This window comes from Leopardus geoffroyi, chromosome D2, assembly GCF_018350155.1.
Source record: "Leopardus geoffroyi isolate Oge1 chromosome D2, O.geoffroyi_Oge1_pat1.0, whole genome shotgun sequence".
In the NCBI taxonomy this organism is placed as follows: Eukaryota; Metazoa; Chordata; class Mammalia; order Carnivora; family Felidae; genus Leopardus; species Leopardus geoffroyi.
Window position 1 is genome coordinate 46,158,758 of NC_059334.1, and position 70,242 is coordinate 46,228,999.

Genomic DNA, 70,242 nt, shown 5'->3' on the forward strand with positions numbered 1-70,242 from the left:
GAGTGACCGAGGTCAGAGGCTCTCAGGCCTTGCCTCCTGAAGACTTGGTGGCACATGCGGTGACAAGACACCTCAGACAAGAGGTGAGCAGGTCCCCACGCTGAGCCCATAAGACCCACGAGACAGAAGCACTGTAGTGCTCTTCAGAGCAGGAAGATCAGAGCCGGAGCATCAAGAGAGGGGACAAAAGGGGTGCCACTAGAGTCAAGCCTTCACGGATGGTGACTTGGGCTCTGCAGCTGGAAGTGAGGTGGCCAGGCAGCTGGCTGAGGGCATCGCCAGGGAGTGGCCCTGGGAGTGGGCTGGAGCTTGGCATCTGAGCGGGCACATACTGGGAGCCAATGCTGGAATAGTGGAGCAGGGCCCAGGCCGCTGGGCAGGGGTGACTCATGGCCCAGACCTCCCTCCCCTGACATGGGGGAAGTGAGGGACGGCATGGGGCTAACTGCTGCCCGCTTGCAAACATCTGCCTTCTCACATACCCACACACATGCCCTTATATGGACACGTCCACTCTCCCTACAGACAGAGACGCTGCCCACACCTGTCCACTCGCCACCGTGGCAACTCTGTCTCCATGCCCTTCTCCTCTGTCCCCCACCCAGGGAAAGAAGGGCCTGTGGGGAGGGGTGGTGAGGGTATGGCATCGAGGAGTCGTCAAACCCAGGTCTCAGATTCAGGAAAAGTCCACAGTTTAGACATTTGACTTTATTTCCAAGTGAAACTTTGATGCAGGCACAGAATACACCGCCAGGACTAAAAGATGTTCCTCATCCATCTTTATGATTGAGCAACGTTGTCGTACCAGGAATTAGTACTTTCTGTAACTCCAGTAATTAATTGTATTTAAATTAATTAATTTGCATTCATTATGTTAAAGCTCTTCATTAGTTCCTTGTAAACATCTGGCACAAATCACTTTTTAAAAAAATATACTGAGAGCTTCAACCAGTGGGAATGGCCTGGGCCTCTCTAGGCCTCTTATAGGCTCTGCTCTGGCCAGCGGTCAGAAGGGCCATGGAGTGGAATCTTCACCACCTCTAGACTCTTCCTCACTCCACCCCATTCCATGTGTGGCCTCTAGAGTCAGAGAAGAGAATGAAATTCAGAAGAAATGGAAACTCTGTCCCGTCTTGGGGTCAATGGGGGCTGAGTCCAGTCCTGAGGCCCAAGCCCAGGACAGAGCTGAACACACACTGCTCGAGGAAGTCGGCAGGTGCAGGCAGAGCTGGTTGTGGCCACTAAGGACCTGAGTTCTTCAGTGGCTGGGAACCCTCCCCCAGGAAGGCTGGACATCATCACTTGAACACATGTCACCGAGGAGTAAAAATAGGGACATTGCAAATACCAAAGCAAGAGCGCATTTATTCCAACCAATGCAAATCCAGGTCCTGTCTCCCACGGAGTCCTTGTGGGAGGGCAGCCCACAGATGTGTTCTGCTGGTGAGCTGGTTATGCTGAGTAAATTAACTGCAGAGATGCGGGCCGTAGGCTGCCCCACCCCTGGGGGTAAATTGTGCCTGCTCCTCCCAAACCATCTCAGAGTCTGAGTTTACGGGCAGCCGGTGGCCCCGTGTGAACCGCTGGCTGTGCAAGCATCATGCCACTGGGTCCAAGCACCTGCAGCCGTGGTACAAGCTACTACCTGAGGGCTTCTGTCATGCCCTCTTTCCATCCTGCAGATGGTTTTGGGGGTAGTGTTTAGTGGCTCAAGGGTCATCTTAAAAAGCACTGGGCCACTGATGCAACACAGGCACCAGCAGTCAGAATGTGCTCCGGATGCTCCAAACAACCCAGTCATCCGGGTGGGTACTGGCCAGGGCTGAGCCCAGCTTGCCCCTCAATGCCTGCCTCCCGGCATCTAATTGTTCTTCAGCTGAAAGGTGACCTGACAAACTTTGATGGGATATTTGAGAAGCTCCTGGGCTTTGGTGGCCGACAGACCGATGGAGACCAATGGGTTGGAATCATTCATGCCTTTGACCGGTGTTACTTGAACTGCATTTTGGTTTCTGCGTGTGTAAGCTGGGACTCGTCACACCCATCTCACTGGGTTGTGGGAATCTGTGAAGTGATGGGTGTAGAGCACATAGCTGTCCCTGTCCCCTTCACTCCCTGAAGTTACTGGAATGCACCCCGTCCTGCTTGTCTCCATAAATCTCTGCCCCATCTGTCTGTACTCCTCTGCCTCCCTTTTGTTCTTTTCTACTGGCTCTGGATTATTTTTCTACTGGCCCCTTTTGGTTGTCTCCCCTAGCACCCCAACAATCCTTCTAGGCTTTCCTCTTCTCCTAAGCTCTCACCCCCAGCCCCTTGCTATTGTCTTCCCCTGAAGCTGGACCCAGTGGTGTATGCATGGGCAGGCTTTTACCTCTAGGATGTGGCAGCTTCCTTTCCTTCTTCAGGCTGGCATGCAGACAGACTTAGTCCCTGTCATGCCCAGAGGGACACAGGACCTCTCAGCAGGACCCCTCCACCCTGTCTCCCCCTGCCCGCAGGCCGGCACTACCTGCACCCACACTCTGCCACGCTCATCCCTTCGTAGTGGTACTTGAGGGTGGGGACCCCCATGTCATCCTTGTAGAGGATGGAGATGGGGCTCAGTTTGGTGGGCACGCAGCAGGCCTTGCCCACTTTCATGGGGAACTTGAGATGCACCAGGGTCTGCACAATGGCGTGCTTCGTGGGGGTCACGTCATCAGCCAGGGGGAAGAAGCAGCCCCCTTTACATTCGTACGCATCATACTCCTTGGGTGCAATGATCCAGCTGTCCCAGCCGATGTCCTCGAAGTTCACCCTCAGGGAGGTCTTCTGACAGTGGTTGTTGGCCCCGGCACTTCTCTTCCGTCTGGCTAAAGATGACCCTGTGGCCTTGTGACCTTCCCCATCCTCATCCTTGGTGTCCCCTGCTTCTGCCGGACCATTCTTGGACAACTTCTTGAGCACACTCTCCTGTTCATGGCCAATCATCTCCCTGAGCTCCAGCCTGGTCTCTTTGGTCCCATTGCTGCGGTCATTGGAGAAGACGACGAAGAAGGGCAGGTTTTTGGGGCCTGGGGGGACACTGATATCCAGCTTGTCACAGCCCTTCCTGTGACTCTCCACAGTCACTTCCAGTTTATTTTTGCTCTTGGTGGAGTCTGCTCTGACCCACCGCTTCACAGCACTGGAGACCTCAAAGGTCTCCCAGCCCTCATCCCGAATGTCCTGGGACACCAGGAATGTCTTGGTTCCTGTAGAAGCATCCCAGGCATCTGCTCCATCCAGAACATCATAAATGGCCATGTTGCCTTTCAACTCACGTGAAGAATCTCCGTGGTTTTGACAGGAGGCATAGAGTCGGAGCTCGGCCCTGGTGATCTGCTCATGCCTGGGAATGGAGATGTTGAAGAGCAAGATGTGCTTCTGGAAGGGAAAGTCTTCCGTGGCCGCAAGAGAGACAGCATCTGAAATGCAGGCACACAGTCAGCGATGGGCATCTTTCATTACACCAAAACAGACTCATGGCTCGTGTCAAAGGGCACCCAAGATGACATTGACCGATTCGACCAAACCTTTATTGGGTTTCACCTAAGCCCTTAATGTAGAAGAGAATTTTCAAAGTTACATTTAGGATCTTCCAAAGAAAACCTGAGGCAGGAGAGGCCTTGCATTGGAGTTCACAGGTCCAACTCTTTAGTAAGCATCTAGTCAGTGCCCAGCCTTGCACTACAAGCTTTGCCTTCTATATTTCACTTTGCTTTTCTCACTAACCCTGCAAGGGTCTAATTATTATTCCACTTTTACAGATGTGGAGACTGGTATTTAGAATGTTTAACTGCCAAGCGAACACATCCTGTAAAGCTCTTCACTTTAAAAAAAAAGAAAGAACCAAATAACATAGCAAAGCACATTGTCAGCCTCAGAGTGCAGATCCTGAGTGTATGATGTTAAAGGAGACACCCTGGGAGGGGGCGGTGAATTTCCAACATCAAGACAATGTTAAAAATCTCAGCGTTTAAATAGTATAGAAATCATTCAGAATTGTAATTTCTGAGCAAAGTTAAAGTGGATTTTTTTATGTTTGAGGAAAAAAGGAAACATATTAGCCTCCACTGCTGTGTCATGGTAGGCAAAAACAGGGCTTGCCTTTTAGCTACACAATGATGTCCATGTCCAACCTCTCCTGGCTGATGCACGGCCATCAGGACATCTCTATTATGCCGTGGCTCAGTCACAAACATGAGACCACAGCATGCTGCGGTGATATCCAGCGGCGTCTGACAGGCCAAAGTGCTAATCCAGACCTTGCCCTTTCCTAGGCTTGTGACCTTGGAGGAGTCCCGCGTCTCTCAGGGCCTCCGTTTCTTCATCTGTAGAATGGGACTCATCCTACCTGCCTTCCAAGGTTGGTGTGAGGCTTCCACAAGAGGTCACATGGAACTTACGGACACAGTCCCTGCCTCACAGCTGATGCTCAATCAATCTTTCGCCGCCTTCCCAGACCCTCCTCCCCAACACGCGTTCCCCCCTCAAAGCATGTGGCCCCTCACCCAATGTGGATGTGCCATTCTAGCTCCCGCAGAATGAATGTGAGGAGCGAATGGGCTCTATGAGCATCCATGCCCTACCGTGCTCTTATTGTGGCATGCTTTGCAGATGGCTGTGGGACCACATCACACATCTAGAAAACAAACACCCTCCCTACCTGAGCTGCATGTGGACCATCTGTAAACAGAAGCATACCTGCCCCCTCCACAGGAGTGCTGGCCACAGGCAGGGCTGGGATCGAGTCAGAACACTCGTTTTGGGGGCATGGACAATGCTGGGGGGGCGGGAGGGGATGGTAACGGAGATGGCTCCAAATGCTGGACTCCCAGATTCTGGGATTTGGTGATGAGATCCAGCCGAAGAAACTCAGCCTTCTCCTAAAGCGCAGGTTACAGGCACGCCCCATGGGGACGGTGAGGTGCTGGCAGCATCTGGGTGACCCGCACATTGTGGTTTTTAAAATGAAGCCAATATTTTAAAAATCAGGCAAGTTCACATGAAATCTAGATTATTCTTCTTCTTTGGGGCAATCAGAAAACGCAGCACTGCTGGGCATGTATCATGACTCTCGCGTCTTTTAGACGGGGCATGAGCTCTGCAGGCGGGCAGGTCTGGCCTACCACGGTCCTGGGCAAGGCCTGTTAGGGGTCGGCAGGGGTCAAGTCCTGGAGGAGAGAGGCCGCGTGTGCCTGGCTGTTTGGAGAAACAGCAGAGGCAGGAAAAGCCTGAGCTTTGTAGGCAGGTGGGGCCTGGGTCAGAATGCAGCTGCCGAACCACTGTGTGACCCAGGTTAAGTTCCCTCAGCATCTGCAAGCCTTGGCTTCCTTCCCTGCTCACAAGATCATCTCACCTATGTCACGGCCATTAGTGGACACAAGCCCTAAGTGGATGTTTGCTATCTTCCAGTCCTATTAAAGCAGGCAAATCATTTTGTATTTAGAAAATAAGAAAGCTGTCCTCTGATGTTTCTCTCACAAAAATTGATCAGACTTGTAGATACTTTTTGGTGGGAGAGAAATAGCCATTCTTTCAGAGTTAAAAAAGACACCACTTGGGTGAGGCTAAATAAATTGTCTGTTTCAAAGTAGGAAGGGGGCCATTAAGAAAGGGGAAGAGGAGAAGGGATGGAAGAAAGGGAGCTGGCATTCGGGGCACCTAATGTGTTAAACGTGGCACCGGGCCCAGGGAGGGAGAACCTTCCACAGCAGAGCCCTCCAGTAGGACTTTCTGCAGCGATGGACGGGACCCGTTTCACACTCGGCACTGTCCTATAAGGTAGCCATTAGCCACACATGACCATTGAGCTCTTGCATTGAAGACAGTGAACTAAGTTATTAATTTTATTTCATTTTAATCTATTTAAATAGAAACGCAAAGAGCCTCGTGGGTCCAGTGGCCACCGTACTGGGCAGTGCAGCCGTGACCCCTGAGTCCCCCCGGGGTGCCCCGGCGGAGCCGACTCTACCTTCCACGCTGAAGCTGCGCACGATGTTGGATGCGGGGGTGGTCGACTTGTCGGTGGTGTATCTGTTGTACAGGTCGATCATGTACTGCGGTGGCTCCGCTCGGGTTTTGTCCTGGGAAGGGACCCCGCTCAGGTTGAGGCTGCGCAGGAAATCCACCTTCATGTTCTCCAGAAACATCCTCAGGTCGAAGGTGCCTCCCTCCCGCTCGCCTCCGGGCCCCCCTAGCAAGCGGTGGGCGTCTCCCCCCGCGGGCGCGCGCCCGCGGCTCTCCAGCGGCTTCCCCTGCACGGAGCAGGCCAGCAGGGAGAGCACGGGCAGGGCCACCCATAGCGCCCCGCAGCACATCTTGGGACGGCGCTGTCGCCCTGGACAGGAGACTGCGGGCGGCCGCCGGGGGTGTTAGCGGGCGCGGGGAGGAGCCCAAAAGGAGCGCGCCCGCATTTTCTTGCCTCTGCACGGAACCCCGGGGCCGGCTCACAGGCTCTCAGCCGCAGTCCCCGGAGTGGCCTCCGCGCGCTCTTATCTGGCCCTCGATGCTGCGCTCCCACCTCTTATCTAAGCGAGCTCTCCGTTAATGAAGGCTCTATAAACATCTGACAAACACGCAGGGCTTGTGGGAAGCCCACGGCCTGCTGCAGAGAATCTGAACTTCTCCGTGGGGTTATCGCCCCCCTAATTAGGATCCTCTCTCATTTCCTTGCCAGCTCCGTTCAGAAGAATCTAGAGACAGGGTGACCCAGGCTCCATCTCCGGGGCCACAGAAACAATTCGGGAAACAGAGAAGACCAAAAAGTCCTCCAAATATAGAAACAACACAAAACTCCCAGAAGACTTCCACAAGAGAAGTGGTGGGTGGGGTGGGTGGCCGAGCAGGGTGGCCCAGGGTCAGTGGGAGGCGGGCTCCCTACGGAGCACATGTGTGCCTGTGTGTGTGTCTGGAGAGCCCGGTGTCTGCGTTGTCGTCTGTCAAGTGAGATCCCTGAACATTAGGGATCAGGGAGGATGGAGGCTTTGGACCTCTGAGAGGAGGGTTCAAACCCTGGCTCCCTCATATACCACCCACTAGTGTCACATCACCTCTATGACCCTGGGGTCCAGAAAAGAATTGTGAGGAATCTAAGATGATTCTATGCTAAACGTCATGGCACCATCTGTTGAGTGGCCACATTCTGGCTGCTACTTCCCTGTGCTTCCCCGGCCTGCCCTCCGGGGACACCACACCCACCATGAGACCTGTTGCCCAAGCCCCAGAAGCGCTCTGTGCCTGGGCTTGGGGGGCTCCTTGCTCATGTCAATTGGGCCACACTCATCAGCCAGGAGAGGTGTGCAGTCTGGGGAGAGGCAGGGAGGCAGGGAAGCCCTGAGACCAGCATATGCCCAGGAGACATCCCCCTGGCCCTAGGAGGCCAAGGTCCCAGGGTCTGTGAAATTGTAAGAGCATCGTGCCCACACATAGGCTCTGTTCATTTCCATTATGTGTGGCGTGGACCAAGGTAAGGAATGGGGATAGTTAACAATCTTGGGGGCCTATTCTGAGGGGTATTTGAACACGAAGTTTTTCCATGCTGGCAGGACTCCTGGGGAGAGGTAGCACTGAGCTGAGTAGCTTCAGGAAGACGTAGGAGGGGCCTCGGCAGGCCAGCTGGCGGAGGTCAGAGATCCCAATGTGCGCCCAGTGTTCTTCCCACCCCTAATGGGGGCAGGGTGAAACCAAGAGCCTCAGAGTTGCCGGGCCTGAACAGAACTTGCTGTCCCCATCCTCTGGGGACACTGTCAAAGGAGGGTGGACGGGAAGGGGTGCAGCTTCAGAAGTGCTGCTTGGAGAGGGGGCAGGAAGCACGCTGGGCGTTGAGCCAGCTCAGTGCAAGAACTCCCTGGGGCGGGGAAAGGATGACGGGGTGTGGAGCCTGAAAATGGAGCTGCAGCAAAGAAAGCCTGGGAGGAGCTGGGAAGTGAGCCAGGCGTCCCCCATGGTGCTCCAGTTCCTGGAGGTAGCCCAGAATCAGGTCCCATTCAAGAGGTGGAGCCAAAGGACACACAGGTGTAGCCTGAATGTGGGTCAGGGGAGCGTAAGGGGCTGCTACCTGATGTTTTCTTAAAAGCATGGTAGGTTTTATTTTCTGATTATCCCAGTAGTACATAGTGCAGATAATTGGGGGAATGTAAAACATGAAGAAGGAAATAAAAATAACCAAACGTCTCCCCGACCAGTGATGCCCACAGTTAATATTTTGAAATAGAGGATATGCAGCTCCACAATCCTCTATCTACAACCCTTTCGGCGAGGAGTGTTTTGAGATTCTGATATTTTCAGATTTTGGAAATTCGGTATGGCACATATACCGTACTATCCCAATGGGGTTGGAGATAATACCTTATCACCAAATACATTAACATTTCTGCAGTGACACAAATAGAAACACACATATCCATTCAGATCAAGTTTTTCCAGGAAAAGAGTTAAAAGGAGCTTCAGGTTTTCTGATAGTTTTGGATTTGGGATCTCAAATAAAGGACTGTGGACCTGTTTACATATGGGGTCACCACATGTGCCCATGGAGGCTGCACATGAGCCCTGCCCGGAGGCACTGGTCACATAGACCGTAATGTGGATGATGCCCCCGGAGCGGTGCAAAGCAACATGGCTATGTATTTCTGGAATGCTCTGCCCAACAGACTCAGGGTATCAATATATCCATATGTCATTTGTTGTTTTTAACTAATTGTATCAGGCCTCCCGATCCATGTTATCAGGAAGTCTGATCCATTGCCTACATTGTCCAAGTGTGCTATAGGTTTATTTAGTTCAAATGAGGTGGTGGTAGATGGTATCAGTCCAGCCTCTTAATGCCAGAAGTGGTTGGGGAGAAAGGGCCCCTAGCAGGTCCCAGCTGCTGTGGCTTCTCAATGACACCTGGTTTTGTTGTTGGGGGGTGGGTCCCACACATCTAAGAGCTGCTTGAGCACAGCTGCTGGGATGCCCTGGCTGGTTCAAGTTTCTGCCCAGATCTCTGTGATGTCCTCTTTCGGGCACCAAGATAACAGACTTCTCAAGCACGCTCCCCGGCTTACCATTTTTCAGAAGGCAGGTGGCTGGGGTGAGAGAAGAAGCTGTCCATGGCCACATTCTGATCCCATTCTGCTCTCACACAGATCTCTAGGTTCTTGGAGGGAGCCTGGGTCACCAGCTCCGACTCCCACTTTCCTCGGTGGTGTGAATTCAGAGACCTTGTTACCTTTTTGTACAAATGAGCCTTGGTCCAGCTGGACAGACCCCCCTAACTCTGTGCCTTAGGGAACAAGGTTTGGGTCTCATTCTGTCTTTCCCAACAGATGCAGGGATCCTCATGCAAAAGGACCCCCTCCCTCTCCTGCCACCAGTCAGGCCTCAGGCTGCCTTAATTGAACCACAAAAGATAATATTTACCCTTCTTCTCCCAGTTTTCTCCTCCCCCAAATAGGGTACCATATGGCCGAGCAATTCCACTTTTGTGTATATACCCAAAAGAATGGAAAGCAAGGTCTCGAGAGATATTTGTACGCCTATGTTCATTCATAGCAGCATTATTCACAATAGCCAAAAGGGTTGAAGCAATCCTAGTGTCCCCTGGTGGAGGAATGGATAAAGAAAATGTGGTACACACATATGATGGAATATTATTCAGCCTTAAAAAGGAAGGGAATTCTGGCACATGCCACAACGTGGATGAAACTTTAAGACATGCCGAATGAAGCAAGCCAGTCACAAAAGGACAAATGTTGCGTGACTGCACTCACAGCCAAATGCGTAGAGACAGAAAGTAGCATGGTGGTTGCCAGGGGCTGGGTGGAGGGGCACTGGGACGTTATTGACTATTGGGTACGGAGTTCTAGTTTTGCAAAATGAAAAGGGTTCTGAGGAGGGATGGTGCTGTTGGTTACATAATAATGTGAATGTACCAAATACCACGGAGCTGCCAATGGTAAATTTTAGGATATGTATCTTTTACCACAATTTGAAAAAGGAATTTAAAAAAGTATATCATTTAGAGTTCCTTTTCTCATAGACTACAGACTGTTAAACAACACAGGTTTAAACAACGTGGATTACGGCTAACGAAAGCTGCAAAGTCCAGGGAAGCTTTGACTTAGCACAGTCTGGTCTAGAGTCTAGGCAAAGTTGTAATAATGTTAGAGCTGCCTTCCACTGTGTGGTCTTCACCCTCTGCCTCTCTGTTTTGGCAAGTTGACAGCAACAGGTCTGCATCCTGGGGAGGAGGGAAAAAGGAGAGGAAGGGAGAAAAAGCCCAACTGGAAGTCCCAGTTAGTCTCTTGGTGGCTTCTTGGTCCTGATTGGGTCATCTGCCCATGACTTAGCCAATCATTGCGAACGAGGGGAATCTAATGCCCTGATTGGCTTAGGTGGGGGTGATGCCGCTGGCGGCAAGGAATGAAAGATTGAAATAATTCCCCCAGAGGGGTTTAGATCTGATCACCAGAAGCCGCTACTAAAGGATGGTACAAGTATCTTCACATGCCATGAAAATTTTTCAAAAATTCATTAAAAAAAAATTTTTTTTTCAACGTTTATTTATTTTTGGGACAGAGAGAGACAGAGCATGAACGGGGGAGGGGCAGAGAGAGAGGGAGACACAGAATCGGAAACAGGCTCCAGGCTCTGAGCCATCAGCCCAGAGCTGGACGCGGGGCTCGAACTCACGGACCGCGAGATCATGACCTGGCTGAAGTCGGACGCTTAACCGACTGCGCCACCCAGGCGCCCCCAAAAATTCATTTTTAAAAAAAGGTTTGTTTATTTTGAGAGGTGGGGGAGGGGCAGAGAGAGAATCCCAAGTAAGCTCCATGCCGTCAGTCCCACCAACTGTGAAATCATGACCTGAGCTGAAATCAAGAGTCAGACCCTTACCTAGCTGAGCCACCACATACTTCATTTTTAATGACTGAAGACTATTCAATGGTATGGACATATCCTAATGTATCCAATAGTCTCCAACTGTAGGACAATTGGGCTATTTATTATGATAATGTTGCAAGGCACACTGCTGTAGTCTACATTTTATCTTCAGGCGGTTCATCAGAAGAGGGATGTCCAAATCAAAGTGTAGGCAAACGTCTTCAAAGCTCTGGGTAAACATCGCAAGTTGCTTTCCTGAAATGCTCTTTCAATATTCACTTACATTAGCAGAGCCTAGGAGTACCTGTCTTACCACCCCTCAGCGGTAGTTTTTCCTAGTCTTTAGTAATTTGATGAACAAAAAAAAAAAAATGTGAATTTGCTTTGCTAGCTGTGCCGGACTATATTTTCTCCATGTTTTGATGAGCCACCCCACAGGGTCTGGACTTTAGTCTTCTGGAAGGTACAGGGGTAGCCGCCTCTTACCCACACATGGTCCAGGTCCCATGCTTGGGAATCCTACTTGGTACCACGCTGTGTGTCCAGGGAGAGGGCCGGAGGGATCCACAGATGCTGGGTGCTCCTCAGGAACACTGCGTACCTTTAGCACAGAGCCTGGCACATGGTAAGTGCTCAAGAAATACTCATTATTGCTCTTGTCTGTACAAGGTCTGATCTTTCTATCACTGTGTCTATTTCCCCTGCCTTCTGTTCCTCTGCCCCTGCCTTCTGCAGAGCCCCTGCTTTAGATGTGCTTTCAGTTTGGAATGGCTCATACTCACTCCCCCGCTGCCCTCCACCTGGGCCCAGTCGCTCCTGCCTTTCAGTGCTTGCCCAGGACCCCTCCACCACACAGCCTCTGTGTTCTGAGTGACACCATTCAGACATCTGGAACCGCCCGACAACCACTATGAAGGGCCCTAGGACCACTGTCTGCTGTTGGCTTGAGCTGGCACATCCTTCCTGCAATCTGACATGCCCAGAGAGCTGGCCCTGTGTTCATGGTGGATCTGAGGCCTTCCCTGGGCAGGCCTCTACGCTCATGCTGCACTTGTCATGAACACCTCGGGGTACTCCGGGCAGTGTGTTGGTCAGGCTGGCTCTGCCCTGGTGGCTGCTGACCCAGCCTTGTCCCCCTGTCTGGACTTGATGGCCAGATAGTTTGGCATTACTATGATATGGTGATTTTTTTAATTTTTAATTTTTTAATGTTTTTATTTTATTTTTGAAAGAGAGAGACACAGAGTATGAGTGGGGAAGGGCAGAGAGAGAGGGAGACATAGAATCTGAAGCAGGTTTCAGGCTCTGAGCTGTCAGCACAGAGCCTGACCTTGGGCTCGATCTCACTGACCTTGAGATCATGATCTAAACTGAAGTCGGATGCTTAACCGACTGAGCCACCCAGGGCCCCCTGTGCTATGGTGATTTGTAACTAAAGCCTCTGTAGTACCATTTCTCCTGAAACTTATGAATTACAGAAATTGAGTCATCCCATGCAGTTGCTACGGGAGAAGCACAATTTAATTAACAAGAGAAGCACATCTGACTCATCCATTTATTCCAAGGATCGCTGAAGCTCATCCTTCCAGCAGACAGACTTCAGCCTTCATTTATGGAGGTAGGAGAGGATCTGCCTAAATTTTTATGATAACAGCTGCCTCCTGGGGGTCAGGAACCCCTTTGTCCCAGGAGGCATGGCAGGAGGACACCTATCGCTCTGTGAGCTTCTTCGACTCCAACGTTTACCCACACGTGGCTCAGAAGAATGAAAACTGGACCCACCTTAAGGCTGTAAGGAGAGAGAATGAGCCATGCAGAGCAAGGCCTAGGTCCCTTCCCAGCTCTGCGCCCAGCCTCTGTGACGCCCTACTCCCATTTGGCACACGGTGAGTACTTCCAATGCGAGCAACCTGTCTCAGGACTGCATCCAGCTGGGCAGCACATTTAGTAGAACAGTGGTTCCTAAGGTGTGGTTCCTGGCCCTGCAGCAGCAGCACCTGAAAACTGGTTAGAAATGCAAAATTTTGGGGGCGCCTGGGTGGCTCAGTTGGTTAAGCGTCCGACTTTGGCTCGGGTCATGATCTCACGGTCTGTGAATTCGAGCCCCATGACGGGCTCTGTGCTGACAGCTCAGGGCCTGGAGCCTGCTTCGGATTCTGTGTCTCCCTCTCTCTCTGCCCTTCCCCTACTCATGCTCTCTCTCTCTCTCTGTCTCAAAAATAAATAAAAACATTAAAAAAAAAAAAAAAGAAAGAAATGCAAAATTTTGGCCTGAGTCAGTAGCTCTAGAGGCAAGGCCCAGCAACCTGGTCAAGTCCTCTGTGTGATTCTAATGCACATTCAGGTCTGCACATTGGTTTTGATAGGAGAATTCATACAAGCCTTCCAAGAGATAAAGTATGTGTATACTTTATACATACTTGTACGGTATTTGGCACACAGTAGGTGCCAAATAATTGAATAAACAGGTGCATTCCTCTGCTCACCCCTTACTCATACAGACAAGACTGCTGGGGGAGACAGAGGAATTTAGAATGGGATTAGAAATAAAAGAGGTAGGAAAAGTACTGCAAAGCTTGAATGAGCATCATTTTCTCTGAGAGTAGAAAAGAGAAAGGGAATAAAAAATCTCAGGGGCACCAGTTTATCAGTGAAGGATTTTATGTTTGCAGCTTCTGGGAGCAGGAAAGAGCCTTGAACGGCCAGGGCTGGCAAGCTGGGCCTGCCCTCCTGGTCTTCCCACCAGAATCTGGTCCAGGCCCTGAATGCATTTTGCACCATATGGTACCTGTGATGTCTTTATGCGACCAGCCAATCTAGCTCTTCCATCCCGGCAGAGCCAACTGTATTCCTTTCCCCCTGGAGCCCCCTCCTCACCCCTCCCACCCTCACCCCCAGACCTCTGCAGGCTCCTCCAGCATGGCCCTACATCCATCCTGGCTCCAGAAGGAGCATCAGTTGTAGGTTACAGCTTGCGTGGCATTTTATGAGTGACTCAGACCTACAGAGGCACCTATCAGAAGGCCTCGGGCAAGACACTTGGTAGCACCTGGACTCAGTTTCCCCACGTGTCAGCGAAAAGAAAAAAGATAACATCAAAAGTTTTCCAAAGTTTCCCCTCCACCTTAAAGTCTCTAGCTCTCCGTTTTACTGTCTATATTTGTCACACGAATTAATATACGAGGCCCTACCCTTCCAGAGGATATAAACATTCAGGAATAGGGCTCTGCAGGCCACCACACTGCCGCCTCCAAGCTGATACAGAGGCGGCTGGGTGACCTCAGGGACCCATGCACATCTTGGCTGTGTCCTGGAGCCTTTTGCCTTTGTGACAATGTGATGTTGATATTTGGCTTTTGAGAGGGACAAAAAAAGTTGTTTCATCCGTACATTTCTTTCTATACCTTGCTCTCCTACAAGGTCACTCAGTGCCATTGGGAAAACCCTAATAGGCTTGCAGTGGGGGCCACTGTCCCAGAAGCTGGGGATCAGCACCAGCCACAGAGGCCTTGAATCAGGCATCCTTGAGCATCAAAGCTGACATGGCCTGTGGTCTTGGTAAGACACGGGGGCGGGGCATATTATTACCCCATCCTGAGCCTGAGTTTTTGTGGCAACAATTGGGTAATCCACTTGCAAGTTTGCTAGGAGGCTAAACAAGATGCCGTGTCGAAACCTCATGGTGCTTTACAAATGTGAGCAGTCACTGATGACACCAGTTCCTTCCAGCGCACTCTGCAGTCACCACCGCCGGGTGACAGCCATCCTGGCACAAGCACAGAGGTCTGCACGACTGGACCCGGGGGTCATCTTCCCAGCCTGCTCCCCGTCCTTGGAAACCAGAAATGAAGGCCCCGAGACTCAGGTCCCCCAGACACTGCAAGTGCCAGAAAGACTAAGACAGAACTCTTGTAAGACACCCCAGCTTTATCAAGAAATGGAAAGAGAGCAGTGTATGAGAAAATAATTGAGGAGGAGGAGGCGGAAAAATGAGGAATCTAATATTGAGAAGAAAGGCATTTGGAGCCTTATCAAGCCCCAATAGTTTTACTCGTTTTGTTATTAATTTATATCCCGTAATGTTCCAAAAAGGATTAGATGTGGCCAGCCAGGCGCTAAGTTTGCAGATCAGTTTGAGACGCCCCAGCATCCAGTGAACGGACCATTTGGGTGCAGCACAGTCCCTGTAGGAATAGGCAGTGTGCGTGCTAGGCACCACCCTCACCCCACTTGATCTCTGCCGAGGCAGGGCCACAGGCCCAGGGCTGCTGTTCCCACACATGTCCCAAGACCCTTGGAGGAGAGGTTGGGCAGACTGTGCTGGGTCCCCTGGCTGCCCTGAGACACCGCCTCACCTACCTGTTCTGGGCCCTCCCTCCAGGGTATTTTGCTTTGCCTCTAGCTGCAGCCACTGTGGCCTTCTGCAGAGACCACGTGGGCTTCCAGAGCTACTGTGACCGCCTATGCAGGGGGCCAGAGACCTGGGAGTAGCCTGGAGAGGAGGTCTGAATGTCCAGCTCCTTTGCCTCAAGGCCGGGCTAACCCTGAGGTGTAATTAAGCTCCAGAGCTCCCCACAAGATCCAAGATCTGGGATGCTTGGCTTCTCGGCCTCCTGACCAGCTTTACCCCTTCCTTACCTATTTCTCCTGGGAGCACTTCCTCAGCCATCACTTGCCCAGGAACACTGGGCTCAGCGGCCAGACTTAAGACAGATGCCTTGGGTTTCTTTTCTCCTCCTAAGTCCCCTCTCAGAGGTTTAGCTCATGGCCTCTCGGTCTCCTCCAAACAAGACTCAGGGCCATGGCACCCTCTCAGGTCCCAGCCGAAGGACTGTTTACACACCTGCCCCAGTCACTATAGTTGTAAGGTGGTGTCAGCTCAGAGATAAGGGAACCATTTAGAGGAAGCTATTTTGGGATGGAGCTGCTGACGAGGAAGCAGGGCGGCTGTTCTACAAACATGCACAGGGAGAAGCAGACATTCTAGTTCCCCAGGAGCCCCTGGACCTCAGGAGACACCCCTGACTGCTTCCCATTGGATCTCTTGCTTGAACTACCCCAGGTAAGAGGTCTCTACCCAGGCAACCACAGACGTTCCTTTGAATGTCTCAGACACCTTTCAGTCACTCAATGTCCCTTCTGATGCTAAGGATTGAGAAAGCTCTGTGAGACCACTGTGCCTGCCTGGGGCCCTGTCCCGCCTGGATGAGCCCAGGGTGGTACCTGTGGGGCAAAGTGGGTGGGCAGCATACTGGAAGGCATAGGAGTAGCTGTTTTCTGGAGTTCAGGATAGAGACAAGAAGGTGTGAAGAGGCCTGGGGTGGGGGGGGTGCGGCTCTGCTCCTAAAGGAGGCTGTGTCCCCAGCAGCCCCCAAGATGTCATATTTATAGATAGGGATCCTTCCATATTTTGGAATGGGTGACATTCAGTTTTTCAAGATACCACTGTACCTTTAATTTATTAGCATCCCATAAAAACACATAACATACACAATCTACAGTATAGAAAGTATAATTTACAAAAATATAAAAATCTTGGTTATTTTTTAGTATTCCAACATATTATTGTAGGTGTTATTTCAATAAACATGTTTAAACAATGCACACTTAACCGGCACGATTACCTCTGCGGGGAATGGCGTCCACCCCCTCCTCTTTGTTTTAAAATAAAATATATATTAAGAAAAAGAAACCAAAATTGGTTATAGGTGCATACGGCTTCTGTGAAAGCTTTTGCAGCAGAGTTTGGAAGTTTATACCGTTATTTAGGCCCTGTTTTCCAGAATCAGTATGTGGCCCAGAGTGTTTTAAACGGATTCTTTAAACAGAGGTTCTTTCTTGTGAAGACAGCAGGTGCCCTCAAGTTTGCAGTCTTCTCCCAAGGTTTTGAGATGATGGTCACAAAAGCCAACACTACAGACACATCCGGCTTTCAGGTCTTCAGAGCAGAGGGGATGGGCAATGGGCAGCCTTCAGGGGAGCCCTAATTCCCAGATTCCTTCAGGGGATTCAGACTGGCATTGTAGGGGGGCTAAGTCATTGGCAATGAGAGACCCCAGAATGTGTCCCAGGGGACAGATCTTTCTGGGACCCAGCCAGGGTGCCTCTGAGCTCTGCCCCACATATACAGCTGCATCCCTCATCAAGGCCTCACCCCAGAAGGCCCTGAGGATGCTACCCTGCTGGATGTGGGGTGGGGCGGAGATTTCCTTCCACCCGGAGTGGCTGGTCTTACCGGCAGGCACAGGTCTCCACAGACATGTTGGGGTACACCTTCAGAACCACGTTCCGGTTCTCATCCAGGAAGAGGACCCCAAGAGAGTTCATCTTGTCGGGAACGCAGCAAGGCTCTGGGATGCCTGGGACGATGCCCACAGCCCTGACGATGCTCTGGATGGTGGCGTGGTTGGACGGGCGGACCATCTGCAAGGCAGGAAAGGGCATGGTTACCTAGGCGCTCTGCCCTCACCCACCCACTGCGCCACCAGAGCGTCCTTGACTGAGGCCACAGAAAAGGTGTCGATCTAGGAGAAAAGGTGACTTTCCGGGGCTGGGCACACATTTCCTCTGAAGTCAGCCACAGACTGCATCCCAAGGAGATGTGCAAGGGCCTCGGGCCTTCCTGCCCCTCACGTCTCCCGGAGGGAAGACACATCCCTTCATGGCACTGGCCACTTGGGGGCACCTGTGCGTCGCTCATCCCCAAGGAGCTCCTGGAACTGGGCAGGAGTTATCCAGAGGGCGATGCCTAGCTGTTCTGCCTGGGCCACAGCTGCCCAGATTTCACAGCCCGAGGAGTTCAGACATGCTTCCAGTGGGAGGGTGTTCTCAGCACTGGAAGGGAAGGCCCGCAGGCGTGGGCGCGCCAGCATGATGGGGCTGGAAATGGACATTTCCCAGAAAGGTGTGACTGCAGGGGGGCCGGGGGGAGTGATGTCAGGGGCTGCTTCATCTCGTCATAGTATCCGTGGTATGGGGTGGGACTACCTTAATTCTAATAGGAAATGGAAGCTTCAAATGTCAAAGTAACCTGATCAAGACCGCTCAGTTAGGAAGCAGCCAAAAGTCAAGGAAAGTTGGAGGAGCCACGCGGGTTTTCTTTCCCTCCCCAGGCGGAGTCGCATACCCAGAAGAGCCTGGGCCATAGCCACAAACACAGGGAATGCTGTCTCACACACCTCCAACAAGAGAAACAAGACCAAGCCACGGGAGTTTCAGCTCATTTCGGGCCAAAGGAAGTTTTATATACAGTGCGTTCATGAGGAAGCCCCCTTGCGTGGGGAGGTGAAAGGAGGGACATCTGATTTGTGGGTTCAGGCTGCTGTCAGGGAAGGCGGCAGGCAGCCAGCTAGACTGATAAGGTAAGTGCTGGGTCAGCCAGCTGGAGCCTGCCGACTGCTCATCCTGTATCTGTCCAGGCCTGTACTAGGCTCTTCCGGCCAATACCTGTCTCCCTGTTGGGCACCTCCCTTCCTCTCTCTTGCACATGCATGGCTTTAAGGAAAAAAGCCCCTTAATTTCCCAAACAGGTTAATGCTGCCTGTGTCTGCGGCTGGGATTTCCCAGCTGACTGATTTATTTACATTCAAATTGGATTTATGCACTGACTTCCTTTCTGGAAGGGGAAGGAATGACCTGGAACTCAGCAGAGGAGCTAAGCTGGAGGAAAGCGTGCACACTATGGGGAGGGGCGACATCAGCTGGCAGCCAGCCCACCACAGCTCTGGCTGTGGGGAGCTGGATGGACAGAGCCACAACCCAGACTGGAGGGAGGGTGAGGTTCTGGAACCCCAGGGCCAGCACAATGGCCTCATGCGCTGTTTCCTGCAGACTCGTACAAGTGAAAGCTAGTTGTCCTGTGGGTCCCTGCCCCGAGTGGGAGGCGGGGAGCAGGGAGTCCATACAGGAAGCCACTGAGGCCAACTCTCCACTGGTCACAGATGCCAACACCCTGAGTTCCAGGCCAGGAACAGAAATGAGAGCCTTGGTGAGGAAGGGGCTTCAGAGGCCTGTCCTGTCTACAGGGGGGCAGCATGGACTCAATCCTTGTAAGGCAGCTGCTATGTGGGAACACACACCTAAGGAGATGGGTTCTCCTTTTCAAACGAAGCAATGTTCTGATTTAAAATTCAAACTCAACTAAGGCAGCACTTTCAAAAGCACAGCCAAACCACGTCTGTCTGTGGGCTGTATTCACCTGACAGGCTGCTGCTCTAGGACCTCTGCCTACCTGTCCCCTACCTTGACTCGATGCGAGGTGTTCCAATCCCCATTTTACAGACAGGAAGCAGGTCCCAGGGCAGAGGGACTTGCCGGCAGGGGCCGTGCGGAGAGTCACAGACAGACAAGGGGCTGAACGCATCGGTGTTACTCAGACACAGCCTACCTTGGGCATGGGGAACTCGCACACGCCGGCGCAGTAGTAGGCGTCGAAGGACTTGGGCAAGATGATCCATTCGTTCCACCCGATGTCTGCGAAGTCCACCTTCAAATACCTGCGGGAGCAGACCCTCGGCTCGGCCCACTGCTTCCTCCGGGCTTTCTGCATCGTCTTCTCGTCGAAGTCCAGCACCCTCGAGGAGCCTATGAACACATCCGGGCCCTTCTTCCGGCGGTCCTTGCGCCCAGGCCGCGGCTTCAGCGCCCGGAAAGGGCCGGGCCACAGTTCGTGCTTGTGGTAGTGCTGGGCGTGGGAGGCGTGCGCCGGCCGCTCGTCCAGCCCTGGCAGCTCGTTGTCCTGGAGGGGTCCAGTGGCCTGCGTGGCCCGGCGCACGCGGGGGTCCGCCGAGCTGTTGGGGGCAGCGCCGGGCTCCGGGTCCCCAGCCTGGAAGGGGTCATATCTCTGTAGTGTCACTGCCACACTGTTAGGCTCCGAGATGGCCAGGTCGTCAGCGTAGATGAGGATGTAGGGCGCGTGCGGGCTGGGCCTGGACACCCCTGGGGCCTTCTCCCCAGGATCCAGCTGAGCAGAGAGGATCAGCTCGCCATCTTGGCGGGCTGCCTTGACGATGGGGGAGATGTCCTTGGCCTGCCACAGTCCCCGTGGCGGGGGCGCCAGGGCCATGGCCCCGCGGAGCAGCCCCTGTGTGGCCGTGTTCTGAGAGAGACTGCGGAAGAGAAGGTGCTGGCGAGCGGGCAGGCCCAGGGGCAGTAGGCGGCAGGACACATTCTTGGCCCGCTGCTTGCATGGGGCCTCTCGTGCCCGGGGCCACCGAGGTTCTGCATAGAAGTGGAATGTGGCCGCGAGGATCATTTCTGAATCCTGCATAGAAGTCAGGTTGAAGAAATACACAGCCTTCTGGTCGACCACTTCTGTGAGGGAAGAACAGACCGTAGTACGTTAGGTTCTTTCTAAGATAGGTCCGGGTGGTCCCTGGGTCTCCCACCAGGGGCCAGGTTGGAAGAACAATGCCCATTTAGGGAGCACCTCCAGGCCAGCCAGGCTTTCTTCATCTCATGTAATCCTCACAGTAAACTGAGGAGGGTACCCTTACTTATCCTCAATGAACGGATGAAAAACAGGTCGGAGCAGTTGGGGACTGTCAATAAATATACCATTGCTCCAAGCAAAGGGTAGTAGACACATAGGGGCTCAGGCCTGCCAGGCCCTAACGCACATGCCTCCTCTCCCTGCACTCCAGTGCCATTCAGTGAACAAATGGCCAAACATCACTGACAGCTGGTGGAGGAGATAAGGTGGAATCAGGTTTCTGGGATGGGTTGGGTTGGGGCCAAGCCCTGCTGACAGCCCCCCTCCTGTATCTGCCCAGGCCTCTGTTTCACAGATATCAAATGCAGTCATTCTTCCAAACGACGTGAATGAAGTAGAGCCCCTCTTACCTTACTTTCCCTGCATTCTGAGTGCTTTCTGAGGAAAACTGGCCTTAAGGGCACAGCTGTTTGGGTGTGTCTTCTATTTGTTTTGCCTAAGGGTTTTTAAAGCTTTTTTTTTTTTTTACAAAGAAAGGGCAGTATCAGGGCTGCACAAAACCACTCAACAGAGTCCCCAAAGACCAGGTTGCTCTCCAGAGGCCCAGATCATGATAAGCACTGGGATTCCTCAAACACTGCATTTGCAGCTCTAGAATGCTCCGGCCCCTGCATCCCTGAGGCTGTCAGGCACCTCTTTCTTGGTTCTACTAGGTGAACCCTAGGGTCACGGAGCAGAACATCCTCATCGGTGGCCCCAGGAAGCTGCCCCAAGATCAGGCAGCATGAGTTCTCTGAATGGCCACATCCTCTGGAAGGTTCGAGTAGGAGGGAGGGGTCGTTCCCAAGGCCTCCCTATGAGACTGCAGGCTGGCGGGATACCAGAGCCGCCAGGTTGGCTGCCTTCCTCCAGCTGCTCTACTTCCTGATGCCAGGTGTCTGTCTGCTGGTGAAGACTTCTGGGAAAAGTTGCCAGAAGGACGGAGCCCCCAAGCACGGGAGTGTGTATGTGTGCAGGAACACTGGGCCCAAAGGGCATGGGTCAGGTCCTTAGCTTCTCTAACACCTGCACCTACAGAATCAGCTTGGATTTGTTTTTTTTTTTTATTTAACCGAAATCTTCAGGTTAAGGTTATTTCCTTCTATTAGGAAGAAGGTATAATTTGATTGGGAATTGTCGTGTACTCTTAAGGGACTACGAGAGAAAGAGGAAGGAAAGGAAAAGCATATCCAAGGAGGGCCTGATAAATGTCAATCAAGGTTTGGATGACACCCTAACGACCCTGCCTTTTGTGACCCCTTGGAGCAAACCCTCAGGAGACAGTGGCAGCCTCCCAACATGCTCCACACACAAGGAGCCGTGCAGGGGGCCTTGAAGGCCATTTACACTTGGCTTCTCCAGACACTGCAGCCTGGAGTTTTACGGGCTCCAGTTCCGCATTTCCCCAACTTCCTGATCTCTGCTCTCCTTCCCTGGAGATGCTGATTCAGAGGGTCAGGGACAGAGGGGTCAAGGAATTTGTGTTATGAACAGCATCCTGGGGGATTCCAACCATCAGGCCAGTTTGTGAATCTAAGGTTGATGTGTGGGTGGGGAGCAAGCTCCCCAACAATGCAGCCCCCACACCCGTCGGGATAGAAAGGGCTGCAGGAACCAGGCCCCCAGGCTGCATCAGGACCACCCCAAGCTCATCTGCCCCGGACAGACAGTCGGGTCTCCATCTCACATAATTCTCTGCAGGATTTAATAAAGAGCATATGTAGTGTGCCAGGCACCAAGGAAGAACCCCTAAATGTGGTTCCCTCCCACTTCTATCCAAACATCAAGGCTGGCGAGCAACTCAGTGTCCCCTCAGTGATCCAAATTATCTGAGTTGTAACCCAGCTCACAAGGCAGATGAAGTATTTCTTCTTTCATCCAATTTGAGCGTATTTTTCTGCTACAGATTCTTTGCTAGAAAATGCTGAAGAGGCTCTAGGATGGACATCTCTGACTCTTTCCAAGGAGCTTGCCCATCACAGCAGGAAGCAAGCATCTCTGGCCTAGGAACGTAGAACCTTTGGTGAGCAGCAGACTGGGAGCACAGAGATGGGCCTTCCCAGAGAACAGCCCCTCAGCCTCCCTCTTAGTGGTGGAGCTAAAGGACTACAGGGTCTATGAAGAAGGTCGGCTGTGACCACCATGGCAGGGCCAGCAGCTTTGGCCTGAGACAGGTGTGGTCCAAGGAAGGTGCTGGGAGGCCTGCCCCCAAGGAGCCTCAGAGGAGAGCTGGCCTTCCCTGAGGGGTATTTCTGCCCAGGATGCAGGAGAGGGACAGTAAATGCTGCCCCTCTCTTAAGGCTCCGAACTGCAGAGAGGGGGAGACACCTTTGAGGTCACGCAGCCTGATCCATCCCACTCAGGACAGGAGTCCTTCCTCCGTTGGGCTTGAGCCACCTTTGGACACCAGGAGCTTGTCCCTCATGAGGCAGCCTGCTGCCTGAAGACCCGCTCTGCTGGGAACTGTGGGTGGAGATGGGTCCCCCCGTCTCCCAACTGCGAAGGGCCACAGGCTGGGTCTACTCTCTGACCGCTCCTGAGTCGTGTAGTGCAGGGGGCTCTGGGCTGTGGCTGAGATAAGGGGAACCTACGTGAAGTCTCCGGGCTTGGATGAGCCTGGGCCTCAAAGGCGAAACACCCAAGAGAACTTCCTATTTCCTGTGAACGGCGCTGGTGCCATATCTCATGGTCAGCAAGAAAAGTTCCTCCCTCCCTCCCTCCCTTCTTTTCTCCTTCCTCTCTCCCTCCTTTTATATGCTTCTTTTCCTTTCTCTTTCTTGCTTCCCTCCGTGCCTCCCTCCCTTTCTTAGTAAACGTTTCGGAAACTCCTACTCTGGGCTAAGTGTTGGGCTGATGGGGGGTCCTGGAAAAGGTGGTTAGAGCCACCTCAGGCCATAGACAGGCCATCGTGATGACGCCATCTGCTGCCCTGTCACAGCTTTGCAGAGCACTGTCCAAGGGAGGCCCTGGGCATTCACTCACAGGTCACTGCCCTGCTCAGAGCCCTCCATTGGCCCTAAAGCAACACTGGACCCCTTTGCAGAGGCCCTGCTTGACCTGGCCTGCCTCCGACCCCACCCCCATCTCTGCCCCAGTCACCCTGGCTTCTGGTCCTTCCAACAGGAAGCATCCTCTCTCAGGGCTTTGCCTCAGCTGTGGCTTTTTGGCCATCAAGCCTCCTGCAGCAGGCACCGCCCCCTCTCTCCTTCAGGTCTCTGCTCAAACTTCCACTCAGAAGTACGTGGTGAATGACGGGGGAGAGTGGGGTCTTTGCTAGATCTGTCTGCCCCAGTTAACAAAGGGTGATTCCTGGCCTGCTGCCCTGGGGTTCAGCAAACACATCCTGAAAGAAGTCCAGAAAACCTCGTTCTTTGGTAAGACAGAAAACCTCATTCTTTGGTAAGACAGAAAACCTCGTTCTTTGGTAAGACAGAGATGATACAAATCCCCCTGGAGACACGGGGCAGCAGGATCTTTGTCCAGTTACTTTCTCTTGGGCCTCAGTTTTCTCCTCTTTAAAATAGGAATAATCTTGTTTACCAGTTATGGAGGTCCAGGATTCCAGCATGTATGCATGTTTGATTCCACATTTTCCCAAAGAGGAGAGCAGACGGGTCATTCACTCTCTGAGAGAAGATGGAGCTTCAGAAAGGGTATCTAACTTGCCTAAAGTCACACAGCTGGTAAGGGGCAGAGCACCCGGGTCTGTCTGACCCCAAGGCCACGCTCCCCTGTGTACTCTAGATAGAATGGTGATCTACCTAACAGCAAATGTAACAAAGGCCATGTGCTGTGAACTGCAAAACATTTTGCAAACACAAGTTATTATTTGGATGGGTTGGAATTCTGCCTCTCCGAGAAAGAAAGGACTGACTTTATTTAGACAAACCCATCTCTCCTTGGAGTTTTTGAAATCTCAGAACCCTAACTGGGTCTGCTTCGTGAGCACTCAGCCTCCTTTCCGAGGGTAGTGGGGATGGGACTGGAGGTGGGGGGAGAGGTGGCTCTAGCCCAAGGGTTCCCCCAGGTACCCTGCCGGCCAACCTTCAGGACAAGAGGACCTTCAGACCGCTCTGCCCTATAGGAACAGAACCCAAGCCACATGGGATTTGTCCCTTCATCCACCGCCCTGGAAACAGCCGACAGGGAGACCAGAGGGAGAACGTGAGGCTGAAGCACCCATGGAAGCTGGAGGAAGGGAGCCATGGGCCAGCCATGGGCACAGAGGGAAGAGAACGAACATGCATCAAGCATCTATTTTCAGGCAGGCCCCAGAGGAATCCTGCTTGCATCACTTACTAGCTATGGAGCCTTAGGCAAGTCATGGGGCCTCTTTTTGCCTCAGTTTCCACACTAAGCTGAGCAGAGTATTTGTAGACACTTCCCAAAGTTGTAAGATCATCTCTGTAGAGCTCATGGCATGGTGCCTGGCACCGAACACGCTCAGAACATACTGGCCGTGTGGTGTCACCAACTACTGCTACGCTCAGGGCACCTTGTCCTTGCCCCCTCCCTGTCCTCCTGTCCACACCCCTAGAAGGAGCCAGAGAGTGTCACAGCCTCTCTCCTCCTGCATCTGACCAACCGCAGTTCCTACTGGCTTTGTGTCCTGTTTCTCCGCAGCCATCCTGAACTCTGCAGCCCTCCACCACTGTCCTTACCCATGGTCCCTCCTCAACTGCTACTGTGGCCCCAGATCAGTGTCATCCCTCGCATCACACTCATGCTTTGTAAGGAAATCATCTATTACAGATGAAGAGTCGATATCCTCACTACACAAAAAAGCTCTACAAATCAGTCAGAAAAAGTCAAGAACCCCATCAAGGAGGAAGCCATTTCCATAGGGAAAATCGCCAATGGCGGACAAGCATGAAAACCAATTCGGGATGACCAGTAATGGGTAAAAGGTAACTTCCAACGAGGATATAGCAACTTTTACCTGCATGTTAAGGATATGATCTTATTAGATACTTTACATATATAGAGAATATAGTGATGCATTTATATAAACTATAATATATATGTATTAACTCTGGTTTGTGATTAGCAATGGATTCTTTTCTTTAGTGTGATTTTCTATGATTTGCAGGTGAGCACAAATTTATTGCATGCTCTCTCTCTCTTCCCCCTCTCTTCCCTTGCCTCCCCCCCCCCACCCCCCACCCCCCGATGTCTGCTCACCTGCTCTGGGAAGGCATCACTGGCCCCTCCCCACTGGCCCTCTCCCTGCTGGGTCAGTGTCATCAGGTCCCTTGGCCCCCGAAACACGCCCACAGCCCCTTCTCACTGCACGGCACTTATTTCTCCTTGACCCACCAGCTCGTGCATTTTTCTGAGCAGGGCCAAGAGTGTCTGCATTTTTGCATCCTCTGACCTTGCAGCACCTGCCACCTAGTGAAGTGCTCGGGAGAACTGAAATGAATGTGACTTTTGGCATTGTTGGCAGCTATCCGTAGTATGTATTACTACTCTCATTTAAAGACGAAGAATCAAGCTCAGAGAGGTTAAGTAACTTGCCCAATTTCACACAGGTCAGTGGAAAAGCTCAGATTTAAACACAAGTTGTTTGGGGCAGTGGGGGCAGGGAATACCTAACCTTAACCCTCAGCGTCTGGCTCAGAAACTCTCTCCACTGCGGTAGACTTAATAGGGAACAAGACACATTTCAGGGAGCAATGGAAGGGAGGGAGGCAGGGGTGGCTGAAGCAAAAATAGTAGCATCTAATAAATTACGGACACACGTGCCAGGCACTGTCTTAAGCACTTGACATACCTCAGTTCATTTTAAAAACCCTATAAGGAAGGGAACATTACTAGCCCCGTTTTAGAAGTGAAAAACAAAACCTGAGTGGTGGACAAGTTCAGTCCCTTACGCTGGTCACAGCCTCAGGATTTGGACCTTACCAGTCCAGCTCACAGCCCACACTCAGCACTTGAGCTATGGTGCGTGGTGGCATGCAAGTTATGTGGTTCCATTGCAACAAGGAACGTGGCTGCAGGGACTAGACCACTGGGGCTGCAGAGGCCACTGTCAGGCCACAGGATGGTACCAGTATGTTCGAGGGCCGGAGCTAAAAGCCCCACATTTGTGCCTCACCCAAAGACGAGGGGCCCTGCCCAGGCTCGCAGCTGGATCGCGGGGTCACAAACCAGGCATCTCTGAGGGCTGGCGAGGGGCTTGGTGTGAATGGAAGGAAGGAGATGAGAAACCAAACTGTCTGGGCCTACACTATGTCAGGCACAAACCCACCTCATCCCACCGAATCTTCCCCTCCCCACTGTGTGCACAAGAAACCCATGCCCAGAGGGGTAAGGCTGGTGGAGCTGGCTGGGGCTGCTATTCATGGCTGTCAAACGGTTCCAAGCAAGCGTGCTGCATTTGTCAGTCGCACACTGGTCCAGAATAATTCTGATCTCCCAGAGAATTGTCTGTTCTGCCCTCTGTCTCCTAAGTCCCGGGTTTAGTTCTGCTGAAGGTGGGAAGAGGATGCTAGCAGTGGGGACAGCAGATGGGAGGTGCCACTGTGAACAGCCCCCTACCTCAGCCTCAGTTTCCTTATCTGTAAGATGGAAGGGCTGGATTTGAAGTACTGTCTCCAGGTCCTGCTCAGGGCTAACATCCAATGCTTCGCTATTACTTCTACTGCCCCCATTCGGTGAAAGTGGAAAGACAAGGCCACGCACCTCCACGCCTGGGCTGCGGCAGTGGGTGCACTCAGTGGACGCGCTCACCCCTGTTGCAGCAGTGACTTGGCTGGCCTTGCTTTCCTCAACTACAAGGCTTTGAGGACTGCGTCAGTGGGTGCAAGGTCAAGTCTTCACCTATATGAACACAAATGCTTTGTATTCCCATGGAAACAACATGCACCAATACCTCATCTGGCCAGTGCTGGGCTCTGGGCAACCCCACAGGAAAGATACTGGCATGACCTGCCCATTTTGTAGATGAGTACACTAAAGTCCACAGAGCTTTAGTGATTCGCCCGAGGTCATTTTTATGCTGGCTAATTCTTGAGTGGCTTAATTTAATAATGGTGCTCCAGACATGGACTCCATGCGGTGAATAAAAAGTACAGGGGAGGACAGAGTTAGATCCGGTTGGAGCCCAGAAACACTGACCAAGTGGTCTGCTAAGTGAGGGGTGGGGGGACAGGCCTCTCCGCGGCAGATAGTCCCCAGTACACAGTTACACACGGCCAAGCTTCCCAGGTCTGGCTTTGAAACCATAGGTGTTACCTTGAGTCACACAACCAGCAATCAACAGGTGGCCGACCTGATCCAGCCTGTCTGGCCCCAGTGCTGGGCTTGCTCCCCTCCACCTCAGGAGGGACCTTAGAGACCAACACTCTTTCTCCTGATAAATGGTCTTCTCCCCCACAAGGGCTGCAGGGACCCCTACCCACATTTTCTGGAATGATATTCTGTGACCATGAGTGGTCTCCGTGACAACCAGGGTTTTCCCGCCACTCCTGCCACCAGGCTGCACCTTGCCCAGGGCCTGGAGTGGTAGCCCAGCCAGGGCTAGTTGATACCTGAGGCCACAGCCCCAAAGTGCTCTCAGTGCAGGGTGGGGTTGGGGGGGGGGGCTCTTTAAGTGGCCTCTGTCCAGCTCCCTCCAAGAAATGAGGAGAGGGGAAAGGATCTGCTCAGGTGGGGCAAGGGTGGGAAGGGAGTAGGATGCCCCCACTGCCCAAGCTTCTGGACCCTTCCTGAAAGCCCTGTGGTCTGAACATTTAAGGTTAGTGCTGCATTTCATGGAGGTCTCAGTTGTGTGTACCCAAGACAAGGCACCCAAAGCCCTTCTCAGTTCACTCTGTTGGCCCAGCCACCCAACTCACCGTGTGCCCCAGTTAGAACTTCACGTCCTCTGCCTGGGCCGTGTCCGGCAGTATCTGGACTGCCTTATGCCCACCTGACTGGACCCACTCAGTGTCAAGAGCCTTCTCATCTGTCAAGAGCCAACACAACTCATCCCTATGACATGGATACCACCCACCATGAGCTTCCCCAGCCCAGTACCATCTCACCCTACGCTTAAAGCTTTGTGTATGGGGTGGTCTATGTCTACACAAGTGTGACACCCTCCCAGGTTTGGCAGCACGCTAGGGGCAGGAATTCTGTGTCACTGCCACTCTGGTGTCTCCACTGGAGTCTCAGAGCCTGGCATGAAGTGCTTGCTGAATAGCGAATGAACGAATGAATGAATGAGTCTATGACTAGAAGGAAGAAGCAAAGAGGGTGCAGTGGCAGGGGAGGATGAATAAGTGAAGAAGGGGGACTAGGAGAAGAGGGGGTGCCCGGGGCCCCCTCTACTTACCCAGCCGGGCCCGGAAGCTGCGAACCGTGTTGCCCCCTCCTGGCCTCGCGCCCCTCCGACTGTATTTCTCATAAAGCCGGAGCATGTGGACAGCGACCATGTCTTGGGCGCCGGGGCCCAGAGTGGTGGCCGCGTCCCCCAGGGACCGCCAGGGGTCCTTGATCCCAGCCAGACCATCAGAGGCTGCAGGCGAGGCGGACCAGGCGGGGGCCGGGTGGCTGCCGCCCGCGTCCCGGAGCAGCAGCAGAAGCAGAGGCAGCAGCGGCAACAGTTGGGGCCGCCTTCCCGGGCTCGTCCCAGCAGGGCCACGGGCCATGGTTGGTGGCGGCGGCGAAGAAGGGTCGAAGCCGGGGAGGAGGAGAGAACTCGCGGGCGCACCGGCGACTGCGGACCGACCCTGTGGCGGCGGGAGGGCGCGCGGGGCGCTGGATGCTGAGATCCGCGCGGGGCGCGGGGTAGAGCGGGACCCGAGGCGAGCGCGCAGGTCCGTCCTCGCCGCCCGAGCCGCGGGCCAGCGGTCACGGCCGTCCGGAGCCCCGCGGAGCCGAGCCAAACCTGAGCCGACGCGACGCCCCAGCGGACTCGCGCGGCGAAACTTTGCAGCCCACTGGGCGCCCTGCTCCGCGGGTTCGGGGGGCGGGGCGGGGCGGGGCGGTCGGCGGCGCCCTCGGGGGGACCGGTTGTGCGCCCGGGACCACGCGGGGCCGCCGCCGACACGGCTGTCCCTGGCCCGGCTGCGGTGTGCGTGCGCCCGTGTGTGGCGGCGTGCGCGCGCAGGGGTGTGCGCCCGAGTGTGCGCCCGGGAGTGTGGGGGGCGTGGGCGTGGGCGAGCTCGCTCCCCGCTCCCCTGCAGAGAGACGGAGACCCGGACCGGGCCGGCTCCTGTGTGTCGGCGCCACAGCCTGGCCAGGGTTGCGGGGGGGGCTGGGCGGCCTTGGGAGAGGGGCCCGCCTGCCGGGTTGCCCCTGTAATGGCATGTGATGACTATGTAGTTGCAAGATGACAGCTCCCCCGTGAGGACCCGAAAGGGGATGTGTGTGTGTGTGTGTGTGTGTGTGTGTGTGTGTGTGTATGCCAGGTTGCCTCCTAGCCGGTGTGTATCCAAAATGCAAGAGTGAGGCGAACACGGACCCTCCCCGGGCAGCCTCTGGAAAGAGAAATCCTAACTCCAAAGCTTAACCAACCCAGGGCAACTGGAACCAGATCCTCATTAAAATTCAGAATTAGTCCATTAACTGACCCGTGTTTGGCAACAACGATTCCAGTTGTTGAAGGAGTACATCAAAGGTCTTTATTAATCTTTGGACAAGTAGCCATCAGGATTGTCTTGCAGAAGGATGTGGTTTCAAATTGCTTTACAAAACGTTTCCAAGGCGTCAGGACAGGAGGAGAGAAAGCAGTAGATTTTCCAAGGTTTCACAATAAAGTGACAGGATAGTGAGTCCCTGGCCCACTGCCCCTCAGCTTAGCCCTGGGTCAGAAGGTCCTGAACTTCATCCTGCCTTTAGTGTGGTTTCTTGTCCATGGAGAGAATTTCTGGGGGTCTGTGAACTTGGATGGGGACAATTTACATTTTTATTTTCAATAACTTGTAACTGAAACTTAGCATTTTCTATACTAGAAATGTAGGCAACCAATCACAGTGGCATTAAACATACCTGAGACTTCCATTAATGAATAAAAAGGCAGTTAGATTACTATGTTGGAAAGTTGTTTTTAAAAATATTTGGAGTGCTCACTTCGGCAGCACGTATACTAAAAATATTTGGATAACTATATTTTAATGGAATTGGCTTCCTTGTATATTGTATATTAAAAAAAAAAAACTCTTTTGAAAAAGTATCCACAGGTTTCATCAGACTGAGAAAATTGTCCAAGGCCCACACAAAAAGTTTACAAATCTCTGTGAAGGAAGGAAAGGACCTCTTCAAACCCATGTTCTTCCAGAACTATCTAGGATACTGCCTATGCTACATTTCAAAGGACTGCTTGCAAACTTGTGAACACCCTGTTCCCTTTACTTGGTAACTTTGGGCTCCGTGAGCCAGAATCGTTACTTTTCTTGGAGGGCTCACAATGCAATAATTGAAAAATTGCTGGAAAAAGCTTCTGTTAGTGTGTAAAACACAACCTATTTGTAATTCTTTTAAATCTTGCAGTGTCTGATTAGAGGCCATCCTATTGAAAGCCTCTGACCCTCAGGCCTGTAGCTTTTGGAAGACTATAGAGAAGCATTTTATTTATTTTGATAATTATCTCACATCACATTCAACTTCCCGTTAATGTAGCTCCCGTTTGTTCTGTGAAACAGCTTTCAAAACTGCTCGCCTGGAGGTAAGATGATCAAGTCACAGCCTTAGACTTGATGGATCTGCCCTTATAAACGATCCACACAGACTTTTACAGCTCCTTTTCCCCCACCCCCACCCCTGCTTTCCTCCTTCTCCATGTGTCCCTCACTTCCCCTCTCCCCTCCTCTCCCCTTCTCCCCCAGAATGCCTCTGACCTGTACCGGCTGGGGGTAACCTCTGCTCATGGGTAGTTTTGTCTCTGCTGGAGCCATACACAATCGAGGCCTGTGAAAAGGAGGGTTAGTCCGCAGGAGGCCGGGACAAGCTGGGCTATTCGGGATCTGTGTCCATTAAAGCCTTCTTGCTCTCCTTAACTCATTCCCCCTCCATTCAAGCCAGCCTGAGGGTCAGGCTTTAGCCAGCACTAAAACCTGTAGGGTACAGATTCTCTGAATTGTTGGGAAAGAATTAAGGCATCAGCCAGGGACGGCTAATATTTCTTGCCTCATTTTATTGCTGAACAGCGGGACTTTAAGTCTTGAACACTGGAGCACTATGGCCCCCTTTCATGTAGCCGAGATGATGGGATAAAAATGTGTTTGGTGAAGCAATTCAGATTACCACCGGGTCACATCCTCGCTGGCTCCCAGCACGGCCTGCAAACAGCATCGCTAAGACAAGAAACAATTGCTGTGCAATTTCAGCTCATGCAGAACAGTGTTTCTAGCAGGGAAATGAGGCTAATTGTGGAGCTTGCCAACGAGAAGGTTTTGTTTTTAATAGCTCAGGCTGTAGCTCGGAATAAAAGTTGAGATGGCGGACTGTGGATTCCAGTCCTGAGAGCTGTGATTTCTGACAGCTTCCTCCTAAAAGGATCAGGGTCCTGGGGGCGTCATACACTGTTCTTATCGGGAGCCCCGAGGTCTTGGACTTGACGACTGGGATGGGGAGGAGGACTCTCTTCAGAGAGGTGAGAAGTTGTTTGGGGGCCCTCAGTCTTCCAGGTCTGTCTGCCACACTCTGGTTCCCTGAAGCTCAGAAACCCCCAGGGAAGAAGCGAAGAAGCTCAAATAGTTAAAAAGCTCGGTGTGTGAGTAAAGGAGAAACCAAAGCGTACAGTTCTGAGAGGGAGGCTCATTTGGTTTCTTCCAGAACCTCTCCCCAAATAAACACCGCGTGAAAGTTCCTGAGCAACCGTTTCATGATCTTGCCCAGTGAGCTGGTGGGAGGGTCAGTTTTTGGCTCTCACTAGCTCGGTCCCCAGCCCCATCGCCTCTTTGGAACCCCAGCAGCCTCCCATTTACAAGAGAAGCCTGACCCCTGGGCTCTGTTTCAGTTCCAACACCGGATGCCTGAGGCTGTGGCCTCAGGTCAACCCATCCTTGGAAGTGAGAGAGCCATTGTGACCTTTGGAGTCAATTGGGACTAGATTTGTGTGCCTGTTTCCCCCACTACCCAGCTGTATGGCCTTCAGCAAGCTGTTTGAGCTTTCTGAGGCCTCAGTTTCTTTAGCTCTAAAATGGGGACAGGAGCAAGGTATTCTGAGGATTATTAGCAGAGTTTTAGCATGAGAGAGTCCTAAATAGCATGGATCCCTGTTACAACTCTTTTTCTTTGTGTGTTCAGAAGAGATTGTAGCCTATTTAAAGTGGACGCAGACTTGGAGAAATTTGGTGAGAGGTTCTGCCTAGCCTCGCTCTGCAGAGGAAATGCATTTCTTAGTGCACAGCGCCAAGAGCTAAAAAGAAAGGGAAAGGAAGGAGAATGTTTCTGTGATTAGGAAGTCATAGACCTCTACCGGCGGTATCTGTGGGTCCCTGTCCAGAGATTGGTGGGGGCGGGGGTGGGTGTGTGACTGACAGCCCTTCATCTAGACTTCCAAAGCTCTGGGCCCTCATGGACAAAAGAGATGTGAGTGAGTTCCTTTTCTCTTTTGGGGTATGAGCTGTGAAAAAGCAGCCGACGGGTTTGCAGGGGCGCTGGAGACAAGAATCCCAGGGCCTCCCCAGGCCGCCGGGCCCGAGTGTAGTAAATCTGTGAAGTAACAGGCACAAAGGACTTTATAATCAATGACAGATTTTATTTTTGCTCCGGCAAAATCCATCCGTGGAGTTAACATTTTATAGGGAAATAGCTACCCACTTTGTGACTCCTCCTCAGCCCATATTCTCTTTCTGAAAGTCGGGAAAAGCTCGGAGAATCAAAGTCAGCTCCTCTGAGAACTGTGGCAGGAGAAAGCATGACTTCCCCTGGGCGGGAACCCAACCCTCCCGTTACTTCCTAGGGTGGCTCGGGCCATTCATTTCTGTTTTGCTAAAATACCCGTGACATGTGAATAAACCAGGATTACAGAACATTGTCTCGGTCAGTAATCTGAGCCGGCACGGGCTCTGGTTTGATGAAATATGGTGCTCTCTGAGCAAACATGGGAATTGGTATTACTTCTCGTTAAAGCTGAACAGTGGGACTATTTAGAACTGACGCATGAATGCGGCACTGTGGGGAGTGACAATCTGAAGGGGCCGATTTTGGGGGAGGGGGCAGCGGTGTGTGTGAGTTGGCCAGAGCAAGGCAGTTAGGAGACTTCTGCGGGGGAGGCAGCCAAAGAGACACTTGGGAATTAGGACCCCCTTTGGGGCTGCATGGGCTCCTTACAACCCCAAAACAATCCTTCTTGGAACCTTTGCAGGAAGGACAAAGCCTTACATCCTTGTCCTGGCATTTGAGCCCTTAATGTCTGGCCTGACTGTCCCCCGACTGTCTCAGTGAGCCTCTCTCCAGTCCTGCCAGTTCTCTCGAGCCCCGGATTCGGAAGGACCCACATTCTCTCAGTACGATGCCAGCCTCCTCCGGCCGTGCTTTTCTAGAGTCACACTGTGCTATACCACCCAGCACCTCTTTCAGAACCCAGGTGCACATCCCCCCAGCTGCCAGGAGAGCGGTCTCCTGATGGCTCACACCTGAGAACCTCCCCAGGAATTGCATCACCCAGAGCCGTCCGCTTCCCTGGGACAGCCCAGATGCAGCCACTAGGCTGAAGGGTGCAAAGGCCCGACCCCCTTGTCCCAAGGCAGGACAGCTTTGAAGGGCCGTGGGCTCCAGGACTCGCAGTGGGCTCTGCTGAGGCTCCTGTCACAGCCACATCACATTCACCTTCTCGGTCTGATGAATCCCGTTTTCCACGTGCATGTTCCCATAAACCTCTGCAGGCACATTTCCATCGCACAGTCTGTTTCCTGAGACACCTGACCTATGATAGTTGGTACCAGGAGAGATGTGAAGAAGTGGGCTCTAAGATGGGATCTGGGGGCTACATCTACTGTCCAAAGGCAAAGAGGACTCTGATTGCTGTCACTAGAGTCCAGATAGCCCTTGGCATATGTAGTGGGGAACCGGAGGGCTCAATGTCTCAAATATTAAAGGTTCAGGGAAAATGATCATTATAAAGACAATGGAAGTAGTCGGTTCCTGCTGAGTGGGATGGATTCATGGGAGAGAGATAATGAAAGGTTGAGGGTGATCAGTCACTAATTTAAGCCAAAGTGTGCAAATCAGAGAGCCTTCCCAGCAGCCTGTGAAGAACCCCCTGCAGCTGGTGCAGCTGGGGAACAGGCCCAGGACTTACATATGAAGGTAGCAGAGCTCAAGTGATGGCTGAATTTTTCAACCCCAGCAAGTCCGTTATGCCAAAGTCAGGGTCCTAGTTGGGAAGGAGAGGGACCCTGAGACTTGGAATGGGGGCATCTCGATTGATGCACTCGAGAACATGAAAACTCTATACCTGCTTGCATGCTCTGGGTCCGAGGAAGTATCTCATGCTCCCCTTGCTCGAAGATGATGCAGGTATAACATGTGTCCCTCTCGTAATCTACCCATCACCCCCTTTCTGGCTGCCAGGGTCATGTCACCACATAGCTCAGCCAGGAGAGCGCTGGGCCCACCAACAGGGAAAGGTACAATAGATTGCAGTGTTTTAATATGGAGTCAACATGCACCAGCAGAAGATGATTGGGACTGGCTCCTGGTGGTGCAAGGGGGCAAGGATATAGAGCTGGATAACGGAGTGTTTCTCAATACAGAAGCCCTGTCCCATGCTGCAGGGCTTACACCGTGGCAAGGGCCCCAGTAGATGAGGCTAATATGCTTATGGGTTGGCTCTTGGATGCTTGGGAAAAGTAATGGCCCTCACTAAGTGAAGTAACAGTGACAAATTGCCATCGTAAACGCTGGAGAGACAGATTAAAGGCTCAGAGAAGTGGATATGTGGCAGTGGAGAGGGTCTATAAGGGCAGAAAACCACAAGCCTATATGTTCCATGGAAGGTCTCAGAGGACTCTCCACTTACCAAAGTGACACGCAATTCGGTGGTGAGAGGAACACCAACTTATGAAGAGCTCAGTGATGGCTGTTCTCTGTGGGCTAGGGCTCAGGTTGGGAGTTGTTATTGATGAATTGGGACATCAGCAGAAGTGGGACAAAGGGATCCCCAAATAATGGAGCGCTAAACTATTCAAGTCAAAGTGAACACCACTTTCAAAACAGAGGGCATGGGTGGAGTGTAGCCGGAGTACCTAACTCACACAGAGCTGGGGAGGAGCTTACTAGAACACAGAGGCCCTAGGGGGTAGAGAGATGGGCAACCAACAACAGTATTGCTTACTTCATTCAATCAGTGTGTACGATCAGAACTAAACCAAGAATGAATGAATGAGGCTGAGGGCAGTTACCCTAATAAAAGTCACACTCCCTTCCCCAATTTCTAGATCTAGACCAGTTTTTAGGCCTAGGTCACATTGACTAAAGAGGCTAGATCTATGGGAGGAAGGAGCCGGCAACAGCACAGCAAGGATGATTGGTGATAATTTCTCATCCTTCCCCAAAGGGACCTATGGCCATTTGCTTAGGGAACAGCTATATATGGGGGACGGGCAGCATCCAGACACTTCAAGGATGGATAGACACAGGGTCCAACTTGACATTGATACTGGGTGCCCCAAACAAAACTATCCCTCTGTTAGAGCAGAGTGTATGGGGGTTAGTGAGTAAATGGATCCTGGCCCATCCCAGATCACTGGGCCCACAGTCTCATACAATAGCCACTTTCCTAAACCTCAGATGCATAGCTGGAGTGAACGTCTTTGGTAGCCACCAGAATTTTCACAATGGTTTCTTAGTCTGTAGGGTAAAAGCCATGGCAGTGGGGAAGGTAAGTGGAAGCTTACAGTAGGAAAGTCTAGGTAGAAGCCTCTGAAATTGTTCCCTCACTGCTGCCCTAGCCATATTAAGAAATCAAAATCAGTATTATGTCCCAAGGGGAATGGCAAACATAAAAAAAATTAAAAGCACAAAGGATGCTTCACCAGACTGGTCTCTGCAGAAACCAGACAGACACTGGAGAATGACAGTGGGCAACCACGAACTCAATCAAGTGTAGTGTCAGTCACCCCAATTGCAGCATTGGTACCTCAGCAGTGTCTCAGCTAGAATCGATTGACATGGCTTTGGGTACATGGCGTGCAGCCTTTGATCTGGTGAGTTTGCTCTTTTCCATATCTTTCGAGAACTTAGAAATAGTTTGCATTTATGTGGGGAAGATGCCCTTATACATTTACTAGTATGTGTATTTCTTTCCCTAGGGCCATGTTAATTCTACTGCCTCTGTTGCAATAGATCAAATGGACACTGGCAAGCATAGAAAGCCTAACCACGGGACATCACATCAGGTGATCACCCGAAGTGTCCATCATGAGCTATGTTCTCTTACGCTCACCAAGTCATGTGTTTGGGTGGGTGCTGTAGTAATTCTTCCGAGATGGACACAGTCCATCTGAGACTGGGCCTGAATAGTGCCAAGGGTGCAATGAAGCTGTGCGAGCAGGTGGCTCAGACCTCTGTGCCATCCACAGATGACCACAAAGAGAGAGAAACCATTGCTCTTGTCTCTCTCTTTCCGCTTACACCTATGACCACTTGGAGCACTCCCTATGATCAGTTGATGGAGAAGGAAAATGTATGGGCTTCATCCATGGATGAGTAGGCTCGGTATGTGGGCATGAACTGAAAATGGATTTCTACTGCATTGCAGCCTCACTTAGAGACGGCCCTGAAAGCCAGTAATGAGAGGAGATCCTCCTTACAGGTGGAGCTTCATGGGGCACACCTGGTCACCACCTTGTGTAGAAAGAAAAGTGACGTCAAGTAAGAATATAGGTAGATATGTGGGCGATGGCAAATGGCTTGCTTGGTCAACTGGGGACCTGAAGAAAACAGACTGAAATATCAGGGATAAAGGAGCCCAGGGAACAGACATGTGGATAATATATAGGAGTGGGCAGGAGGTGAGAGGATCTTTGTGTTGTATGTTAGTGTCCACCAGAGAAAACTCACTGCAGTAGAGGCACTAAACAGCCAAGGAGATAGAATGGCTTGGTCGGTTGACGTCAGCCAGCTTCTGTCATCAGTCACCCCAGTGCTGACAAGTTGGTGTGTGAATGGAGCAGCATTAGTGCCTGCTGCCCACAGCTAACCTGTGCCCACTGCCCACAGCTAACCCTGAGTGAGGGGCCATCTCACTCAGTTGTCCAGCCTACCAGCGAGGGAGACCAATGCTGAGCCTGTGCTACGGCACCACCCCAGGATGAGCTTAAGTTATTTGGTGGATGGATGATGTCATTGAATTCATCCCACTCTTCCCTCAGCACCTCAGCCAATGCCACCAGACTTTCAGAGGGTTTGATGCACTGACACAGGGTCCCACATAACATAGTCTTGCACTGACGGACTAATTTTACAGCAAAAGAGGCACAACAGTAGACACAGGCCAACGGATCTTTTGGTTCTGTCACAACTCGTCAGCTGCCAGCCTGGTCGAGCGTTGGAAAACATGGCTGAGGTACCATCTTGAGATGATACTCAGAGGATGGGGTGCCAACACTTCAGAGCATATTACATACTCTGAATCAATGATTAATATGTGATGCTGTGCCCTCAGCTGGTCGAATTCATGGTCCAGGAACCAGGCTGTCGAAGTAGGAGTGGCACTGTCACCATCACTGTCAGTGGCCCACTAGGGCAAACTGGGCTCCTGAGTCCTTAACTTTTGACACCCAGGCCAGGAATGCTTCTACTAGGACGCATAGTAGGATTTCCTTTCCATGTTCAGTGCCAGGTACTGGCCAATCCCTCCCAGCAACTGTGCTTAGAGGCCAGTGGGGAAGGACAGGAGTCACCATCCTACACAGGTAATTGGTCCTGTGCTGTGACACAGTGGGGCAGAGAGGCTATGTTTAGCACCCAGTTGGCCCAGTGGGACATCTCCTGGTACTCCCTGCCCAGTTCCAACAGCAAATAGACATTGGCAGGAGCCACAGCTTGAGAAGGACACAGTGGCCTCCAAGGGTGACATTCTGGGTCACCCCACCAGGCAAGCCCTCGAGCCCAGCAGAGGTGCTAGTGGAGGTGGAAAAGAATCTAGAACGTGTAGTAGGGGAGAATGATGATGAGTATCGGTGGTCCTAAGCCCAGCTAACCTTCCTTATCCCTCTAACCTTCCTCTTATATGTTTTCCCAGGACAAGAGACCAAGCAAAATCTTTGGGACAGGGTTCCCAGATAGGGTGGGATCAAGACAGGAAGCAAATGGACCCAAGCTCCAGAGAAGGCAGCCTGTGTAGATGGTGTGGTGCCACCCAGCTGCCCCTTCAGGACCCAGCCACTTACTCCTCCCACATCTGGAGCATTGTCTGCAGATGATTCACTGCTGAGACCCTCCCTGGGAATAGCCTCAGCTGCCTGAAGAGCTGCCCGGCCTGTGGTCATCATGCTCTTTTTCTCCAGGGCCACCTTGTGTCCTTTGGCTCATCCATATGACGGTACAAAGGCTTGGGTTCCCTTGGCTTAATTTTGGACCCTTTTGAGGGGCCATCTCACTCCAGAGGCCCCCGTGGGAGCAACCACAGCCCCCACTGAACCCACTTCTCCCTCACCTTCTTGCTCTGCCCAGCCTGTCTCTTCACCCCTCATGGGTGATGTTCCGTGTGCCTTGCCCATACACCTGCTGCACTAGAATCCATCTCTGCACCTGGTTCCTGGGTGGCTGGATGAGAGACTGTTGTCCGGTGTGCCCACTCCATGGGTCATTCCCCGGGAGACGTCCCAGTCTCATCCCTTCTTTGCGCTGGCAGCTGCTGTCAGTCCCCCTGACCTGCCCCCCTCCCCGTAAGGTCTGGGCTGGGAGCGGAATGTGCCCATCATTGCTCTTGTGGACCCTCTGAGGACAGAGCACCTCTCCCTCACTGCGGCAACCAATCCTTCCTCCTTGACCTTCACTGTGAGCACCCGGGATGGCCTGGCCTCTCTGGGATGGTCCCACCTTCCACCATCTACCCTTCCTCCAGCCAGCACACTTGGACCTCCCCTGGGCCACCTGCCAGTCCCTACCCTGGGTTTTTCAGAGCCCCACGCTGGGCCCAGGCTACTGGCTTCTCACCCTGCCAGCCTCACCCCGGCATCCTCCTGCTCCTCCCAGCATGTCTCTCCCCTTCTGCATGTTCTCCAGCTTCACACATGTTCAGCCTCCCTTTCCCGAGTGGAAGGCCCAGTGTCTATACCCCTGAGAAAACTGAGGTCCCTGCAGTGGCCAGCTGTTGTTTCGACTGCCCAGGTGGTTTCTCCCTTGCTTTGTGACACAGCCCTCTGCTTCCCATGCAGGAGGGAGGCCCCCCGCCCAAACCACACATGTGGCTCAGTGTGGCTGCTTAAGAGGCTACCCTCCAGCTGTATCAGTGGGTCCAGTTCATGGTAGCCAGTCCAACACCTGTCCTGGTCACGGTGAATCCCAGAGAGGAATCACTAGCCGGCTCAGTCATTACTGATAGGATGTTTCCAAGCAGATTGGATGGGATAAATAAGCCCTACTCGTCAGGTTGCTCATGTGGAATGATACCTGTTCCGGCCATGTTCTCTGTAACACAGAGATGCCCATCTCTAACAGAAGACACCTGTGCCAGCCGAGGGAGGAAGCGGGGAGGGGCAGAGATGAATACAGGAGGGAAGGGGAGGATAGTCATCTATTGCTGTGTAACAAATCACCCCCAGACTTACAGTGGCTTAGAATAGTACACTCTTATAGTTTCTGTGGGTCGGTAATCTGAACGTCGCTTAGATCAGACTCTTTCTCAAGGGTGCAGTCAAGGTGTCGGCCGGGACCACAGTCATCTTGAGGTTCAAGTAGGGCAGGATCTGCTTCAAACCTCCCTCACGAGGCTCTTGGCAGGACTCTGTTCCTTGTGGGCTGCTCGGCCCAGCGCCCCAGCTTCTTGCTAGATTCTGAGCTCTCGCTTCTCTGCTGTTCCTCTACTCCTCTTTTTGGATGACTCCAACCAATCCCAGTTCTGAATGTCCACCTGGACCTAGGTCTGGATCGCAGGCCAGTGTGTCCCATCAGCTACTGGATATCAAAACCCTTTCTTGGATCTCAGGCTTTCCCCTCCACTCCTGCTTCTGCTGTGATGGATGTATGTAGACCTGAAGCTCCAGGTCCTCTTCTGGCTCCTCCCCTCTTTAACCACACCCCTAAATCATGCACGTGGCCATCCCCTTCTCCAGGTCTTTGTCATCTCTTGCTTCCTGTCCCCATCTGGCCTTACCTCTCATTCCCCTCCTCCTGGACAACACAGTAAATCCTTCTCATGTCAGAGTTGACTCCGTCGCTCTCCTGTTTATAAAGCATTACTCGTTCCCCTCGCCCCTGGTACAACAGACCCTCTCGGGCTAGCCCTGCCTCCACCACCAGTTTCCTCCACACCCTCTCCTCTTGGCACCCTGGTTTCGCCTGTCCCTCCTACCTACGCCCATCATTCCCCCAAGCAAGACTTTCTTCAGCCTAAAATGCGCCCCCCCCAGACCCACCCTTGTAATCTTATCCCACCTTCAAGATTCAGGGTCAAGCTCTGTCTTGTCCCAGAAGCCCCCCTACAGCCTCCTAAGCCTCCAAAGCTCTTTCTTCACCTTCAGAATGAGACCTGCTCCAGATAGACCTATATATAGAGAGGTTCCTGCATGTGGCCCGTCCCTGTACACTGGGGGCTCCTGGGGAGACTGTGGCTGTTGAGCGTCTGTCCTGTGGAGGTGTTTAGGGAGCAAAGACAGGTCTGCTCCAGGGCTGCAGGAGGGGAGAGGGAGACTCAGAGGCCTGGGGACGATGCTTCTGCAGCCATTTACAGCTCCTTGCCCCCTGCTTCCCTCTTGTCTCCCCTTTGAGACCTCGAACACAAGGCAAGAGAGAAGAAGAGTAATGATCAGCTCTGAGAGTGTTGGTAGTTCCCTCTGGTTCTAGAAGGTTGCTAGTCCTCCGTGATTTACTGAGGATTGATGGAAACCAAAGTTAAGCTAGCACAACTGGGAAGGAGGGGCTCACCGGCTCGGATAACCAGATTGTCTAGAGCAAGCTGTACAGCCGGCCTTTGGGAAAACTCAAACCCCAGACCTCCACATTGCTAGCACCCTCCCCCGCTTCCTTCCTTCTTTCCGCTCTAAAATGAAAACAGCTCTAATGTTAACTGGTTATACAGTTACTACGTGGCTATTGTAAAAAAAAAAAAATGAGAACGATGTATAAGGTACCCCTATTAACATCCTGGTTACCATCTGGACCCAGGGTAGGCAAATTTTCTTTTTTTTCTATAAAGGGCCAGTTAATAAGTATTTTAGGCTTTGTGGGCCACGTGATCTCAACTCTGCCTATGAAAGCCATCGTAGACAATATATAAATGAAAGGGCATGGCTGTGTGCCAATAAAACTTTATTTACAAAAATAAGTGCTGGGCCGAATTGGGCCAGTAAGCTGTAGTTTGCCACCTCCTGGTGTAGACATTTTCTTTCTGCCTCAGTTATCAGTTTCATTCTCTCCTATGCCAGAATGATGGGGGGTAGGAGTGGTGGGGTCATGGGTCCAGCAGCTCTCTGTTCTGTCCTCCATTACTTATGGCCAATGAGGAAAGGCATGACTCCCTACCAGCCCAGTATGAAAATCTGGGGGGAGGACTTTGGCTTGGCTCAAGCCAGATGCCCCACTCTGGAGCAATCTTGAGAGAGACCTGTAGGAGGGGTTATTTGACCGCTTCCTGGTGGCAGAGTGCCGCACCATGTCTTAGATGAAGGTGTGTAAAACGCGGTTTGAGATACAGACAACAATCAATGTGCAGTCCATTCTATATCCCTTGAACATAGCTCAGCTTTTGTGAAAGCAGTCTTGATTATTACTATGGCATGATTTTAAAAACCCAGATTTTTTTTTCACGTATCGTGTGCCATCATCTGCGTTTTCTTGCTAAAAGTTTAGTTGGTCCCCTGACCACTTTTCACCTTTGTAAATGCACTTCAGGCTGTAGTATGTTTCTCCCAGTTGGTATTCTTCCATCCAAATAGACTCATAATTTTGGTCTCCTGGGACCTACTTGGTTTCTTATTGGCATTTCCTCCTTTCCCCACAGCCCTTCTGCCAGCCCCACTTCCTGCCTTTAAGAGGTCAGATTCTAGGGGGCATGAGCAGGCTCATGTCCAGTCAGACCCTACAATGGCCAAAGCTGTGCTCTGTGACTTTCCTGCTTCTGCCCCTGTTGGTAGAGCCCCCCAAGCCCCGTACAGTGGACCCAGTGGAGCCCAGCACAGATTTGGGCATCTTTCTGGGCCAAGGCAAAAGTGCTGTGGATTCAGGCTGTTTGTTGAGCCCTTTGGCACCTTAGAGACCCAGGGGGAGACCCTCTCCTCTGTCTCCTTCCCTGGTTGCCCAAGGTCTTCATGCTGAGCTCACCTCCGGGGTCAGCCCATCTGTGTGCAGTTTCCTCTTAGGCCGGCCTGTCTGGTCTGGCTGACTGCTCTCCCTTCCCTGGCTCCCATTCGCATCCAGCCCCAGCTTAGACCTCAGTGTGTATTATTTAAATTCTGGCCCCCTGGAAATCACCATGGCCCTTTGGAAAGAGACCACATTGGGGTTTGTGGACCAGGGTCTGGCTGCTGGCTTCATCCTGGAGCAGGCGTGGCACTTTGGCAAGCTCTGTTTCCTCTTCTGTAAAATGCAGATAATAATGAACTTACCTCATGGGGTGGTTGTGAAGAGATAACAACTGAGATAATATGTACTGTTTTGGGCCCATCACAGGACTAGGGCGCCATGTTGATTGGCCAGGGACCTTCCCGGTTTTAGCACTGAAAGTCCTGCCCCACCCAGGGAACTCTCAGTCTGGGACAAATGAACACTGCAATAAATGCTACAGGGCCATCAATTCTAGTTTCTGCCTCTCTCCCCATGGCCCTTCCACGGAGACCAATATCCTCGCACACCTCCATTTCCAACTTCGAGATGTTCCCAGGTCATCCCATGGCTCCTTGCATGCCCATGGGATATCAGACAATCCCATGGTCTGATATCCTCTGTGTGCTGGGCTCAGTCTTAGCTTTCCCTCTAGCCTGGCCTATCCCAGGAGGATCCGGGCCCCGCTGGAAGGGGGGAGACCATGCCCTGCTGCCACTAAGCCTATGTCTGGGCTCCCCCTGTGCTCATGCTGATGCTCACTCAGGCCTGCCTGCTGGAGACGGGGCAAATGTGCCAATGGAAACTTCCACGTCCCTGCCACCACCTCTGTCCTCCCCAGCATCCCGCTGCACTGCCAGGGCATCGCATAACCCAGCTGCCTCCCCTGGATGCCAGGTGCTACCTCTCCAGACTCCCTCTGTTCATAATGATACACATTGGGCTTTTTACGACCCTTAGCTATTTTCAGGGAAGAGTAAATGGTTTGGTGCACTCAACATGGGGAGCACGGGAGGGTGGGGAACAGAGTGGGAAGGGCTGGACTGAGAAGGCAGCTAGGCACCAGTCTGCAGCCTCCGTGAACATGGGAGCCTTGGTGGGGCTTGTCTGTGGGAAGGGGCTGACCAGGAGGGGCTTGGAGGACTGACTGGGGAGAGCCTGGGCTTAGGAAGCCCCCTGGGAGGGAGGTAATGAGAGGCCCCCCACCCCCCTGCCTGCTCCCTGGAAAGGACTCAGACGGTTAAGCCTTCTCTCCTCCCGTGTTCCCAGTGCCTGCGGAGAGCTATGGATGGAGGATGCAAGGCCATCAGTTTCTGCCACTTTCCCTATTGCCAGGGCTGAGTTTAAGAGAGTTAAAGTCAGTTCCCCTCAAAGTGAGCTAGACTCACAGGCCATTCTAATGCCAGTTTGCCCAGAGGCGCCCTTGCCTCAAATTCATATTAGCCAAATTAACATTTTGTACGGCAGAGGATCGCCCCATATGAGATTGGTGGTAATCTCTCAGGATTTTCCCCTGCTTTCTGCTTTGTGAGCATTTGGTTTTACCCCACCCAGGACTCTAGAATTTATCACATTTGCCTACTTCAGGTAAAACTCATCAGATGTACTGCTTTTTTCAATATGTGTTCCTTCGTGTGGTGTAATGCTTACTTTTGCTCCCTTTTGTGCATGATACAGAGTTTGGTGTCTGTGCCTGGTCTCGTGGGGACACCTTGGTGACCAGTGACCCTGAGCCCACGGTTGTATTGGTTCCAACTCAACACATAATCAGACTGTAAAGCAGAAGTGCAAACGTGGGCAGAATCCTTTTAGCTTTGCTGAGGAAGGGTATTTGCTTATTTATTATACATATACTTAAAACTCATTGGAGAGCATGTGGTGAATATAAAAAGGCACCTGTTGGGATGAGCACTGGGAGTTGTATGGAAACCGATTTGACAATAAATTTCATATTAAAATAAATAAAATTAACATACAAAAAAAAAGCAAAGGTAAAAAGGATTCCTTATTTTTGAACCACACAAAGTCATTTTTGACAGGCTATTCAACTCTCTCCCATCCTTACTCTGTGAATGCCTTCCTGTTCACACAGCTGAGATCATTCAGTGTTCGCATATTTGGGTTTTCCTTTTGCGACCAAACATTGGAACATAAGCATTTCTGTATGTCACAAGAAAACTTTTCAAAAGCATATTTTAATTGACGGCATATTTCTCTGGTTTGCTTTACCCATGGTAGAGTTAACCAATCTTCCCTCACTGATTATTCCAGATTTTCCTATTATAAACAATACCAAAAGGAACATCTTTGTGCAATAAAATATTCCCCACATTTAGATTTATTGTGGCTTTGGCAAATTATCTGCTAAATAATGCCAAATAACAGATTTACGGTAGTGGAATTATATGATCAAAGAATAAAATAGTATACGGATTTTGTACATATTTTAGACTGTTATCCCCAAAAGCAACATCACTAAGGTCAGTTTTTTAAATGTACCAAGTTTTGCATACTTTATAAAATCAGGTCTGATTCTTCTGGTACCACTGATGCTTCTAAGCCTGTCACGACCCCCCACCCCCACAGGGGTTAAATATTGAATTATATTTTCTTCCTGTGTAGTTGACTCTATTTCATTTTTATTATTATACATTGCTTCCCCTGCTGTTTGGTGTGGGTGGGATTTCCTGGGCCCATGATGTGAGGTGAGGCAGGTGAGCTACGATGGCTGACTTATCACTTACCTGGGGCATGGAAGTTAGGCATAAATGGACCTCCTGAGCCACATTCCCTCCTCTGAACCCATCGGTCAGCCTTTGTACATCCTTCCTGGTGACACAGAGGGCTTCCCTTCAGGGTTGTAAGGAAGGATGAGATGCTGTGATGCTCCATGGAGCCCTCTGGCAAGGCTGCACTGTGGAAGAAGCAGCCCGCACCCCCAGGTGGCCACAGAGGCCTCCTTCCTGTGTGGTCGAGCTGTCTTCTCTGTATCCCTTCACCACCCCCGCCTCGTTCTGGGGAGCCCCAAGGTCCCTGAGCAGCCAGGCTGGCCCCTCACCCCCAATCCTGGGCAGCCACTCTGCCAGCGTGGGGTCTGGTGAGAAGTACCAGCTCTGGTCCCCCAAGCAGATAGATGGCAGGAGATTGGAACAGGTGCCAGAATGCCCCATCACAAGCAGCTTGGGCAGGCACCGGCCCTACCCTCACCCCGGCCTGGCTCACAGGGCCCTTTGGAGTCCTATCTCTGGACTCTCACTGCTCTCAGTGGGATTTGGAGATATTTCCTCTTTCACAACCACTTGACAGTGTTTCCCAAGGGTCTACCATGAGCTGAGAACTGTGTGCGGGTAGTTCTGGGGGTGCAGACACAAAGAGCAGGAGCCCAAGACTATAGGCAGTGTGGCAGCTCCTAGGAACTGAAAGCGTAGTGGGAGGGGACACAGATGAGGCTAGAAAGGTGGGCATGGGGCAAGAAGGGAGCATAGCTATCTCACTGGGCAACCCTAACTGAGCCAGGGTGAAGTCCAGTAGGGCTTCCTGGAGTAGGTGGTAGCTGGCTGAGAAAGAAACATAGGGGGAGAAGAAGAAAAAGCATTCCACGTCTCAGGATACAGGAGGCAGACAGAGAGGGAATAGGCATGGTCTTCCCAGGAAAGGCAAGTAACTGGGTAAGATGAGAGACAAGGATACCCTTGACTCTTGCAGCCACCAGGACCACTGAGCTGGACCATTGGGAGAGAAGCAAGAAGCGCATGGCATTTCCTGAAACAGAGAGTGGGTTTGCAGTACGTCTCAGAGGAACATAAGGACCCTCCGTGGACAGAGGCATAGAGCTGGGGTCCTCCTGCTGGGCAGTGAACCAAAGAATGTGTGAAGCAGGACTGCCATCCATCAGCCTTCCAGAGCCCATGGCCTTATTGGGAGCTGGGATTCTAGAAACAATGGCTTTCTACTCTCCCTGGGGAGGGTATCTGGCCTCTCACAGACCGGGAGAAGGTTCTCTGAAGCCTCGTCCACGGAGGGGAGCAGGCAGGGAGAGTGGCCATCCAAATCAGACAGCGAAGGTAGAGGATATGCCTCTGCCTGCCGTCTGTGTGACTCTGGACAACCTTGAACTTCCCAAGCATGGCGTCTGTGTCTGGTATACGATCTGCCCCACCAGTGCATGCCCAGGTTGCAACCTCATTCCCTAAATCACTTGTGATGCCTGATCTCTTCCACCTCAAAGACAGAGGGCCCCCAGGCGGTGTTCTTGAAACCTGCCACCACAGCCTTACCTCGGCAGCTTTCTGTGCCAAGGTGCCACGTGCCTGGGGATCCTGCGTAGCCCAGTGTGTCCTGGACCCTCGCCACCTGTCTCGGGCTGGTGAGCATCTCTCTGGAGCTAGCAGGGGCATCCGGCAGTGGGCTGGCAGGCAGGTGGCTTTTATATGCCTAGTATTGTTGGGCCAGGCAGACCTGCGTCAGACAAGGCATATGGGTGGCTGCGGGCATCTGTGCTCCTGGCTGGGCCTGAGCAGAGAGCAGAGGACACTGGGCCATGCCAGCAGGCACACCCCAGGGAGGCCCAGCCACAGAATGAGGACACCAGACCCTCCTCATCTATGGCTTTCCTCTCCTGAGATACTTGTTTCCATTTGTTCATGAAAGGGCTGGACTGAGCCAGGCCCAGGGGTGGAGAACGTGGGGTGGGCAGGCCCCAAGTTGGGGCCTGCTGTGTCTTCTTGTGCAGGCAGAGGGCAGGCTCCTAGAAGCCTGCGACTGATGGGGAGCTTCCGGGCCATGAGCACTTTAGAGCAGGAGGATGTCCCTGGCCCATTCAGCCAGGTTCCTCCGACCCCCTGGAGGGCCAGTTCTGAGCCCTGGAAACTTATGGTCCTGCCCCGTCAGCTAGTATTCTAGTGGAGGTGAGCAGATAAAGTAGGAGACCTCTTCCCGCAGGGTGGGCTCTAAGGAAGACCCGAAGCAGGGCCACCGGGAGAGCGTGACATCGGCAGGGTGGTCAGGGGGCTTCTGGGGAGGAGAGACCTGTTGCGACTGGATGAAACCTAGAAATTGTATTAAACATATCAGCATGACTGCTTATGGGAGGGTGGGGTCGGGGGAGGGACCGTGGATCGCAGCTGCAGGGAAAACAGATGGACGGACACAGACAGGGGCTTGCGTGGACCAGTGGTGGGCTCTGAATGGAGGAGTTGGATGTGCTCAAATCTGTCTTTCTAACATCAAAGCAAAATACAAAATTAACACCCAGACCGAAGCACCAAAACTGATTGGAAACTCTGGGTACAAGGTATGCACGGGGCTGAGGATTGGAGGTGGCCTGGTGAGGGTCTTCCAAGGGGTATGGTCACGTGGAGACATGGCCATTCCACCGGGGGACCCAAGACGTCAGTTCGCTGTCCCATGGGCAAATGACGAGTGCTCCCATTTCTGGGCACAGGCGTGCCTGGCTGCCAGGGTGGCCGAGCAAATGGACGGGGAAGGAGCTGAGGACTAGAAGGTTCACCTCTAGAAGTCCAGTTATCCCCCCTTTTGGTCAGGCGCCTCCCCTGAGTCTGTGGTGGTAATTGCTGTCCCTGAATTCAGAGCTGCTTCTCTCTGCTTCCCCAGAGAGGATGCTGCACCTGTTTTGAGGGAGCACCCCTGGCTGTGCGGGGTGGGGACAGGATGGAACAATATAACCTTCCCTATCCCGGGCTTCCACAGCATGTCTGTTTTCAGCCCACCTCTCATTCCATTCAGCGGTCCAGGACCTCGAGTTCCAGAGCCTCCCCATGTTTTATTGAGATAAATCAGCAGATTTCTTATTGCCCACTTTACCATAAGTGTAACTTCTGCTTTTCTAACTACCCCAAAGTTCTATTGACCTCTCTAATCTGCTGCCATCCCTCTTTTTCTTTTTTCCTTGATAGATTTATGGCTTCAATTGTTTTTCCTTTGGCCATTTTAATGGAATTTGGGAGAGTAAGTGGACAGAATGCCACATGTACCCACCATGTTCGGTTGAAATTGATACCTCACCGTTTCTCTGACCCTCGGTTTTCACCCTAACATGGGGGTGATGGCACGAGAGTCAAATGAGCTCCTGGAGGCAACCACGTCAGGGGTGCGGGGGAGGGTGGGATTGAAGATAAACATTCCTGGGTTTGGGCCTGGCCCTACCACACGCTGACTAAGTAGTTTGACCAAGTCCCCTACTCTCTCTGAGCCTCAGTTTCCCCATGAGTAAAAAGGAGATGGTGACACTGCCCCTTGGCAAACCACCAGGTATATGGTGGGTGCTCCCTCTGTGCTATTTTCCTTCCATAAGGGACCCAGCACCGTCACGGAGATGTCTGTTGTATGTCCTAGTCATGGCACTGTGACCACTGCACTGAGTGTCCACAGCGGGGCAAAATCCGGTGGGTTGTCTCTAGGGATGTCTCTCCCAGCTGTCTGCCCTTCGCAGAAGAGGCAGATTCCTGACCCACCATCTGAACTCTGAGGCCTTCAGGTAGAAGGTGGGCTAGTTTCCATGTGGGAACTCATGGGTCTGAGCATCACGGAGCAGGATGGAGAAATAAGGAACGTCTTTCCTTTATGTGTCTTTATGTAGTGGGTGGTTAGGGAGCAAGTAGCCCACTAGCTGGCAACTGAGGACAGAGCTTGCAGGTAGAAAGTAAGAGTTCTTTGAGTTCTGAAGAGCCCAGGGGTTCCAGAACGACTCCACCATCCGCAAGTGATACATGAAGTTCCAGATATCTGTTCCTTGGGTCATTTTCCTGCTTGACTACATTCATGAGAACAGTGGCCCTTTGATTACCAGGTTGCCAATGGTAGAATACATCTTAGACCCTGTCCTAGTTCTATAAGGAATGTGAGTCAGCCAATCCCCTTCTCCCCAAGCCTCAGTTTCCCCCACGTGTAAGAGAAGCAACTGCACAGCATGAAGACACCTCAAGTATGCAGCTCTAATGATCTCTGGCCTGAGGGCCCCCACCCTCTGTCAAAGTCTCCAGCTGTCCTAGTTGGACATGAGTCTTCGTGTTGATCAGTAAGAGATTTTCCAGCTAATCACTTTGCTTATGGCTCTTAATCCCTTAGGAGACAAATGCTCTTTGAGGGACTACAATATTATTTTTGCAGAACTCTGCGGGGTCCGGAAGCACATGCAACTGAAGGACAAAAACATCCTCCTTTGGTGGGGATAACAGGAAAATAACAGCGGTGATGAAGAAACCAAAGAGGCATGCCAAGTCCTGCCACATATGAGTCATCTGACTACTCCTCTGGCACAATGGTCATGGTCTCTGGGGCTGGCAAATGGGACACATGTGGCAATTGTGTCTTTCTGTCCTGGGGCCAGACCAATGGTAAGAGTGAGGAAGTCTTTTATTGTGTGACCACCAATATGAGGAGACAGGGGTGAGGTTTGGTAGACTAGGAACACACAGTCAGTCCACTGTTGGGTATGTCCATCCACGGGCTGTATCCAGAGGCATCCAGGAAGGTAGCGGTCGCCTCCCCTGTAGCCACATGGGGGCTGAGCATCACCCCTGGAGAATAGTCAGGTTTCTCTGGGACCCTGTGGGGACTCCTGTCAGGATGGCAAGGCAAAACCCTGACCAATGGAACTAGCTAGCAACTTTGTCCTCAGGCAACTTTCTATGGATTATGAGTCTCCAGGTTCCATCAAGCCCCATCAACATGGAAGTCTCCTGCATCGGGAAGCTTCTCTGTTACCGGCCCACTTACAGAGTCATAGAAGGTCTGCTGATTTGCTTTAAGCCTGAAGTTACTTTGTAAGACATCAAAATAATTATCAGACATATCCACTCATTGGAGGCAGTTTGGAACATACCAAAAAGAAAAATATACATAATCATCATTCCTATCATACACAGTTAACCACCGTTGTTATACCATTCCATCCTTGACTTTTCCTGGTTGTGTTTTCATCCTTTTGTGCAGCCATGATTATACCATTGTACATTTTCATATCGTGAGGTTATATTTTTTACAAATGTTCCCTAAATAGTACAAGTTTGGTCAATCCTGATTGTTGCTTAATTAGTCCATTTCAAGCTTTGGCTGTTGTAAATAATAGTGCAGTGATCATCTCTGGGTATTTTAATTTTTAAGCCTGGGGTCAATTCTTTAGCATCAGTTTCTAGAGTGGAACTGTTCCATCAAAGGGTATGAACACTTTTAGGTTCTTTATCTCCTATGGGAAAGGCTGACCTTAGGATTCCACCTGCCATGTGCCCAGAGGGAGCAGGGAAAGTGCTCTGTTCACAAAACTCTTGTCCCTTTGTCCTAGACCAGCCAATTGGCCTGAGTCTGCCCACAAAGTACTCCATGAGCCCCCCCCCCCCCACAACCTCTCCCCGTTCCCTCCATTCTCCTCTGTTGTCCATAACTGTGGGTAACCATGGTCTTCAGAAGCCTTGAAGAGCATTCTGGGCTGGGCATGCTTGGCTAGTGTTGGACAATTCCACCAGAAGTCATTGTTCCTAGGCATGCTGGTGCCTGCCCATGGAAAGGCCTATAGTGCTAACACATGTGATCAGGCATTGCCCCCCAGCATGGCCCCACAGAAAAGGAGTGACTAACCAGAGTGCCTTCCTGTCTTCTCAAAGTTCAGGCCAGGGGTCCCAGGTTCAAAGAACTGTGTCTGACTCATTCTTTCCCATTCCCCAAAGGCAAGTGCAGTTTGAAAACACTGAGAGCACCTCCCACCCTACCCAAACAGAAGCCCATTCCTGGGGTTCACTTAGTCCAGGGTCCAGGCACGGCTGGAAAAAACAGCATCCAGGCCAGGGCAGGCACTTACTGTGGCCCCAGCTCACAGCCCCAGAAAGGCTGGTCTGGGAGTCTCTGTCAGCCTGATGGGGGGCCAGGACCCTGAGGTCACTGGGATCTGGAGAAGGGACAAGAAACATGAACTTTACTAAAGGGAGATGTATTTTTCAGAAGAGAAGAAGGTTCCAGACAAACTCTCTAACTTCACAAATTTGCATGTGTAGCTGACGAAGGGCCCCAGTGCTTAGGATCCTGAGGAACGGGTAGTAGGTGGGCCCTCTGAGCTCCATGGAGACACCCCAGCTGTGTCAGGAGTTGTGTCTACACTTCCAAGCTGAGGGTTGGAGGTCCTCACTGAACAAAGGCCTTCACCCTGGAGCACACACAGCAGCTACTCAGATATCTCTGGGGACCCAGAGCCTACCTACAGCCTCACAAAACAGCTTGCTGCATTGGGCAACCCCCCTGTTCCTTTCACGTATCGTCAATGTTTGTAGGAATAAGGGCAGAAGTAAATAAGTACATTCCTCCTCATTGGAGCGAATCTTCTCTCTCCCAGAGAGCCCATCTGCTGGCTGCTCTCCCATCTGAAGGAGCCCACAGAGTGAGGCTAGAACTTTCTTTACATGCTGTGACTCCAACATTTATTGACTCTTTTCAATGAAACACTCTATGCCTCCAATTGTTTCCACGAGGCATGGATCCTACCTGTTTATCTTCCTTGGGACAGGCCCTGCATTTAAATTTCCCTCTTAGAATGTGGTATGGAGAACTAAACCGTCCTTCAGATGAGCCCACATGCACAGGAGCTGTTGGTGCCTATGTTCTGGGCGCCCCATGCCTCCAAAATCCATCTGCCACGTTGAGTAGTGTGGACAGCCACAGCCCAGAGGGGCCTTAGACCCAGCTTAGAGTCACTGCCCTGAGTATGAACGGCCAAACAACAAAGCCAGGATAAGACATGACACAATATTCAGTGTATCTCAATTGTATTTCATCTCAGTTATATTTTATAGACTGGCTGTACGAGACTGTTTATCTCCAGGTCTCAGAGGTGTCGTCACATGTAGCTCCAGGAGCTGCTTCGAGGCCCCTGCGACCAGGAGGTGAGAGCCCTGCAGGTAAGAAGCCTCGGAGGCTTCTGAGCAATGTGTGTGGAGTGGAGAATGGGGGAATGTGCTCTGTGCAGCCATAACTCCTTTATATCACACCACAGCAACACCGATCTGTCACAATGCTCTACTCATCGAGGACAGATTCCACGTTTCAGAGCCCACGTTAAAGAAATACAAGCAGATCAAGTCAAATAGAAACTCCCCCTCAAAACTCTAAACTTTTCACACAGAATAACACCGAGGACTTTCTTTGTGTGGTTTCACATCTGCTCGCTCACTGTGCTTGCCCAGAAGCCCATCCTTGCAAAGTCACCAGCCCTGCACTTGTGCCGATTAGGAGAGTGCAGACAGCCTGCTTTTCCCTTCCTGTTGACTAGGGGGTTGGAAACAGACATTGAGGGGGTTTCTCCTAGGTAACAAGCTCCTGGTAGGCGTTCGGTATGTTGGACTCCTCCTGGTCCTTGCCACATCATGGGGAAATGCATTCTTATCTCCACTCCACATATGGGAAAACTGAAGGTCATGGAGGTTAAATCATTTGCCCTTGTTGACAAAACTGGTAATGACAGTTTGGATTGGAGTACAGAGCTGTTGACTCAGAGGTCCATGCTTTGTCTATGGCCTCAGACTCTACACCAGCGCCATCCAATAGAAATAGAATGTGAGCCATAAGTATGAGCCAAATACGTAATGTTATACTTTCTTGTAGCCACATTAAAAAAAGGGAAACCAGGAGACTCATTCCAGTCACATCTCTTTTTTAAACTCTGTGGATCCAAAATATTGGTACTTGAACATGGTAATCAATAAAAAATTATTAACTTCACATTCTGTTTTTGGAGTATGTCTCTGAAGCCCATCGCGTAGCTCCCACTCACCGCACATCTCAAGTTGGGCCAGCTGTACCGCAAAGTGCGCAATCACCACACACGGCTGGTGGCTATCATCCTAGATAGCTCTGCTATTAAATACAAAACTATCGCTTCATGTTCTCCCTTAGCCATTCTTTCAAGAGAATTTCATTTTTTTTCTTAGCGCTTTTGAATATATTTGCGCTTTTTATAAGAAATAGACTGTAAATGGGGCGCTCAGGTGGCTCGATCGGTTAAGCATCGGACTTCAGCTCAGGTCGTGATCTTATGGCTCGTGGGTTCGAGCCCCGCGTCGGGCTCTGTGCTGGAGCCTGCTTCGGATTCTGTGTCTCTCTCTCTCTCTCTGCCCCTCCCCCACTCGTGCTCCATCTGTCTGTCTGCCTCTCTCTCAAAAATAAGTAAACATGAAAAAATGAAAAAAAAAAAAAAAGAAATAGACAATGAATTCCTATTAAAAGTGAAACTGGAGTGCTTTCTGACTTGTCTCAGTCTGCTCGGGCTGCCATAACAAAACACCACAGGCTGGGTGGCCTCAGTAACAGACACTGTTTTCTTCCACAGCTGGTGGGCAGAAGTCTGAGATGAGGGGGCCATCACAGTTGGGTTCCTCTTCCTGGTTTGTACATGGGGACCTACTCTCTGCCCTCAGGTGTCGGGGAGATAGGGAGACAGAGAGGATTAGCTCTGGTGTCACTTCGTATAAGGGCACTAATCCCACTATGACGCCCTACCTGCATGCCTTCATTTAATCCTCACTATGTCCCAGCGTCCCTGTCTCCAAGTACCATCATATTGGGGGTTAGGGCTGCAGCTTATGAATCTAAGGGGAGACAAACCTTCAGTCCAGAGCATCACCGAATAAAAGGCAGGATGAGAACATTTCTCAGTACTCCGTGTCCTTGCAGTTACCTCGGGGGGACAACTTGGAAACTTCTGTTGGTGTGAATTGTGAGGCCTGCATGTTGCAGAAGTGCTCCTGCGAAGTAAACCCGTGCATTCAAGCCCTGCCCTTCACAACTCTTGGCCCCTTTCCCCCCTGAGTCTTTACAGCAAGGGGCAGTGTCCTTAACCTCATGTTTGCAAGTCAAACCGGGAGGCTCTGAGGTTTGGTGACACGTTGGCAGCTGAATGGGTAGATAGAGCGGGAGCCGGGGCTTAACCGCTGGCCTTCTGAGTACAGGGTTCTCTCCTACAGTCTGCTGTGCGAAGACTTGCTGATGCCTATTGCTATCCCCCGGGGATACTGGGGCTGTCGTGGACCCCATTCTGCTCACTCTGGCCTTTGTGTCCTTTCTGAGAGGCAAAGAGCTCTCACAGGTGTTGGGTCATTATCTGTGCCAAGTGCCTAGTGGCTTGGCCAGTAGGCATCCATGCTAGTGTCCAGAAAGACAAGATTCCTTTGCACGAGACTGGGGGAGCTTCTGGGGAGGGACGCCTGGGGAACAGGCCTTCGAACTGGTTTCACCTTGTTATTGAAGCTGCTGGTCCACTCTTGGGGGTACATAGTGATGGTGTGGCAGATCTTGGCTTTCAGCAGTCACAGCACAGAGACATTACGAGGACCAAGGCAGACATGTTCCTAAACAGAACCTGTGTCAGCAAGGGCATTGGTCTACCAGAAGATGACAGCAGGCCCGAGTCCCTGGGGGTCAGGGGAGATGGTGCTGGCCGCCCAGGAGGTAGAATGCCAGGACAGCCTCGCTGAGGGGGAGGTGCACAGGACAGAAGCAGAGTAGTATGGGTATCACCCCACCTGGAGAAGCCACCTCAGACAAGGGGGTCTCTTTCCCAGATTCGTCAGCTCTTTAAACCCAGATGATAGCAGGAAGAAATACAATATGCCAGTCACTTTCCGTAGGTCATTTGTTATGGGTTGAATTGTGTCCTCCCCAAATTCCTATGTTGAAGTCCTAACCCTTAGTACCGTATCTGGAAACTAGTAATTAGAAGTAATTAATTAAGACAAGGTTATTGGCCCCTAATCCGACAGACTGTCCTTATTTTAAAAAGGGGGGAATTTGGGGACATATATACACACACAGGGAGAACACCACATGAAAATGAAGGCAGAAATTGGGGTTATTCTTCTACAAGCCAACAAACATGAAAGACAGAAAGCAAACCGCCGAAAGCCACAGGACTGTTAACGTCCACCTTCTTCCTTATAGACTTCAGAAGGAACCCAACCTGCTGACACCTTGCTCTTGAACTTCCAGCCTCCGGATATGAAGCCTCAGGCCTCTATCTGGCTCAGGCCTCCTCTGGTGTAACTGTGAAACAATGAATTTCTGTTTGTCAAGCCCCCAGCTTGTGGCGCTCTGTTAAGGCAGCCCAGGCAAACTAACAAATCATGTCATTTCATAAGTATTCTGGTCCTGTGACAAAGGTGGTTCCGTGCCCACTTAATACAAGAGGAAAGCAAGGTTCAGAGAAGTGACTTACCCAAAGTTACTCAAAGGTGTCACACCCCAGCCCACTACATCCTACAACGTTAGTGGTTATTTCCTCTCAGGCTTTGTGTGAGTGTCCAACTCAAGGAAGGGCCAGACCATTCCCTCATGAAAACACTACCTTCTCTTAGATACCTTCTCCAGATTCTTCTGAAAGGCAAGACGACCCACTGGGAACAGGGGCTGTGGGTCACTTTCCAGGAACCTAGCTCCTGGACAAGCCAGCTCCGCTGGTCCCCCCCGAGCCAGGCAATAGACCCCAGAAGTCGACAAAATGTTTATCTAGTTCAGGCCTCCCCCAGATGGAGCTGTGCTCCTGCCTCAGAACCCGCCTTGGATGAAAGTCTCCATCTGACACAGATGAATGGATACCCCGATTGTGCGTGGCTCATGACTTTCATTCACTCGGTCCCCTTACAGGCATGCACGCCTTTTCATCTTCTCTACAAAATGCAATGGAAAGCGAGGCTAAATCTCTAAAGAATTTTTATTGGCCCCGCCTGTCATTTACTTTGGCTTCATAAATCAAAGAGACGTCAGGCTGCAAAATACAGGCAGCCCCCTAGTAATATTCCATCAGGATGTGCTGTGGGCACTGTATATTATACTTACTGGGTCAAACAAACACCTTTTCAGCTGTCTGTGAGTCCGGGTATTGGGAGGGGGCTTTCTTTCCAGTTAGTTTCACTCCTCTGGTGACACATTAAGGGAACTGGGCAGTTCTTATGCAAGGTAACTATTACTCTGAAAAGTAATCCCCATTTTCCCCATTAGCTTGACCTAGACTCAGAAGCAATTTTTCAGAGGCCATAGGATAAAACCAATTACCCCTTCGGCCTCCTCCACTTACCCCTGCAGGAAGACATAGGACACAGTGGAAGGTCCGACCCATACTCAGCCTAATACTGAACAGGTTCACTATGACACATGACGACGTCAAAGTACTCCTGGTGATTTATCCCTAAACGGATATTCCTGTCAACTTCAATTCCTTTCTACTTTTAGTTTTTTTCTGAAGAATTGCGAAAGTAAAACAAGCTCGTTTTATAATATTGCCTGTTTACAGAGGTGTGTGAGTAAAACATGACCATTATCTTGATGAGAAAACAAATCATCCCATATAGAATATTTTGCAATTGCTTTTTTTCACTGAACAATAAACTAAAGTATCCTCTAGAATGGGGAACCTGGGTGGCTCAATCAGTTAAGCGTCTGACTTTGGCTCAGGGAATGATCTAGTGGTTCATGAGTTCAAGCCCTGTAGCCAGCTCTCTGCTGACAGCTCAGAGCCTGGAGCCTGCTTCAGATTCTGTGTCTCCCTCTCTCTCTCTGCTCCTCCCCTGCATGCACTTAGTCTCTCTCTCTCTTTTTTTTTTTTCTCTCTCTCTCACTTTCTCAAAAATAAATAAAAACGTCTAAAAAATTTAAAAAAAGAATCTTCTAGATCAGTAGAGATTATCAACTCATTTGAATTCCTTCTGTGTTTTCCATATTTTGTTTAACCATTCCCCTGTAGGTAATATTTAGGGTGTCTACAATTTTTGACTCTCATGAATAATCCAGCTATTAACATCTGTGTTTTTTGTTCAAGTATTTCTATAGGATACATACTTAGAATTAACTATTTTCGAACATTTATTTATTTTGAGAGAGAGAGAGAGCGAGCAAGAGCATGAGCAGGTGAGGGGCAGAGAGAGAAGGAGAGGAGAGAGAATCCCAAGCAGGCTCTGTGCTGTCAGAGCAGAGCCTGATGGAGGGCTCGAACTCGTGGACCGTGAGATCATGACCTGATCAAGAGTCAGACGCGTAACCGACTGACCTACCCAGGCACCCCTAGAATTAACATTTTTGATGAGAAGAAACTCCCACTTCAAGTATTGGGAAATGCCACCCACTCCCCAGTCAAAGCCATACTTCTTTGTTTTCCCCAAAGCCCTGGAAGAGAACCTATCTTCCCACGTTGTTGCACCTTGGATATTATGTATGATTTACATGTTTTGCTAGCCTGAAGAGCAAAACTGATATTATGTTGTTTTAATCTGAAGGTGTTTGATTATTAGGGAGATTGAGCGTCTGATGCATCTATAAGCCTTCCTTCCTCTGTATGTGCCCTTAATAGCATGGCCCTGCCTTTTGCTATTAGATTGTTTCACGTTTTTATGCTTCCCTCAGCCAGACCTTTGTTTTCAAAATAATATGTCTGGTTCGTGTCTTGCTTCCAAAAGCCTGTCTTTGACTCAAGATTAGAAACTTCTTTGTGCCTGTCCATGTTCTTAGTTGCGAGGGATAGCAACCAACTTTATTTAACTCAGAAAAGAGATTTATTAGAAGGATGCTGGATATCTTAGTGAAAGGATGGGGTGTTTGGAAACAAGTTTTGGGGGGAAAAAGTCAGAGTGGAGGGAAGTCAGAGAACCAAGAACACAGCAAAATGATACCACGGGGACAGCGTGGTCACACGCGAGTCCTCGTCCCTGGATGCTTCCTGCCAAGAGGCTGTTCTCTTGATTCTGCTGCCATTGTCTACACTAGACCCTGGCTACTGGATGCTGCTCTCCCACCAATACCACCCCCACCACAGCACCGCCATTGCTACCAGCACCATCTCCATCACCACTGCCGTTAGGGGGAATTCTGAACTGCCCCGATTCTGCGCGGCACTGCTTTCAGACTCCGTGTTCTCAGTGGGAATCTTAAGTTGTCCGCACGCAAGCTTTAGCTGTCAGGAGTCAGGGAGAATAATCTAATGTTTGGATTGCTTGTGGGGAGATTGGTATCCTCATTAAGCCTTCCCATCTAGGAACATGGTGTGTGTTAAAACCAGCCACATTTCCGACAATTTTCGTTCATCTGAAACGCCAAGTCTGATTTTTATTCATTTATAGGTGTTTCTTTTCCTCTCTATCCTTTGTGTTTTCAAATGTTATCTGATATTTTTTTCACTCATCCTAACATGAGTCATTTTAATATGAAGTTCCTTTTCCTTACCTTTCTGCTCTATGTTTTGCTAGATTTCCTTGGTTTTATCGTTTTGTTCACTTAGCAATGAATATTTTGGGCATGTGGCATGGTGGAACCCATTTAAAATGTCTAAGAAGATGTTTCGTTCCAGAATATTCTTTTATAGATGTACTATCTTCCCGAATTTTTGAGAGTACTAATTAGAGTTTTTTAGTTTGTTTTGTTCCCTGAATGATCTGTATGCCCACTGTGTCTATTCTACTATCGGCCTCTTCAGTCTTCACTTTGTAGACTGTAGACGCTAACCTGCTTTATCTCCCTGGTGCATCCCTGTTTGAAAACTAGGTTGGTTTATCCAATGTGGGTATAGTGGTCCCTTGCCCAGGAGGCTTTTTCTCTGATTGAACTGGGTGCTTTGGGGATCTGGGCACCTGGGCCAGGCCAACAGCCTCCCCCAGCGAGCGAGGGAGAGTAGGTGTTTAGGCTGAAGGCACAGCTACTGAATGAGTTCAGTAGTGTTGAGGTCAGAAAGCAGGAAACTTCCTCTGGGCCCACCTGCCTCCTTTCCAGCCCCTCCGGCTGACCTGGGGTGTGCCGGCTGCAGAGGGGAGACCCCTTTTCCCGTATCCATTTGTCCAGAGGAGCTGACAAATGGCTTCCTCTGAGTTCCCACTTTGTGCTGGTGATTTTCCATCCCAGTCTCTGGCCTGTGCCAGTAATAACATTTCACACTTGTCTGACACCTTTTCTCTTCTGAGCTCCAAGCATTTTACAAGCAAACAGTTACTATTATTGCCCTCTGAATTCTGATGGAAAAGCTGAGAGTTACAGGATCAAAGCTGCCACAGTTGGGGGTGAAGGTGAGGCTCCCAGACAACCTGACCTGCTCCCAGTGCAGGCAGGACTGACCGAAAGAGAGCACCCTGACCCCAGGGGAGAGGGGGGCCTAGGCCTTTAAAGAGGTCCTCGTGGAGAGGTGGCCCCAGGGGAAGGCTATCAGCCCTGGCTCCCTGGAGGCCCCCTCAAGGCCCTCTCATTCCAGTGGGAAGCTGGGGCCTTTGTTCTTTGCAAGTGATAGCAGAAGAGAATGGGGCTTTTGAAGCCATTCCCTGAAGGGAAGTGTGGGTGGATGTTTGTGGGGTTTTCTGAGGGATGAGAAGACTCACAGAAGCTGCCGAGGGTCCGTCAGCTTGCATTGAGGAATGAGGAGCAGATATTTGCTGTGTGGCCCCAGACAGGAGATAGGATTCAACTACTGAAAACTACCTGAGGCCAGGATTCGCTCTACAGAGGCCCTGCTGAGACAGTGAGCTGCCTAAGTGGGGTGAACATCTGCTTCTGGTGGAGCCTCAGTGGAAGCTTCTTCGGCTCTCAGTGCGGATGTGCATCAGCACGCGGGGCTCGGGCAGGGTGGCACATAAGACCTCTTCCACCCAGACATTTGCATCCTAAGATTTGACTCTCACCCTCTATCCTCCGGGTGCCAGAAGCTCTGAGGCTGAGACCCTGAAACCCTGGGACGTGTTGCATCTTGCTGGATCTGCGAAGCTTCTGGCTGTCGCCTCCTTCTTTTATTCAGCAAGCCTTGATTTGGGATCTGCATCTCCCCTCTTTTGTAGGCAGCTTTGCCCAGTGGCAGCTAAGGATCCAGCTGGAAGGAACCACATGATTTTCAGCAGCCAAACAAGGCCCTGTTGACTCAAGTATCTGCTGAGTTGGAGTTGAGAGTTAGCAGTGAGTGGAGGGAGTGGTGTGTGTGCTGAATTCAGCTGCTCCCAGTCAGGTGGCTGGAAACTGGCCTTTATTGACCTGGGAATACATCTATTTGGGGAAGGATTCAAGGCGCCATGAGAATGGAGGGGACACCTAGCCAGATAGCACCTGAAAAGTGGCCATCTCCTACCCCACAGAAGCAGGAGGAGGCAGGCAGCTGGGGCAGACTGGCCTGTGTGACTACAAATGTGTGACTACATTTGCTAAGCAGATACAATGCTGAGCACATCTGTATATGTTATAACCCAGTTAGACCTTTCACAACTGAGTGATGGGTCTTATAATTCCATTTTACAGGTGGGAGATTGGGGGTTAAGTAACCAGACCAAAGTCTTAGCACCAGCTCCGAGCAGAGCTGGGATGTGAACCCAGTTGTCCTTGTCTCTGAGGCTCTTTCTCCTCAGTAACTGTCTTGAAGTTAAGTGCTACTAGCGGGGTCCCACAGACCGTGCCTGACAGGCCTGGAGCCTTTCCTGGCGAGCAGAGCCCTCCCGGGCCCCAAGTACTCTTTCCCAAGGGCTGGCTGCCCCATGAGCCCCGGGCAGCTCCTCGTGGGTCCGCCCCTGAGCCTCGCAGACACTATAGAGAGCTCTGGGCCCAGGCCCAAGCACAGCAGGGCAGCCCTTGTCCAGCCCTGCGGTTTGTGATCTGGCCATTCAAAACTGGCTCTGAGCAGGCACTTATCATTCTTCCGCGACCACCCAGTCAGCCCCACGCTGCCTGGAAATGAAGGCCGAGCTGCCCAGGCCAGCGGCTGCTCAGCCCTGGGCTCTGCCGCTCCCGCCTCTGTCCGCCACCCCCTCTGCAGCTGGCCCAGCCTGCCCAGCCCGGGGGATGCCGGAGCCCAGAAACAGCAGGGCCTGAACGTCCCCCACCAACCACAAAGGGAGATTCACAAATCAAAGGGGTCTGAGAAGACAAAGCTGTCACATCAGCCCATCATGGAGCCGGATCTCAAAATAACGCCGGGCCAGAGGCCTGCCAGCTGCGAATCACCACCCAGCCAGAACAGCCACGGATGGCCCCCGGCCGTGGGGAAAAACACCTTGGTGGCCAGCTGGCTGCTCCTGGCCAGACCTGGGAGGTGCGGGTGTCTGCCGGGCGGTTCCACACTTCATGTCACGGCGGGGGTACCGGGAGCAGAATTGGGGGGCAGGAAATGGCCGCAGCGATGGCTCCTCTGCCTCTCCCTGAGGACAGTCTGGCTCCCTTCATCCCATCACCTGCTCCCAGCCTCCATGATGAAGAGGGCGAGGCTGCCACAGCCTTCCAGGTCACTCTCTAACCCGACCGTGGTCCTATGCTGCTGGCCCTCTTCTTCTGTGGCACTGAGGGGAGTCGAGATGCTGAAATGTGTTGAGCTGAAATGATACCAGGCCTGTGCCAACTTGTAGACCTCAGGTTCAGCCTCAATGTTCTGGGTCCCTCACTGTGCGCCTCCTTCCCCTCAATGCTGATGGCCCGTGGCACGGACAGGGAAATACGTGCACGTGTCACCATCTCCCTCTCCTAGTTTAAGAATTTCCCTGACGTTCCTCTTCCCAATTGTCACACCATCCTGGACCCTTGTTCCTTCCTGCACCTTTTACTTCTGCTGCCTTCAAGCAATGACTTCTGCTTCCGTAAATATGAAATGCACAGGATGACAAAACACGTGGTTCCAATTGTGTTTTTGTTACTAACTCCTTTCTTTTTCCCAGGCCTCCTTTCTTCATTGCTGGGATGACGAGGTGATCTCAGAGAGATGTATTCTAAAGGTTCAGGGGGCCAGAAGATGGTCTTTAGTGGACTCAACATTACTTAGGAGAATGTGTTTGATCTTGCGGAAAGGATGTTAATCTAAAGAAGGGTAAGGAATCCCTCCTTGCTTCTCTCCCTGTGAATCATCTTGCTGCCACTTCTTCACTGGTTTTCCCTACCCACTCCCCCACCTGGGGCTACACACTGGAAGAACTGACTTTGGGCACCGTGGTGATCAGGCAGAGGGGGGCAGGGCATTGATTTGAGTGAGGTTTCACTCACAACCATGCCCCAGACAAGTGACCAGGACCTTCTTCACCTGCAGCCAGAGTCCACCTGTCCCCAGCCCACAAGTGAGCAGGTGGGGGATGTGAATTACAATGTCCTTTTCAATCTTGGCTGGCCCTTTCCATCGGCATGTAGCTCCTCTCTGTGAGGCTGACAGGTGATATTCACATAACATACAACCAACAAAGTGGACAATTGAGTGGTGTTTCGTGTATTCACAATGCTGCACAGCACTCTGCTCTCTCTAGCTTCCAAAGTCTTTCATTACCCCATAAAACGCCCCATATTCACTAGTAATCAGTCTCCATTCCCCCCTCCTCCCAGCCCCTGGTAACTTCTAATCTGCTTTCTGTCTCTGGATTTGCCTATTCTGTATAGATCATATAAATGGAAACATACAATGTGTAACCTTTTGCGCCTGGTTTCTTTCACGTAGCAAGATGTTTATGAGGTTTATCCCAGTTGTACCGTGGATCAGTACCTCATTTCTTTTTTATGGCTGAATACTATTCCAGGGTCTAGATAAACCATAATTTGTTTATTCATTTATCCCTTTATGACATTTAGGTCGTTTCCATCATTTGGCTATTATGAATAATGCTGTTATAAAACTTCACATACAAGATTTTGTGTGGACAGATGTTTTCATTTCTCCTGGGTATATGCCTGAGAGTAGTCATATGGTAATTCTCTGAGGTCATATGGTAATTCTTTGTTTAACTTCTTGAGGAGCTGCCAAAGTGTTCTCCAAACAGCTGCACCATTTTACTCTCCCACCAGCCGTGCAGGAGAGTTTCAATTCCTCCATATCCTTGCCAACACTCATTATCATCTGACTTCGATTATAGTCATCCTAGTGGGTGTGAAGTGATATCTCATTGTGGCTTTGATTTGCATTTCCCTAATGGCTAAAGACGTCAAGTATCTTTCACTGGCCACTTGTGCATCCACGTTGGAAAAATGTCTACTCAGATACTTTGCCCGTATTTAAACTTTTTGAAATCATTACACTCTGGGAGTTCTTTATATACGCTGGATACTAGACCTTTATCAGATATATGATTTGTGATTATAGTATTTTCTCTCACTTTATAGGTTGTTTTTTCACATCCTTGATAACGTCCCTTGATGCACAAAAGTTTTAAAGTTTTTTGAAAATTTTTTAATGTTTGTTTATTTTTGAGGGGCGGGGGAGGGGCAGAGAGAGAAGGAGACACAGAACCCAAAGCAGGCTCTAGGCTCTGAGCTGTCAGCACAGAGCCCGACACGGGGCTTGAACTCACAAACCATGAGGTCATGACCTGAGCCAAAGTCAGACACTTAACCGACTGAGCCAGCCAGGTGCCTCATAAAAAGTTTTAAAATTTTACGAAGTCCACTCAACCCAGTGTTTGTGTTTGTGTGTTGACATCGTATCCAAGAATCCTTTGCCAAATCTACGATCATGAAGATTTTTCCCTATGTTTTCTTCTAATAAAGTAATAGCTTTAGTTCTTATATTCAACTCATTGGCTGATTTTGAATTCGTTTTTGTGTATGGTGTATTGTTGGGTCTAAATTCACTCTTTTGCATGTGGATGTCTCGATGTCCCACTCGAATGGGTGTTTGGATGAGAAAGAGAGCTTGTAAAGTAATTTCTGTACCAGAGTTCCTACGTTTTGTTTTGTTTTGGTTTGGTTTTTGGTTTTTGGGTTTTTTTTGGGTTTTTTTTTTTTTTGTTGTTGTTGTTGTTTTTTTGTTTTTTTTTTTTTGGTTTGGGTAAACACAAGTGTCTGCATAGAAATACCTGCAGGTCGCTTCACGTTTTTTCAAGTTCATGGTTGTTACGTGAATTAAATTCGATAGTGTATGCAACACTTATCCAGCACAGAGTTCAGTGGGCTCTAATAGTGGCAGTTACAGTCAGTTTAGGGGATATAAATTGTCAGACTCTTACACAGGAAAAAAGAGTTTGAGAATCCACCTCCTCAGGAGATTTTCTCTGTTTCTCTCTGAAACAATGGCCGCTCCAAAGCCCTGTCCTATATCTCATCTCACACCCACCAGATGTGCTGGTGACATCTCCCCTGTTGCTGGGTCATTTGGGTGGACAAGGCCAGCCCTCAGAGACCTTGCCCTGGGAAAGCAAGGCTGCTGCCCTGGAGCATCCCTAGAGACCACAGTGCCTTGCTTCTGACTGTGGGCTCAGCCCTGGCTGTCTCCCCATTAGTGGAGGACTGGTTCTCAGATATCACCTCCACGCACATAGCTGTTCATCAGCAGCAGGAGCGTGCTGTCCTGAGAACGTGATTTTCTGTGGGTCCACAACCCAGGAACGGGATGCCAGATGAGTCTCAATGGAGCTGAGAGGCTCAGTAGTCATTATCATAGGTGGCCACTGTCGGGGGTGATGGTCCCCTCTCCTGGACTCCAGCTCCTCACCTGACCAGCGAGAGTGACTACGACTGCTCCTGTTCTTCCCACTGATGCTATGGTCCAGAACGAAATGTTCTCACTTTCCCCTTAACGTCCTTCTTTATAGCTGTCTCAACCCATCATTCTGGAGTCACAGCACTGGATGTCCCAGACCAGGGAGCCCTCTGCTTTCTCCCCTCTCCTGGGCTCCTGCCTGCCTTCATCCATTCCTCTTCTGCTTAAGTCCATGAAGCAACTACAGCCTTTCTCTTACAGGCATCCTCACGTCTTTTGTTTGCTCTCCCCAGGCTGAGTCCTCCTGGCCACACCCTAGTCATGAACTGACCCAACTACCCTTTCTCAGAGCTGATATTCCGTGTGTTCTGTGCTGCTGGAGAAAATCAGTGTGTGCCCAGCGGAGCCATCAGAATCCCTTCACCACCATGGTTACCTCCAATCTTCCTTTTTGCTCTCACCTCCTACCTTGCAGCCCCGAGGGAAGAGGGGTAAACTCCCCTTCCACTGTCTCTTACACACTTCCCTGTGCCTCCTGGGGCTTTGCCTTTGGGGGGCCCTTCCCCCCCCCCTTGTAATTTTCTTTATTTACCCTTTCCTTGCTGGTTTCTGCTTCACCCTTCCTTCTTACAAAGAAATGAGTTTCAATTTCCTTCCCCCTGCCCCCCAATTACTGCTGGGATGCTCTCTCTTTTCTGACCAAATATCTTATTTCCCAGCCTCACGCCCACACCCCTCCTCTGTCCACTGGCTTCCACCCCCCTGTCCCCAGCATACCTGCTCTGCTGGGCTGAGGGCTGCAGCCCACAAGCTGAGTGAGCACCTTGTGAAAACCAACCCACAGGATACCTTTCAACCTTCAGCCTCTGTGACTTCTCTGCGACACTGGAACATGCGAACCATTTCCTCCTTCATTTTCAGGATGCTACTGTTCATCTCTCCACCCTTCTGGAGCACTCCTTCCCCATTTCCTTCGCAGGCCCATTTTTCTGCTGGTAACTTAGATGTTGGGTCTTCTCCAGACCTGTCCTTGTCTGTCCTCTCTCCTGGCTTGCCTGTCCGAGCCTCCTGGCACACCTTGTCCACCCCGAGGTCTCCTGCGGTCTGGGAGGCATGGAGGTGGGTGTTCCCTTCCTAGCGCTCTGTGGGTCACACACAACCTGCATGGTGGCTGGGCCGGGAGGATCCGCTGCCTCTACCAAGGATGCCATGTAGACTTTGGCCTCTGGGAGTCTGAGCAGAGGACCCTCTGGAGAACAGAATTCTGGCGAGATTCTCAACTCTTGCTGCTGTGTGGCTTGTGGGGCAGCAGGGTGGGCACCGCCCGGGAATGTGTCAGATACGCAGGGTCTCAGCCCCTCCCCGGGGTCCTGACCCAAACACGTGCATTGACAAGGCCCCTGGCGGCTATACGTGCACAGCAGAGCGGGACAGGCTGCTGGGACCTGCGTCAGGCAGAGCAGGGGAGAGTCCCAGAACTCAATTTCCTCAGATGCTTTGCCTCCAAATAGAGGTCTGGTTTCCAAGAGAAATCTGATGGAAGGAGCCCTATATTATTTTCTGATGAGGTGGAAGCTTATGCTCAGTAAACAAGACGGATTCTTGTTTGAAAATAACTCTTGCCCCAGCTTTGCGGGCTACCAGGGGGAATCAAATTAAAGGGAAAACAGTAGCAGTGTAGATGTGTGGCTGTGCCAGAGGCAGGCAGATTGCAGGCTCAAACAGCCTGGGCCTGATAACAATCTGGGGGAAGGAGATGAGGCGGGTTTTCTTTGAGCGGCTGGGCGTACCCCTAAATTCCAGCCTCCAGGGTTCCGCTTCTTCCCCGACCCTCCCCACTCAGGCCCTCAGGGCCAATATGCATACCCTTTGCTCGCTAAAACCAGGCCTGTAGAGCACATGGCTAAACATGACCAAAATCAACCCTGGCTTTTGAGTCGTCTCCTGAGGCCAAAAACAATGGTCCCTCCTGCTGCACATTAACAGGGCGGTCTGGGTTTAGCTGGTAACTCACCCCGACGCCAGCCCTGCCTCCATAACCAGCAACCCCCCGGCCAGGCAGACAAGGCCAAGGCTGTTCGCAGGAAACAAGAGCTCCGCTGTGGGGCCTGCGTGCTCTGGTTCCACGCTCCAAATAAAGATGATGGGGACGGGGAGGAAGTGAGTTGGGACAGCCCCAGGCTCAATGGTTTCAGGCAGAATTGAGAAGCCTGAAATAGAAAGCTCCTGCCAGCGCCATGAAAGGGCCGCGGGATCTGGGCTCCAGAACAGTCCCGCAGCCGCAATCCGGGGCCTCTGCTGTGACCAGCTACCATCTTGTGACCTCCTCGTACGCACTGATCCCAGGCCAGTGGCCTTTTGTCCTTTCTCACTGGGTACCGGTCACTCACTGTTTAGCTCAGGTCTTAGCTGTCACTCTCAGGAAGGCTCCCTGTCCCCCCAGGGCTGGGGCCTCTGGCATCTCAATAGCACTTGGGCCTGCTAGCTCCTGGGGATGGGGCTCTGTCACAACCGCATCTTGCCTTCACTTGTAGGGCCACTGTGGTGGGCTCTGAGGCATACTGCTGGTCCCCCTTTAAAGGAAGCTTTGCTACTGCCTAGCTGCCAGAGGTATGGTTAGTTGACAGCCTTGGCTGCTTTCCCGCCTTATCACACTCTTCCTAGGACAGGCTCTGTCACCACTGAGCAAGGTGGTGATACCAGGGCATAGCTCTTCTCACTCACTGGGGTCTCCTCTATGGCAAGTGTCTGCTCTAGAGCCCCCAGGAGCTGGTGGAGACTTGGTCACTTCTGCATCCCAGCCTGACCACTCCCTGACCAATCCTCTGCCCTGGCTACCTTCACAAATGGTACTCCCCAGCGAAACTTTTATCGTCTTTAACTCTGCCTCCCAGCCTGCTCCCAGGAGAACCCAGTTGGGCTTGTCTGGCAGGGATGGAGCTTTGGAGGGCCTCAGAGAAAATAAAGTGGGAGAAGGAATGGATGGATGGATGCATAGGTGGATGGATGATGAGCTCAGCACAGCATTTCTGTCCCAGCATCCCACAGGCCCAGAGAAAGTTCTGGGCCTCAGTGCCCACTTTGGAGAAGACCTCATGGCCTGGAGGACCCTATGAGGCGCTTGCTTTTGAGGATGCGGCTGTTGAGATCTGAAAGGAAGGTAATCAAACAGATGCAGGGAAGCCAGCAGCAAAGATGACATGGACGGTGTGGCCAAGCTGGAGCACACAGAGCTGTAACCCTCGCTGCAGACCATGTTCCCACCTCTTGGAAAGGGAGTGAGGAGCCAGGCTATCATCGAGCCTCCTTTCCTGCTTAGGCTGCCTGAGGCACACACTCCCTGACAACAAGGTTGCAGGATGCCTATGGCGCATCCTGTGGCCAGAATCAACCTCAGATGGGTCTGTGTCCCCACTGGGAGTGGCATAAGAAAGGCCGGGAGGGGGTGCCTGGGTGGCGCAGTCGGTTAAGCGTCCGACTTCAGCCAGGTCACGATCTCGGGGTCCGTGAGTTCGAGCCCCGCGTCGGGCTCTGGGCTGATGGCTCAGAGCCTGGAGCCTGTTTCCGATTCTGTGTCTCCCTCTCTCTCTGCCCCTCCCCCGTTCATGCTCTGTCTCTCTCTGTCCCAAAAATAAATAAAAAAAACGTTGAAAAAAAAAAAAAAAAAAAAAGGCCGGGAGAAGGTCCTGACCCACGGGCACCTCCCTGCCTGTCTTCTAAGGCCTAACACATCACCATTTGAGAGGCTTGTCTTTGTACCTGCAAAGCTTCACTTTTGGGGGGCAAAATGCTGAGGACATTGTGCAGCTTTAGGACCCTGATCCGGCCTTAGAAAAGCTGCCTTAGGCTTCAATGCCTGACCCCTCACGCCCTCCCCTGGGCTGCTAGCCCCATGTTGGGGCTCCATAGCAGTGATGTCCCCTGGGCTACAAGTCTGCTGCACAGCAGAGTCTTGATCAATTACACGCCTGCCCCTTTCAACTGAGGCTCCCTCATTTCTCTGTCTCCTCCCCTGGCACTGCGTGGCACAGTGAAGTTCATCTAATGGAGAATGGGGTGGAGTCAGACCCAGGGGAGCAGGAGGTAACACAGTCAGTTAAGGCTCCGCGTTGAAGGCTGGTTTACTAGGTGTTGAGGGAACTGTCCAATTTTTTTCACTTAATCCTCATAGCAGGAGGTCAGTGCTGTTATTGTCTCCATCTCCTGAGGGAGGACTGAGACACAGAACAGTTAAGAACTTGCTTGGAGTCACACAGCCTGGGGGTCAAGACACAGCAGGAGAGGGAGGGCTCCCTGCAGGCTGATGCTGGGTGGCCTGCAAGGGCTCCAGCTGTACCTCCAAGAGCAGTTTGTCCCCTTGCCCCGTCCAGCGTGCATTGTCCTAGTGGATTGTCACACAGGCCCAGGAAGCCTGGCAAAGATGAGAAAGAGCACTTCGATCCGGGGCATCTGTTTCCAATGATACGTCCACACTGTGTGTGCCGCAGCCAGACCTTCCTCCAAAGTGTCAGCTTCCAGTGCTGCTCCCTGGACGTGCCTTCTTGGGTCTGTGCTGTGCTTACGGGCCCCATCTGCCTGGTTGTCCCAAGGAGGCTGGGGGTATGGTGTGGCGCGGTATGTGACGGGAGGCCTGGGCCTCGTATAAAAGCAACCTTAGCCCACTCCTTGTGTTTAAGCTGCGAGGGCCCCTTCCTGGAGGACATGGGCACAGCACCACCTTAAATTTGTGCCTAAGTGCTTGTGAGCTGCAGTCACTCCCTCCACGTTTCCTGAATCCCATAACACCTCTGGCATCTCCCTTTTATAGATGAGGCAATAGATTCTGAAATCAGGTGACTCTCCAAAGGCCTCCCAGAGGGCGAGCAGGACAGCATCCAGGATTCGGACCCAGCACACGTTGTGTGTCTGAGGCTTATTGGTAAGGTACTCAGTGTCCCCAAGTCAATCTAGACCATTCTCACTTGGGTGAGAAATTTCAGAGGCATGTGAAGGAGCATCCAAAGAGCTTTGAACCCCATGCACATGAGGGGCCATGCCCCAGCTGCCGGTCCTGCCTACGTGTCCCCTTTGT

General features: G+C 51.5%; 2 protein-coding genes across 3 annotated transcripts; both read right to left on the reverse strand.

The window, feature by feature from the left end:
* Positions 1-1,345: 1,345 nt before the first annotated feature.
* Positions 1,346-6,640, reverse strand: GDF2 (growth differentiation factor 2). The gene is made up of 2 exons (XM_045437951.1): positions 5,996-6,640; positions 1,346-3,446 (listed from the first exon to the last, which is right to left on the reverse strand). The coding sequence occupies exons 1-2, from the start codon at positions 6,339-6,341 to the stop codon at positions 2,506-2,508; spliced, it is 1,287 nt and encodes a 428-aa protein (XP_045293907.1). The 5' UTR covers positions 6,342-6,640; the 3' UTR covers positions 1,346-2,505.
* A 9,690-nt stretch (positions 6,641-16,330) lies between these two features.
* Positions 16,331-29,600, reverse strand: GDF10 (growth differentiation factor 10). 2 transcript variants are annotated; one of them, XM_045437953.1, is made up of 3 exons: positions 28,677-29,600; positions 19,277-20,199; positions 16,331-17,313 (listed from the first exon to the last, which is right to left on the reverse strand). In XM_045437953.1, exons 1-3 carry the CDS (start codon positions 28,990-28,992, stop codon positions 17,122-17,124), a joined length of 1,431 nt encoding a protein of 476 aa, XP_045293909.1. In that variant the 5' UTR covers positions 28,993-29,600; the 3' UTR covers positions 16,331-17,121. The 2 variants fall into 2 exon arrangements, with proteins under 2 accessions (XP_045293909.1, XP_045293908.1); XM_045437952.1 differs by having other exon boundaries at positions 19,277-20,202; positions 28,677-29,597.
* Positions 29,601-70,242: the final 40,642 nt, after the last annotated feature.

What these genes read in the sequence shown, in the direction of transcription:
- GDF2 (XM_045437951.1), bottom strand. Translation starts at nt 6,341, where the DNA reads ATGTGCTGCGGGGCGCTATGGGTGGCCCTGCCCGTGCTCTCCCTGCTG. An exon ending in GCGCAGCTTCAGCGTGGAAG is followed by an intron (nt 3,447 to 5,995) that starts GTAGAGTCGGCT and finishes CCTGCATTTCAG; the next exon opens with ATGCTGTCTCTCTTGCGGCC.
- GDF10 (XM_045437952.1), bottom strand. Translation starts at nt 28,992, where the DNA reads ATGGCCCGTGGCCCTGCTGGGACGAGCCCGGGAAGGCGGCCCCAACTG. An exon ending in CAGCTTCCGGGCCCGGCTGG is followed by an intron (nt 20,203 to 28,676) that starts GTAAGTAGAGGG and finishes CTTCCCTCACAG; the next exon opens with AAGTGGTCGACCAGAAGGCT. An exon ending in GCGAGTTCCCCATGCCCAAG is followed by an intron (nt 17,314 to 19,276) that starts GTAGGCTGTGTC and finishes CCTGCCTTGCAG; the next exon opens with ATGGTCCGCCCGTCCAACCA.